This window comes from Pinus tabuliformis, chromosome 4_2, assembly GCF_031772625.1.
Source record: "Pinus tabuliformis cultivar Carrire ecotype Pingquan chromosome 4_2, CPIR1, whole genome shotgun sequence".
Lineage (NCBI taxonomy): Eukaryota > Viridiplantae > Streptophyta > Pinopsida > Pinales > Pinaceae > Pinus > Pinus tabuliformis.
This window is the reverse complement of record NC_142304.1, coordinates 305,437,347-305,509,435: the sequence shown is the minus strand read 5'-3', so window position 1 is coordinate 305,509,435 and position 72,089 is coordinate 305,437,347. Positions and strand designations below refer to the sequence as shown.

Sequence of the window (72,089 nt, the reverse complement as noted above, 5' to 3'; positions counted from 1 at the left end):
TCATTGTCGACAGTGGCAGCCAAAAGAACCTTGTTTCAGCAGAGGTCGTGAAGCGGTTGGGCCTACCGACTACACCACACCCACAACCGTACAGTATCGGGTGGCTTCATGAAGGACGAGATCTCAAAGTTCGCCAGCAGTGCCGCCTTCCCTACAGCATCAAGCCCTTCACAGACGAGGTATTGTGTGATGTTACACCTCTGGATGTTTGCGATGTATTATTAGGCCAACCATACTTGTGGAGACGACATGCTGTGTATGAGTCAAGGCCTCGTGCTGTCATTATTTCTTTGAATAATTCATTATACAGGATACCGGAGGTAGCCCCACCTACCGCCACATCTTTGATCACTACCAAGAAAGGCAGCAAGCTCATATCACAGACCAGGAAATTCATCTGTCTAGTTCACTCCCAAAATAAGGGGAAGATCGTTGCTACATCCATGACCCCTGCAAAGGGTTCCTCCATGCAGCAGGAGCAGCAAAGGGATACGGTCAGGACAAAACACAGGAACAACTTCTCCTCACCCACATGGGTACCACACAAGTTTCAGGTGGGCAACAAAGTCTGGTTGCATCGACAGAAAGAACGCCTTACCAGAACCCATCAGAAGCTCAGACCACTCCGACATGGTCCTTACAGCAGTACCAAGGCTATGGGGAACAATGCTTTGGAGCACATCATTCCTCCATTCCTTCGCCTGCACCAAATGTTCAATGTGGACCATCGGCGACCATACTTCCCACCATCACTGGACACATCAGAGATTGCAGAACAGCTCACCAGAGAACCAACTCGGCAGAAGCTTCCTCATCTCAGGGAGGAACTCAACGCAATGGGGACCATTGCTTCCTAAGGGGGGAGGAATGATCCAGGTGGATGTTGGTGGCCACCCACCAACCCATTTGGACCCACACAACTGTCTCTTTCAGTCTTTTCAGTTTCCTAAATTGTAGCACAGTTTACTATTTTTAGCAGTTTTTCGGGTCCTGAACTTCCGGAGCCGTTTTGAGGCCCTAAACGACGTTTTTTTGGGATTCTGGGGCAACATGGGTCCATGGACCGATGTTGCTTCCCCAAAGTGGTAGTACTCGGATAGATCTTTCTAACGAGCTATCGTACGCGTCAAACGGAGATCGTATGCCAAAGTTACGACCCCGGGAAATTGATGTACCAATTTACCCAAACAGGGCCCACAATTTGGCGTTTCATCTTCTAGGGTTAGGTTTCGGGATGTGAAGGGTTTTTCATTGTTTCTCAACAATAAATAGGCCTTCGAGCCTCATTGTAATACAGTTCGGAACAGTTCAGAGGCATGTAGCCGCCACATCTCTTCTCAGAGATAAGCTACCATCGCCCTAGCTGATTTCTTTCCATTTCTGTTTGTAAGCATATTTCAGTATTTTACAGTAATGAAATGAAGTATTATTTCCGCTGCATCTCTGTATTTATGGTTATCGCATCTCTGTATTTATGGTTATCTCTGTAATCTATTGCGTTCCTGTCTAAATCCGGATCAGAGAACCTCTCTCTAATGGCCCTGTAGGTTTTGGTAAACTCCTAATGACCTGCCAATGGTGAATCATGTGACGCCTGAAGTATCTTCTTCTTGAGCTGAGACCCCTCAGTTAAGAAGATCCGGTCCCTGTAGTAGATGATCTCATCGACCACCCTGTATCTGTCATCCGCCACCTACCCATCCAGAACCTCACATGCAAATCTGTCCTTGGAGTACTCTACTAAGAGTCGAGCCCCCCAGTCTGCGTCCAAGCTCATAAGAGAAAACGTGGCTGGCCTACGTGAAAGGGCATCTGCTACCACGTTGTTCTTACCCTTGACATACTCAATGTCAAAGTCATATGCTTGGATCTTGTTGATCCACTTCTGCTGCCTCTCCTGTAGCTGTTTCTGCTCCAAAAAGAACTTGAGGCTGTTGTGATCAGTCCTCACCCTGAACCTGTTACCCACCAAATACTGCCGGTACTTAGTCAATGCATGCATAACGGCCAGCATCTCCTTGTCGTATATAGAATACAACCCCTCGTGCGGAAGGAGCTTCTGGCTGTCAAAGGCTATAGGGTGACCTCCCTGCATCAACACTACGCGGATCCCCTCTCCTGACACATCACACTCCAAAACAAATGGTTGCGTAAAATCTGGCAACGCAAGCACTGGGCAGCTACTCATAACCTCCTTGAGCCTGTCAAAGGATCGCTGCGCTATATCCGACCAACTGCATGCCCCCTTCCTCGTCAAATCTGTCAGGGGTGCAGCAAGCTGTGAGAAACCCTTGACGAACTTTCGATAGTAAGTACAAATGCCAATGAATCCTCGAAGTTCCATCACGTTTCTCAGCTCCGGCCAATCTCTGATGGCCCTGAACTTCTCTTCGTGGACCCTCACTTCGTCCACTCCTATGATGTGTCCCAAGTATAACATCTCCGTCAACCCGAACTCACATTTGGAGAGCTTGGCATAGAATTGTTGCTCCTCCAAGATGCGCAATACTGTCTCAATGTGCTGGAGATGCTCCTCCCAAGTCCTGCTGTAAATGAGGATATCATCAAAGAACACCAACACAAACTTCCTTAAGTGACTGCGGAAGATGTGATTCATGCAAGACTAAAATGTAGTTGGGGCATTGGTTAGCCTGAAGGGCATCACCAAAAACTCAAAGTGCCCATAGTGACACCTAAAGGCAGTCTTGGGAATGTCCTTGTTCCCTCACACGAATCTGATGGTACCCAGATCTCAAATCAATCTTTAAGAAGAACCGGGCTTCTCTCAACTCATCCATCAACTCATCGATCCTGGGTATGGGGTCCCTGTTCTTCAGGGTCTTCTTGTTCAGGGCCCTGTAGTCAATGCACATCCTCAATGTGCCGTCCTTCTTCTTCACCAACACCACGGAAGAAGCAAAAGGACTCGTGCTCGATCGAATGCGTGCAAGAGCCAGCAACTCCTGAACGGCCCGCTCAATCTCATCCCGATAGGCCTTGGGATGCCGATAGGGGGTAGTAATAACTGCCTGTATGCCCTGCTCAAGCTCAATGGTGTGCTCAAGCCCCCGGTTCGGTGGCTGTCCTGGCGGAATCTCCCCAAATACTATGGCATACCGGTCAAGGATGGACTATATCTTTGGGTGCAATATCTGCCCTGTAATCCCTGCCTCTGATGCACGCAGCTCCACTGCCCACTCTACGTCTCCCTTCCGGAAGACTGCCTCCATCTGATGAGCCGAAACAGTCCGAGGCAGATATGTGTGCTATCCCCGTATCTTCTCATGCTTACCTGTCTTCTCGTCATCCCACTCCATCTCTAGGGCCTTCCAATCTGTAGTGACCTTCCCTACAGTGATGAGCCACTAAACACCCAGTACTTGTTGGTGTCCGGAATATTGACCATGAAGAAGTGGTCAGTCAGTGTCTAGGTGCCCATCGTCAATGATAACTCTGGAACATAACGGTCACACACCATGGTTTGATCTCCTGGGACCAAAACTGAAAATCCATCGAAGCTCTCTGTCGGTATACCTCTCCACTCGACCATCTGTGCATCGATGAAGTTGTGGGTGGCCCCACTGTCAGCCAAAATTGATACTCGCTGGCCACGTACTTTCCCCCGTACGTGCAGCGTCAAATACTTGGGAACTCCTCGCAATGCTGCAAGGGCTCCTCCGGTAGGTGCAAAAGCTGCACCACCTGCTGCTACTGGTGGAGGCGACAAGGGACCCTGTTATACTCCTTTACTAATAGGTGTCATATTTCATGATTGACTTGTTGAGCTCTATAATATGTTCATCCTTTCCTTACTGTAAAGGTTTCCATATTATCAAAAATTTAAAAAATGTAAAGAGGGTATACCCTAAAAGAAAAATCAAAGGGTAAAAATAATAAAGTGGTCAAAAGAAAAAATGAGAAATGAACCCCAAAACAAAGAAGACCAGGAAAGTGTGCAAGTCCAAAATGCCACTACTTTTTCATTTTCTGCAAAAAAGCATTGTGTGCAGCTTGTTGAACTTTATGCCACAATTGATGAATGGCCAAACAGCTTAATCTTGGCTAGTTCATGTTTGAATTTCCTGTTTTAGAGATAGTGAATAAAATCTGTCCAAACTGTTTAGTCTTGACAGATAAGTAGATAGGTAGAGAACCAAAGGAGCTCAATTGTTTAATCTGAGCCCTTGGAAGTAATAAGTGCAGACTTAGGTAGGCTTACCATGAAAAAGAAAAGTTGATGAGGGTTTGCCAATCCAAGTGCACCCAAAGAAAGTGAAGAAAAAATGCTAGGCAAACTAGACTGGGTAGGTAGACTGGTGTTGCAGAAGCATTCTGGTGATTGATTTTGTCTTTAAAAATGGTGTTAACTTTCACTCCCATCACAAGTGCAAAGCAGATATTTTTGATGCAGCTCAAGCAAGGCAGATTCATAACTAACTTCCCTTCAGGTTTTTTCCCCAAAACATTCACTAACTCCCCCCAAAGGTATTAAGATCTGCTTAATATCCTAAAATCACTCATTCCACTTCAAAATGATTGCCTGAGTAAAAATCTATTTTACTTAGGGAAATTGGCCATATTTCTTGTACAAACCCCTTTTTTCCCCCTTCTAGCCTAAGTTTTAATGTGAAAACTTCAAACATTGGCTTAGCGCTCATTTTTAAAATCATTGTCATATTAAAAATTAACCTTTATTATATAACTCCCATGTAAACATTTCCCTTCCCCGTACTATGTAAAAATATAACAAAAAGCCCCGCATTATTAATATTCCCACCCCCGGTTAATTATAAACCATAGTCACTGTACAAATGAGGGTTAATAGGTTTATCTAAAACCTTTTAATAACCTCGGCGTGCAAACCATGGGATAATTAACCCCCCGGGTTAATTATAACCAAGCCCCGCAGACCAATGAAAATTCCCCTGAAACCATTAACAACATTATTTTATTATAAACCAGGCCCGTTGCTAAACCTCCGCTATATTCTGTGAGCGCCCACCGTTCGATCTCCGCTCCACCATCCAACGGTTCATAATCGTATCACGACCACCATAACCGCTGAACATTAACCCCCGGGGAACCAGCGGTATTTCCCCCGTACCACTGCCACGCGTCATTCTGCCAGCTTGCTCGCTCCCTCCCTGCCCGAAACCGCCCAGATCCAAAAGCGGTGCGAACAAAACCGCTTACCACCCCCCCGCTGACATCAGTGGTCCTTTGCTGACATCACCTGCCACGTCGCCGCCACCTCACCCTTAGCTGGCGTCACCTGCCACGTCACTTATCCCATACCACCGCTGATGTCATCCGTCCTTCAAGTCATCAATTCCCGCCAAAATTCATTTTTGTTCAATAAAAGGGAAAAAAGGGTCATTTTGTTATGTTTTTTTTGCATATAGCGCCCCGCGCTCTCCTGCAGATAAAATCGACAGAAATCAAATATTCCAGCTCCATCGATGAGCTCGCAGACTCTGCCGACCTGCCATTTTACAGCTTCCTCTTTTTAAAACACAGTTGAAAGCAAACCGAGGGATTTCCGAGCTCACAGAAGAGAGAAATAGAAATATACAGGGATATTTTGTTACCCTAGCCAGCCGACCTTCAGAAACATGAAAGGCCAAAGGAAAAGCGGTGAACAGGGGTCATCTCAGCATTAAAGAGCATAAAAAAAAGTCAAAGAGTATCAGTTCAAGCATTGAAGTGTATCAGATCAGTATTGAAGATGTCAGAACAGAATTAAAGGCAGTAGATCAGAAATAAAGAGCATATTTAAGACAGGCAGTCGGCGTAGAGTTACTTCAGGACAGCTGCAAGCCGAATCCTAAAGGCCTGCCTCTAACACAACATCAGTTATCTTTCTCGAGTTGCTTCTATGTTACTTGTAAAGTATTTTAGGTTAAAAATAGATATTATCCCACAGCTGTGATGAGATATCTCTTGTACATATTTTTGTTGTATATATACCCCCTCGATTAGAGTTTTGAAGAGGTTGGGTGTTGTGTAAATTCCTAGACTGTGCTGTAATACTGAACTTTGGAATAAAAAGCTGTTGGAAACAAACTGTTGTCTGGCCTATTGGATGAAGAATTGAAGCAGAGGACTTGTCACAGAATTCTTGAATCAAACTCTAGATCAATAAGTCCCCTATATCTCGTGTTTTACAGTTTTTCTGTTTTACTATATCATCTGTGTTTCATAATCTGAATAATGAAGAAAATGATTAATTCAAAATTTGCTTGACTGCACTCTGTTTTCAGTCTTTATTATTCTCTGTGTTTTCTTCAGAATTAGCATAAACAGTGAATTCTTAATTGCTCATGTTTCCTAATTCTCTCATGTTGAGTATTTGCTAAGGAATTCTTAACTGCTCCTTATCAGTAATCATCCATTTTCCCTCTTTCAATATGTTGAAGGATTCTTAACTGCCCTTCACCCATTTGAGCCCATTCCATCTGCTTCAAATTCTTCATTTGTTCCTTGTTTGACTACCTTGCTTTGTGATGCCATCCTCTGTTAAGAAACCAAATCCAGAAAGCCTGTTTCTTTGACTCCATCATGCCCAATGGACTGAACTGTTCTGTTTTACCTCACTGTTCTATTGAATCTCACCATCCAAACTCAAAACAAAACCCTTGAACTTCATAACTAGCCTAATACCTTTCAAAAAACAAAGCTAAATCATAAAGAGAGAGCCCTCTCTGGATGCAGATTGGCTAGATTCTGTATCTAAAATATTGGTCTGTGGTTATCTCGGTCGTATTCCCTTTCTTACAACTTTTGGGAACAACCTGAGTGATAACAGACCCTACATGGCATGACTATCTCCTGCCTCCACATCATCCTCCTCATCTTCTTCCCCGCTGCTCTCGGAGAAGACCTCAATAAAATGTGCTTTGCCAGCAGCACATCTATGTCCTGGTGCCCACGGCTCCTGACAAGTGAAGCACAACCGCTTCTTCTTCAACTCCCTCCTGGCATCATCATCAATCTGTACTCGTCCTGGATTCCCCTTCGGAGGCGGAATCCTCACATCCTTCCCCTTAGGCTGAAAAGCTTGTCACTGGGGGTAAGGTGTCTGGGTCCTGGGTAAGACATCCTGTAAGTCCCGGGTCCTGCTAATAGCATCCTGAAGGGTGGTTGGTCTAGCAGATCTGACTAGACCCCGAAGTGGCTCTGCTAACCCCTCAACATACATGTAGATCCTCCGTGCCGTGGATAGATCTGGCACCATCACTGAAACCCTCAAAAAGTCCGCAATGTAGGTCTCTGGGCTCCCTGTCTGTTTGAGCCTCGTCAGCTCAACAAAGTGTTGTTCCGGATCCCTCCAGTCAAACCTCTCCATCAATCTCTTGGTGAACTCGACATACATCGTCACTGTGGAATGCCCAAGTGTAACCATCCCATGGAACCACCAATCCTGGGCCTCACCATCCAAATGTAATGTCGCCACCTTGATGGCCTCTGTCTCCGACATCTGGTTAAGCTAGAAATAGATGTCCAGCTTCTCCACCCAAGACCTTGCCGAACTGTTTGATGAGCCGTCAAACATAAGCAAGTGAAATCTACTAGTAGTGTGGTGGGTGTCTCCATCGTGATAATTCTGGTATCCTCTGTGATGGTCGCGGGGTCTACTACCCCGCTGGAGCTGAACAAAGTCTCTGAATGAGAGAGCATCCCTGAACTCCTACCCATAGGCCTGGTACTTCGCAAAATAATCACCCATATGACCGGGCTCTGCCTCCTGCTGTGCTCCAGCCCCCGTGTCTGCTCCTAGGAAAGTGGGCATGGTAAAGCGTATAGGGGCATGTGAGGCCACTTGCTGAGTAATATCACGCTGAGTGGCACCCTACTCTGGCAAATGGTGAGATGCACCCGATCCCTCTCCAACTTGGAAAACTTGTGGGCTCTCACGCTGTCTAGCCTCTGGTGCCGTGAATCTTTGCCCCATCACCTTGATCTGCCTCGACAAATCCTGCACTGATTTGAGGAGCATGTCCGCAAATCTCTTCCCGTCATCATCTGCCATCGGATTCTCCTACTCTGCGTCCACCACGGGCTCCTCCTGTCCTGCGTCCACCACAAGCTCCTCCTGTCCTACATCCACCACAAGCTCCTCCTGTTCTGTGTCCACCACCGGAACACAGTCTCCCTCTTCGTAGGTGTTCTCCAACCTACGCCCAGCGTCTCTGTATCTCCTACCTTTGTAACAGACGTAGGGCTTTTCCCTCAGTGTCATAGATTGCTAGCTCCATAGGCTGAGCCAGATCTATGCTCTGATACCACTGTAATATCCCGTTTCCGAGATATTCCCCAAACCCCAGTAAACTCCAACCAAATACGTATAAATGATATAATAACCGGGAAGCTCAAAATGATTAAAATAACAATGGTGTAGCATATAATAATATAAGCATGAAATATAAGCAGATACTCAAGAAATGCAGAGAGAAATGCTAAGCCATTTTATTATACTGAGTAATAGAATGAGTACAAGAGGTGATCAGAAAGATGGCACCTCAACTTGCATAAGGCAAGTGAAGAAATACACTAAGAATAACAAAGGAATGGTCTCTCTCAAAACTGCGTCCAAGCTGCTGGAGAACTATCGTGCTGTTGTTGCTACTGGAAATCAAATGAGGATTTTGGGTTGTTCCCCTCCTCAGAAAATGCTGAAACTCTAGAATCGGATTCTACTCAAGGAACCCAGAAAAACCCAGAAAGATTTTCTAAAATGGCCGACCCCCGAAAATCACCCCCTTGAGGACCCACGCAATCCCTCAGGGCTCTGTGCTGCCACTGAAATAAACCCACTACAACTCTGCCTGAAACTCAGCCAAAATCCTCCAATATGCAAGGGCTGATCCCCTGCTCAACCTCCTAGCACAAATCCCCTTGCTAACCTCAATCCAGAACTCATGCCAGAAAGAACTGCGTCATCCCTCTCAACACTGCGTACGTCATCCAAGATGCTCAATTCTCCTCCCAAAATGCTGATGACACTACTGCAAAAATACTGATGGAAATACCTTGCCCGAGCAGGCACTCGAAGTCCCCCGGGGCTAAGGGTGAGATCTCCGAACGAAAACACTCAATGCACTAAACAGTGCTGCAGACTGGCTAAACAGCTAGCGTGCTCTAAGTCGAAGTGGCTAGTTGAAAAGCACATAATCGAATGACAAAATGAGGGGGCTCCTCTCTCCTTTATAGAATTGGCCTCTTCCAATCCCAAGGCTCACCTCCTCTAACGTAATCCCCTCTTGCCACGTGTTCCCTTTCCATCTGCGCAGTTCCTCCACGTGTCTGCGTGGCCCTTTGGCCCCCTTGGCTCCTCTTTAAGTCACAACGTTGTGCTACTAGGAAGTGACTTTTATTCTAAAAGTGAGTTATGTCCCCTTTTCCTCACCTTTTTATTTACAAATAACTGTAGAAGGCAAAATTGAGCAAAATCGAATATTCTAATTAGCCATAGCTAATTAGGAATATTACATGGAATCTTTGGTAATCTTCTTTGTTTTGAATTTACCCCTATTGTACTTGGTCTTCGCAGCAGCTGGTGCATTTGAAGGAGGCTCAGGGATTTTACCCTTCACATAATCCATCATTTCTTGTTCTTCCAAGGTCAAATCAAGAGACATCTTCCATCCATGATAGTTAGATTTATCATGGACCTTGCCTTTAGCTGGGAAGTGGGATGAGGAACCCATTGAGCCTTTTGTCCTTGTCCAACTGTCTTTGGTGATTGCTCTTTCACTCTTGCTTGGGCTATCTCTTCACCTCAACTCTGATACCATGTTAATTTTAGGCAACAATGGTATGTTTTATGTTTTAGAGCAATTTTACTTCAATTTCTTTATTAGCCCAGTATCAATATTCAGATTAGCAATCACATCAACATGATAGTAAAATGTAGATAGAACATAAACATAAACAATAGAAGACAAGCCAAGACAAGAGGACACAAGATGTGGCACCAGTGAGGAACAAACCCCAATGTGGGGAAACCCTTGATCAATTCTTCTTATAGTCTTCAATAGTTCAGCAAAGAGAAATAGTAAAATTTACAAATCTGATAATTTATAACAGCAACAAAAGAGCCTTAACCAAAAAAGTCAACGTTGGTCAACAGGGCAGATTTGACCCTCAACAAATTGGTCAACATCAGTCAAATTTGGCTTCCAAATAGCAAGGTTAATCAACCCTCAAAACAACCCAAAAACAACACAGTCAAAATCTGGTCAAACAACCCACCTGTGGTCAACCCTAGCTGCAATCAACGCTGGTCAAAGTGTCCAGAAATTCGGTCTCTTGAAATTTCGGCCTCCTGAAATTTCAATCTCCTAAAATTTCGGCCTCCTCTCCTGAAATTTTGCTCTCTTGAAATTTCGGATGTGTGGAGAGAGAGAGGCCCAGAAATCCGTACCCAATCAATGAGGGGAGAGAGAGAGAGAAGTGTGAAGATGAGTGTGTCCAAATGAGGCTAAGGCATCATGTATTTATAGCAAACGTTGATGATGAATATACATGACTGTTGGCTGACCTTAACAATGTTAGGTCCCTATGCTACTAGTGTAACCCCTTATTGTTATTAGTACAACCCCCTTATTATATTGGTGTGTCCATGTAGTCCCCATATTGTTATTATTGTGCCCTTACATTATTATTGTTATGTCGGCTTTGATTATATTATGACCCCTTAGACTCCTATGTACAGAAAGGAGGTCTTGTCATTTGTATCATCTAAGAATTGTTCATTTGTGTAATGTAAAGGAGGTTGCCCCCTCGAAGTGGCTGAATTCTAAGTCATTCAACAATCTTTTCTATCTTTTTGTGAGCTGGTTTCATAACATTTGGTATCAGAGCTTTGAATTCTAGGGTTTCGCTGCTCCAAACAGGTCATCGTGGCATTTGCGCTATAACTTTTTTTCTGTGACGTTTCAGATGCTAAAAAAAAAACCCATTTGGGCTGAAATCGTTATGAACCTCGAGTCCGAATTTCAAAGTGTTTCGCACTATATTTGCGGAGATATGATCTGAGGAAGTTGGCCTTTTTGCAAACTCCCGAATTTCATTCCAAACAGGTGACCTGGGGAAAATCGTCATAACTTTTGTTTTGAGCATCAGATTGAAATTTCGTAAGAAGTTACAGAAAGAGGACAGATTTTAGTTTCCTGTGTATATTTTTCAGATACTAAAGTCAAAAATGTGACACGTGGCACTTCATACAAGTTCGCTCTTCTGAAAAGGTATATAATCAGGTCATCTTGGGAGATTGTGCATAACGCTTTCTTGGAGAATCCAATTTTGATCTGACTGGTGGCATTGGAAAGAGAACACAGAGGGCTACTACAGGTCGCAATTTCAGAACTTAAAGATCCAAAAGCACAGAGTTACAGGCGTTTCAAGATTAAGCTCCTAAAATCAAGAAAAAGTGAGATGAGGAAGTTTGATGGCAAGGATCCGGTAAATTGGATACTACAGATGGAGAAATATTTTGACCTACATGGTGTACCACTATTACAAAAGGTATATATTGCATCTTCATATTTAAAACAAGATCAATTTTTATGGTATAAAGGGCTTTGTTCTCGTAAACAACTTGTTATGTGGTCAATTTTCACGGAGGAAATTATAGCACATTATGAGAATACAAAGAGCAACACCACAAAATTGGAAGAAAAAATAGAAAAATGGCTTTGTTACAAAGTGGAAAGAAAAATTATGGCAACAAGGAATTCTACCCCTCACAACTACAAAGATGGAAATGTTGTTTCTCTTAGCCTTCCACAACCTACAAGGGTGACACCACAACAATTGGAAGAAAAAAGAGAAAAAGGGCTTTGTTACAATTGTGATAGCAAATGCACTAAAGGTCATAAGTGTGTTGAGAAGAAATTATTTTACATAGAGTATGAAGAGGAGGAAGAAAATGATCAAGAAACATTAAAAGAAGAGGATATACACCAGGACCCAACCCCAGAGAAAGAAGAAATGAATTCGACTATATCTTTTAAAGCATTGGCAAGAATTACCACTCCTCAAACTCTCAAGATAGAAGGACATATCAAGAAGAAAAAGGTTCAACAAGTGAAAGATCACATCAAGAAAGAAGAAATGAATCCAACCATATCTTGTAATGCATTGGCCAAAATTACCACTCCTCAAACTATCAAGATAGAAGGACATATCAAGAAAAAAAATGTTCAAGAAGTGAAAGATCACATCGAGCATCAAGAAATGAATCCGACCATATCTTGTAAAGCATTGGAAGAAATTACCACTCATCAAACTCTCAAGATAGAAGGACATATCAAAAGATAACGCCACTGGTGCAAAATCGAATGAAACAACAGGTAGATCAACATTGCAGTGAAAAAAGTTTTGATGTAGGTGATTGGGTATTTTTACAGCTACATCTCAAGCAAGCTATTTATGAGAAGGAAATGTTGGCAATACTACATGCACTTAAGAAATGGCGACCTTACCCAATGGGAAGACACTTCAAGGAAAAAATGGATCATGATAGTCTTAAATACTCTTTAGAACAAATGTTGTCTTTAGAAGAATAGAAAAAAATGGGTCACAAATATGTTGGGTTATGACTTTGACATCTTCCACGGAAAAGGGAAGAAAATTTTTGTTGCAGATGCACACTCAAGAAAGGATGAGGATGTGAAAGCATTGTCTTGTGCTATTTCTATTATCCAACCAGATTGGATAAACAGAGCAAGGATGAATGGAAGAAGGACAAAGAAGTGTGATTACTCATTCAAAAGTTGCAGAATATCCCAATTCAATCAATATTGCGACAACTTGAAGAGGAAGGGAAAATCATATTGGAACCTAAAGCAGTCACAGAAATAAGAACCCGACAGCTACAAAATCGATCAATTCCAGAGTGTTTCATCAAGTGGAAGAACTTACCCGTTGAAGATTCCACATGGGAAGACAAGAATTTTATACAGAAGCATCAAGAAGTACTCAAGCGTTGAGGACAACACTTTTTGAAAGAAAGGGGCATGTTAGGTCCCGATACTACTAGTGTAACCCCTTATTGTTATTAGTACAACCCCCTTATTATAGTGTTGTGCCTATGTAGTCCCCATATTGTTATTATTGTGCCCCATAGAAGCCCACTATTGTTATTATTGTGCCCTTACATTATTATTGTTATGTCGGCTCTGATTATATTATGACCCCTTAGACTCCTATATATAGAAAGGAGGTCTGGTCATTTGTATCATTCAAGAATTGTCCATATGTGTAATGTAAAGGAGGTTTCCCCCTCGAAGTGGCTGAATTCTAAGTCGTTCAACTATCTTTTCTATCTTTTTGTGAGTTGGTTTCATAACAGACAATTTGTCCATAATCAATATAAAATTCATAGCTTCATTTGTACATGTCGGAATCGGATGATCTTTAGATCAATCCTACACCTCTCAAAGAGAGGAATCCAAAAAAAATATCAGTTGTTATAAATAAGATGACCTATGTGGAGTTTGGCCCTAGTTACCAATTTTAACACTACTTGTGTCCATCTTAGACAATGGAAAAAAAGGCCTCAAGGAAGGTCACATTGGTCTAGGGTTAAGGGATAACCACCAAGGTGAAGCATGGGAACAAGAATACAATCAAAAGTGGTCTATCATCTAGTTCAGCCTATGATCCATAATAGAATGCCCTTAAACATTAAACAAAAGCACTTGATTACAAAAACAGTTAATGTACCTTATATTGAATAATCCACCTTCATATGATGAGTAAGCTAGATGAAATGAAGCACTAGTCGAAACATGGATGGAAGGTCTTTGAGGCTAGCTATTTGTGGATCATCATAGGGCTACTAGCTAACAAGATGAACAAACTGGAGAAAAATTGTCTCCAAGACTTAACCACTTAGGTGGGTAGAGAGGCTACATCATTATGTTTTTGCCACAAATTCACGTAGAATTAGAGAAATGTGATGAACTTATGGAGTGTTAAGGCCCTAGGGCCTTCACATGGAGTGTTGGATACATTGTATTAATGATCTTGAAAAGCCTCATGCTCATGAATTTCAATTTTTTTTGAATGAAACAAGGAAATAAAAAATACTTTACCTCTTTTAAACGATGTTCACTTCTCAAGCAAAATTTCTCCTTTATTGATGCAACTACTCTTCCATCCACTTCATCCACCTCTATGTCAGTGGTTGCGTTTAAGGAATATTCTATTGACATTGATTTTGAAATGTGACAAGAAAGACATGCTCCACAAGATACAACAAGACATTTTGTTTTCATAAAAAATCCTACCTTCCTCTTCTTTCAATACATCTTCTCATGTACTAATGGTTTCACATGCATTGATACCTCCTAAATTTTAGCAACATACTTACAACATGGTTAAAAAATATTTTGATAGATGGATTATATAAGCAGAAAACTTGTTGAACATGGACAAGTAATGTTACCCTCATTAACCTTGAGATGAGACCAATCAAAGCAAGGCTTGAATATTTTGAGACTTCATCATGATATGTAAGTCACCTTAATCTCTAAAATTATTGTTTTGCAAGAAAAAAATCCAGCATCATTTATTGATTCCTCTACTATTGCTTTTTAGGAACCAAAGCCTAAACCCTCTGATTAATTGAAACTAGATTCTACACCATCCACATTTCCACCATGTCAACATTGTGATCATAAAGGGAGGAGGCACTCTCACTCTCCATCTAGGAATAAAAAATTGTATTGCCAATATGATTGGTATGATAGCAGTTCTTATTAAAAGTCAATTGTTAAGAAATGTAAATGGCACAATTTGGATCAATGCCCACTATCAAGGCTAATTATAGTTGGATTGACGAATGGTCCCACACCTAAGGTCAAGCAATATGTTAGCCTAACTCCCATATTTTAAGAGAACTAAACTTCATACATCTCATGAAAATAATTATCATTTAGATCATTTTGATCTATAATATAGATATTCTGTTGTTTTTTTCCGAGGAAATCTCTGGGCAGATCCACCCGAAGGGATCACATCCCACTGGCTTATTAGCAAAGCCTAACCCTGAGGGCGTCGAGGAGAATTGACCCTATGACCTCCCAATAGCGAGGTGCTTTAGCGACGATAAATCAACCAATTGAGCTAACCCTCAAGGCTATAGATATTGTGTTGTTGAGCAATCCTCGTATTCTTTTTTAATGGGTTTGGGACACAAAGTGATATTCAACAACAACTATATTCATTGTCTTAATATTGTTATATTATGGAAAACAAAACACTATGTACCTTCAACCATGATGTTTGTAGCCTATCATTAGATTTAGCTCCTATAAGCTTTTATTATATATTCTCTTTTCTCCTTAGGCTTCATGAAAACTGTTAGAAAACTGATGATAAATTTTAACAATCATCACATCAACTAAAATGTTACAACCTTTTACATCTCCATCTAATGATCACAACCAACATATGTAAATAAAGCTTAATAAAAACAACTATATATACATGTTTTGTGTTTGTCCAGAAGCTTAGACACATTTTAACAAAATTATAGTCTTAAATGTTGCACTTGGACTACCATGCACAATAAAGATAAAAACTATACAAATAATTAAGCATAGATCCATCTATCCTTAAATCTATTAGGCATTGAGAAAGAAAAATAAAGTGCAAACCTCTTAAAAGATGCTTAATTCTATTAGGCGTTGAGAACGAAAAATCAAGTGCAAACCTCTTAAAAGACCCAAATTAAATGGATTTGGTTTTTTTAACATCGTGATTGTTTAACTCAGCAAATTGGTGTTTTCATTTAATGCACCATCATTATTTCATTTTAGTTTCTCTTGCACCCCAAACTGTAAAAGCACCTGACTCTTCTCAGTGCAGAATGTGTCAAATGAAAAATAATTTCCCCCTAGCAGAAATATTTCTTTACAACACAAATCTAGTAAATAGCCTATATTGCAAGACATGAACATAAACTGCTCACCAAGCCCCTTACTCTTTTGAGGACCACTAAACAAGCGTTCTTTTCATAATATAATTTTTTTCCTTTTTCAGTTTATGTTAGGGGAGCGTTTGGGAATATTTGGTATGAAGGTTTATCATACCCTCTCAGAGACAAAAGTGAAAGTGGAATCAACATGGATATTAAAAGTTCTCTGGAATAGCTATATGACAATAGAAGAATAACCTAACTCAAAATGCATTGAAAAGAAAATTGACTAGAATTCTCCTAAGGTAATAAGGTATCACATGGTGCCTGGTCCCCCCCTGAAATTTTTTTGTGCCTCCAGATTGCATTTTCAAGATGGAGTGATATAGAAATGCAGTTACAATTTTGTACAGGTTCAGCTTAATCTAAATTTCTGATCTCTTGATTCTTATTCCTGAAGCTCTCTCTCAACCATCGTGATAAATTTCCGATGAAAGGAGTATAGACAAAATAGCACATGATAGTCCATGTTATTAAACCCTGCACAATGAGAAATGACTAGCTCTTCATCATTATGATTTTCAACTTGAAATTCTTTATTTCCTTAAGCATGATAGTGAGGAGATTCATGTCTCTGTTCTTTGCAAACAAGCATCAGAAATACAAAGGGACAGGAAACAAAATTCCTTAGAACATTGAACTGCATTCTTATACATTACCTCACCAAAGACCTCTATGTTAGCCTGAGGATAATACCATAGATCCCATAACCTGACAATAAATTATCAATACCAAAAAATTCAAAATCACTTCTAATGCAAATGATTAACAGTTGAAATTTCTTAAACCTGTGAACAATATTGCTAATTTGATCAAACGAAAATCTTACTTCATGATAGGAACCTCAGACAAGGGGCAAGCCATTCCAACAAGGCAAGCTAGAGCAAATCCCCGGCGTGTACCATCCAAAAAAAACCATATCAACTCTGCTAGAGGAAATAATATATACGCTTCTATATTGGATGGAACTCCGTTTGCATACATTTCCGCACTCAATTCAATGAATGCCGCCAATGTCCTAATGCATCAATGGTTTATAAGAATCAGCACAGTAGTGGAAATCAGCTGGACTGTACAATCTCCATACAGAAGATTCTGACAATGAGATACATAGCTTTACACAAGTGCATGCTATAATAAAAGCATGCCACAGAAAATCCAGGAAAATCTATAAACATTGGGTGGTTGTAGAATCATGTGTAAATGTGGATCTAACGACAACGAGTGGAATACTAGAAGTTAAAATTCTACCAAAGGTTATTGGAAGCTTTTCACTTGGAACTGGTCCAAAAGCCAAGATCAGATTACAGGAAGAACTTCAAAAGGTTTTGAAGCTTCTACAGACATAAAAAACACCTTTGATAGATAACATGGCCTGATTCAGCCTTGCAATCAAAATATCACACACAGACATTGAGAATTTGAAGAAAGCGACATCCCAGTTAAACAAACATAGAAAACTAGGAAGCATACTAATTCACGTATATGCATTACCTCACAAAAATATTCTGTGGCAAAGGGAAACAACAAAGATGGGATTTATATCCTATTTTCAGACTATAAATTTAGCAGATAGGAATAAAGGATTTGCATTTGGAATAATTTTTTTTTCTTTTAACAATAATGCATCTTAGATTTCATCAATGCACACAAAAAGATGCATGATACAGCTTTGCATTACTGGGTAAGGGTAGACTATAGAGATATATGAGCTTCTCCTCCCAAAATGTCTACTTTAGCAGCCATTGTAAAAGTGTCCAACTCCTTATTAAAAATGCCTATCCTAGCACTCAGATAGGTTCTTTCCAAAGTACTAATGAAGCCTAATGTTTCTTTCTGTTCTTTTCCAGAGGTTCAATAACGGCAGCTTCTGTTGTGCATTTATAGTATATATCACCATAATAGAGCAAGTTTTTATACTTTCTTTTCAAAATTTCTCTCTTAGCAGACAATCATAAAAGATACCTGACAAACTTTAAAAACTTAAACAGTCATATTAGTGATAGGACGAATTTGAAAACTCAGGACGACCTTTTTCACAACATGACAAAATGAGATCTTTACAATTTTACCTAGCCGCTCGACAGATCATTTCAGATGTATTGTATATTAACAAACATGCCTTCAATTTTACACATATGTCCTTTCAATCCTTTGTCCTTTGATGCATGGCAGGTATGTTGACTTGAGTAGAAAATATTTGAAAACAGATGGAAGTAATTCTGAAATAGCTCTACAGATGCATTCTGTTAAAGTCTTTTGCCCAAGCACATTGAATGCAATGACTTTATTGCATCTCTAACATTATTTGGTTTAGTGAGCATTGAGCACTATCTAGTCCCATATACGGTGTTTCAGTTTCAAAATTTACAAAGAAATATTCTTTAGATGTTCATGCTTTGAATGGTTTTCAAGGTTTTGGAGGAAAGTTGGACTTGGGAAAATGTCTCCATTAAACTTTAGAAAAGAGGCCTAATAAAGACAAGACCAATAAGACAAACTACACCACAGTCCCAATCTCCATAGGGAATAAAGAGAGGGCTCGCCCTGGGAAGGGAAATTTATGTGACGGGTAGGAAGACAATGAAAGTGATTAGACATCCCTCTAAGAATCCAAAGGACATTTGAAAGCCTATAAAGTAGCTTTTAAAGTCCTTAAAGGATCATTCTCATAGTTACATAGGTGGAAGAGAGACCACATGTAAGGAAGGATAATAGTGCATCTGAAGACCACTGTGAATGCAGGTTTCACTAGATATTGTGGGGCCCACTTACAGGAGATAAACAACAGCATAAAACCATTCAGAACAGTAAATTGTGGCTTATGTAGTCATTTCTTTCAGTCTACTTCTAAAGTGATTGCTACTGTCTGCACTCCTGATTAGTTTTGTCAGATAGAAGGCCAGCTGATCTGTTTCTATTAGAAATGTTTATGGCAGCCAACTAAATGCTAGAAAAGAATGCACATTTTCTGCCTACGTCCTCCCCACTTTTCTGGAAATTATCACAACAACAAGGGTCAAACAAATGTACTTGTATGGTCCCACTGTATCATGTTTATGGATAATTTTTGTAATGATATACCAGCGAGAAAAAAACTTATTATTTATAAAAGAATCTGTATTCATTAACCCACGATGAACTTCTCCAAGGTAATAATCAAGTAGTGCATTGAGAAAAGGAGTTTTGACCCAAAAAGGGGTTTAGTATGTTGTAGGGGGTAAATGGCTCACACTAGTCACAAGTCATTCCCCTATGTAGTGAGAATAACGTCCTGTGTATCAATAGTACAAAAAATCCCCATGGCATTTTGTCAACTCCACTACCCATGGGCATTTGATGTGACCCAGGTGGTCATCCAGGGTCATCTCAAATGGTCTTGATACTAACAGTTTTTGTAGTTTTTGGGCCATGAACTTCCGACACATTTTTCAAGACCTTCTGATACTTTTTTCAACATTTTTACGCCTGACTAAGAGCATCGAGAACAGTGTGCAAATTATCTTTCCAATCAGCTAAAGAAGACCTAAGGTGGAGCAACAAGATAAAAGTTATGGTCTTGTCAAGGCTCCCCTTTTCATAGAATTCAACTTCAACTTCATTCAACTTAGTGTTACACTTGACCCTAACTCCATATCAAGGCTAGTTGCATATTGGGGCTTTTTCATCTTAGTGTTTTATCATTATAAAATGTAGTTTATGGGATTTTTGTGAATGAACATAGCAGACACGTCTCTTTTGAGAGATAGTGACCACCATTTGAGCCATTGTAAGTGTACAACGTTTTCACAGTTGTTTCATTAATAGAAATTGGTTTTAATTGTACCAATGTGTTTCATTTCTTTGTTAATCCTATCTTTTACTTCATTCTCAAAACAATTTGGATCAATGGTATCAAAGCAATTTGTTCTCTATTGTTTTCTCATGCATGTCCCCATGAGGTCAAGGTACAAGATGTTGGGCTTCGAACTAACTGAGCTTGGTAAAGAACTTCTTGAATCTTGGTTGATCCAAGTGGCTTCACATGGAAGACAAAAAGAAAGATAATAGAGCAAGAGACCTTATCAAGCTTTTGCTCTAGGAAGCCCTCAAGCAACTCCTAATGATGATGGAGGCCTCTTTAACAAGCAATCATTTCTAAGGGAAGACACCATTCAAGGTGCAAGATAATTTTGATATCCATCTATTTGAAGCAAGATAGACATAGAAGCTTTGGAGAGATGGTTAGATATGCTAGAAGGTTATTTCTCTATAATACTTTTCCAACATTGAAAAGATGACCTTTGCAATCCTAAAGTCTCTTTCCCATGTCAAGCATTGGTGGGATACTTATTGTGCAAAACATGGCAGAGATGATTATGAAACATATGGGACAAAATCCACTCAAGAAAGGGTTTATCCAATTGGAAAATATGACGACTAGTGCAAGAGATGGACAACCTTACGCCATGCTAAATACTGGAATGTGTTGGAGCACACCTATAGCTTTCATACCCTGCATGCAAACTAGGTATCAAGGACTCTAAGCGATACATGGTTCTAAAACACTATAGCAGCCTACACACATACATCCAAACAAAAATGTAGTTTTTGGACACCTCTTTAGTGGGAGAAGCTGGTTGTTATACTATGCTATCAAGATTGAAGTTTTTTTTTGGCAAAAACATAAGAAAGAGTTTGGGGCTAGAAATCGAGAACAACATAAGAAGGGTAAAGGTGGCACTAACTCTTAGGACCAAGGACAAAGTAAGGATAACCAATTGCAAAACTAGTTAATGTTAATTTTCTTGGGGTTGTATTGCTCTTTGTTGTCGATAATTGCATTTTTATACTTTTTATCATTTACATAAGCATTCACCCCATATCATCACCACATCATTAGCAATTATGTAGAATATCATCTACAATGCAACGAAACAATAAAAGGAACATCAGAAGAAAAGTATGCACAAATAGAGACACCAAGATTTGGTAGGAGACTAGGGCAAAACCCAAGGGGGAAAACCCATAATTCAATTCTTCTTCTTCTATTAGAGATTCATCAATTGTTTAGTTGAGATACAAAGTATCAATATCATGAGACATGGTCCAACACATCAGATTACCTAGGGCCTCTACATATCTTGTTCACAACTTCATTTGTGAACAAGATTTATCGTCAATACTACCATACCATATTGTTGTTAATAATAGTGATGACACTGATTTCCTGTCATATATCCGTGGGCCATGAGAACCATATATATACATCACCGGGCCATGCCATGCCAAGCCATATCACTGGGCCATGCTACCATACCACATCAGGGGCCATACTGCCAACACTGCTACTGGGCCATGTTGCCCTACCACTGTGCCACCCCGAGCCATGCTGCCTGTTGTCACTGAAGAACTACCACCATACTGATAAAGAGATATTGTACTCAACTACTGTAGACATGCCATAATATACCACTGGAAGTACCACTATGGAAGACATCATGTTATACTGTTGTATAATCATCTCAATAAATTATAAACCATGGTCGTAATACAACTGTTATGATACCTCACTGTAGTTTAGAAAGATGACGATGCATACATGATGTATATGCAGGAGCCTCAATCATGTTCTATGAGAGCCATACTTATCATGCGAGAGCAAAAGCCATGTGTGGGAGGCATGAGATACCATGAGAGAGCCATACATACCATGCTAGAGCCATATGCATGTGGGCCATCCTGAGCCATATCAACTAACTGACGTGATGAGCGGATCCGCATGAGTGCCATTGCGATGAGCCAAGTCACTATCCCATTATGCGTTAAGCCAAGTTACGATGCCACTGTGCATAGATACAAGTTACAATGCATTGAGCCAATATGCAATAAGATGCCACTGTGCAATACAATGCCACAGACATTACAAAGATGAGAGATCCATATCATTGTAAAATGTAACGGGACCCTGTCAATCCAGCGACACCAATCCATGATGTGATGTCATACAATTATAGCGATAGTGCGATGCCCATACATTTGAGTGATAATCCAATGCCCATCCAATTATAAAATACAGTGCGACCCACTAGACTATAAGAGACAGTGCAATGTCATGACCATAATATATCCATACAAAGAAACAAAGGTTTGTAATATACGGATGTGAGATCCACTCACAGAGAAACAAGTGAGGTTGTGTGTGCCATAAGGAATGCAAACTGCTACAAATACAAATGCCAGAACATATAAGAGAGCTAGCCTTTCAGAGCGAAGAGAAAAATCATAATCGATACATCTCAATGAGATACGAGAGTCTCTTTTATACAATTCGATGGAAGTCATTTGATACCAATGTAACCCTTGTTGAGGCAGAATATGAAGGCTTTGAAGTTGATTTTGAATTTTGGGCGGGAAACTTAAAAGATTTAAATTCAAATAATTATTTTAAATAGCCTTCAAAAATATTTTCCCAAATAATCTTGTGCCATTAATCATAATAATTTCTTTTGATCAAATTATAATTTTTCCTTTGGGGCTTAAGGGTTTGCTCTATGGGACTTAGGGTTTCCCTTTGGGGAAATTCGTCCCAATGCTACCAATTTTAATAGTTAAAGCAACACACAAAGAAGAAGAATGAGAAGTTGAGGGAGGACACAAGAAAATGGTGTGACACTCATAAAAGCCCTTAGCACAATAATGATGAATATCATGCTAGACAATGATTACTAGTCAAGATGAGAACCTTAAACTTGATTCAACCCTAATGCCACTAGATCCCATGGATAGGGGAAAACAAAGCTTGATGTTATTATCGCCACCATAAAGGTCCATCCAAAGGAACTAGAGGAACTCAAGGAAGGTGAGTGCCTCTTCCACTCACAAATGTGGGTGAAGGATATAGTTATTCATTTCATTATTGCAACCAAAAGAATCTGAATAATAGAGATTGTCAAGAAGATGAAGCTTCCAATAATGTCACAACCTCGGCTATACACCATCTATTGGTTGATCTAGGGACAAGGGATCCATGTCAGTCAACAATGTTGCCTATAATACACCATCAAGCCCTTCCAGATGAAGTATTGTGTGACATTCCACTACTTGAAGTTTGTGAAGTTTGGGACTGTTACCCACCAAAAGTGGGTAATAACCCATAGGAGAAAAAATTTTCTCCTCATTTGACAATCAACCAACCAACATCCCCAAGTTGGTCAGCACATAGCAATACGCTAGATTTCTCTGCCCATTGCTCCGATCAAATCTCTCTCCCATTTGACATGCTTCTTGAAGGAAGGTGAGTCATCTCTCGGCAGGTACTCTAACCATTCTAGCAATCATGTGCTTTCATTCAATGTTATGGGGATATTAATATGGATCACAAGAAAAATTGGATAATTCATCGATCTCAATTGTATTCTTGTACCCTCAGTTCACTTGGGAGGTTAGTCTTTGACTGTAGTCCAATGGGACCTCCTTTGAGACCTTAGGGTTTAGCAAGGGCACTACTAGGGAGGAACTAATTGATATAGCATGTCCAAGGTAATCCATACTTACCACTTTCCATCTCTCCCAATCATCCATCTCCATTCTTCGGATTCATAGTCATTGGTCACTGGTCATTGGGATTGGCACCCTATATCCATATCTTTGAGTCATGGCCTGAAAACTTGGCCCCAAATGTTGATGTAGCTGAAAGAACATTAAATGCATATAAAGCCACAATGAAAGACGATGTAAAATGTGAAATATCGTTGGGACAAGTTTAGCATGTGGAAAAAATCCTAGCATGAGCTCTACCCCCCTCATTAGCCATCACCTAGTTCCTCAAGCATTCGATGCTTCATATCCAATAAAGGAAATCTTGAACGTCCCAACCCTGATGAGCAAGAAACTACTAAATTTTAAAGGGGGAGGAGCATAAAGCAAGCTTGGGCTCCTAAGCTATGCACCAAATAAATGCAAATCATTAAAGTAAAAGGCGCACTAGAGGGGTGGAAAAAGCAGGTCGAGGAAAGGGGTAACTCATGCCACCACAATTGTTTCCTCCTTACATCATTACACTCAAGATGTTGTACCCCCTCCCATTTGCTAGTCTCATGGTTGTGGCACCTTCCTTGAAATTTCTCCCACTCCATGACCACCATACCACAGACACCTATGGATTGATGGGCTAACTAGGAATAGTCACTCCACTTGGAGGTTGAAAACACCTAATAGGGTTGTTGACCTAATCATCCCTAACATGAGTGAGGTAACTTGTTTACGAATCCTGAACTAGTTAGACATTTGAAGGTGAGTTTTGTGTAAAGTATTCTTATGCCCCTAACATTAGATATGGTTCACTATGATGCTTTAATGGTTTCGCGTCCCTAATAAAGATGATCTCACTTCATCTTAAGATGATTTTGTTTAGGTGGCATCACATATGCAGCAGAGATCCCTTGAGGGATAATTTGACTCTTCTTTAATGTTCACCAAGTTTTTGGGACATGGGATGTGGGAACGAGGAGACACACAGGGGGGGTGTGAGAGCACCCCCAAATTTTAGGGAAATCTAGGGGGATGGGGGGATATCAAGGTGTGTGTGTGTGTACACATTATTCAAATTCAAATTCAATAATGAAATAATTGATTCATACATCATAAACAATTCAATGAAATATAAATAATAAAATATTGTTTAAATTCATCACTCATTATTCTAAAATCTGATTAGTACTAAGAAAAATAGTAAAGACTAGAATAGTAAATTGAAATTACTCAAACTCAAAAGCAGTAAAAAGTGATAAATCAAAGACTTGATCTAAGGTCATCAGTATCTAGAATCAAGACTCAAAAGTTAAAACTAAAAATGAACAATGGAAAATGAATCAATGTTATTAGAACTAGACCGGTGATCGAACTGGTCGACCCCAAAAGTGGGAACTCGAAAAAAACAAACCAAAAAATTGGTCGACCAAAACCTACATACATATTCAATTTTTTATTTTAGCCAGGGTGCAAGGGGTTCTATCTGGGGGATAGAAAATTGCTGGTGGCAATGGGGAAGGCAACTGCTTTCCATTGCCTAGTTCTGCATCAATACCTTCTGTCGAATGGGTGAAACCCATGACTGCTGGGGGGCAATTGCTTGTTGTTAGGTTGGGAAGCTCCGCGCTCAGTAAAAAAGGTTAGGGGGAAGCTTGACTGTCGCAAGGAAATGCAGGAGGGGCAGTTGATAATAGAAGGGGGCAAGGGGAAACAACTAGTAGGAGGCTTGGGGCATAGTCAGTCCCGCAGCTCGCAAAGAAAGTGCTGGGCTACCTGGAACCCATACTGGAGTGATGACAAGGCCAGAAACTCTGGGTGGAAACCCAGTAGGGAGGACCCGAGAGGCAAAAGCACTAAGCCTGAGGCAGAGGGGGAAAGGTACCCGAACTACAGTAGGCATATAGCAAGAAGCCAAGGGGGTCTGTGAGCTCGACTCGGGCATGGGCTGGTTGACCTGTATACAAACGAGAGGCATGGAGAGGGGGAAAAGGGCGCTACAAGGGGCATGGGTCATGGCATTCTCCATTGGGGGCTGCAGGCTCTGGTCCACCCCAACATGACTATGGGGGGAATTGGCGGAGAGGAAAAGCGAGGAAAGATGTATCTCGCTGCAAGCAACAACGAATGGGTGAGGTGGTGCATAACTGCAATTTTGTGTTTTAATCTAACTTATTGTGGATGTCATCAGTGTTTTGGAAAGCAGGTTATGGCTCATGTTGTGTGTGGTCGTGGGTGTGGTAGGAGAGGCCCAGATCCCAGGAAAGATAAGGGGTCGAGCACGTCGGAGCCACGCAAGGGCAGAAAATCAGTAGAACATCTCATAACTGAGGCAATAGAGGCTTACCGAGAGGGGACGGATGCTGGTATCCGGAAATTGCTGGAAGAATGGGAAGAGGAAGTAAAACAAGGCAACGAGACAGAGGAAGAGATGGACAACTGGAGGACCTTAGTCCCGGATCTGGGCAACACCCGCGGAAGAATTACATAGTTCAAGCAAACTCTGTACTTGTACTAGCTAATGAAGAGTTTACTAGGCAAGGCAATGGAGCAGATCTCAGTGGGAATGGCGGTGACACTACAGGGAATGTCGAACTACAAGAAGGATATGGAGAAAATCCTCTTTCAGCTGCATAAACAGGATATTAGGCTGGACAAAATTGACCGCCATATCCCTTGCATACTGGAGCTGAACGATATGCCAGGAGCATCCGCTGAGGATCCAACACCTGTTGTATCTGCCTAAGAGGAACAGAAGGATTAGACTTTTACCCATGCATAATTTTGTCTTATGCGGATAGCTTTTAATTTCTATGTTGCAATTATCAGTTTATATAGTTATGTAGTGTATGGACATGAAATAGAGACATATCTAGCATGGCTGGAAAGATTAAGACAATATTGTTTTTGGATGGCTTACAATGCGGACCGGTGGCCAACAGACTTGGTTTCCCTTTGGGGCAAGTTGAGGCCACCTGGTTAAACTGTGTGGTGTAAACTTGCTTATCTTTAATAGAAAATGGAATGGTCCTGCCAAGCTTAACAAAAAAAAATATTCAACTTTTGATAATAAAAAAATGTAAATATTCATTTGCATCGATAGGAATCCAAACCATTATACACAAATATGCAAAGTGTCTCATATATATAGCATGGGTGCATATAACCAAAATAGCACCGAGTGCAATCCATATTCAAACCAAAAATACATCAACAAAGGGGCTCTATAGTCCAAGAAATTCATGCTACAACAAATACTTACATATCATCAAAATCATTGCATATATTGGGATCCTCGTCATCAATATCACCCTCTAAGCATTAAAATAAGATAGAAACAGCTTAACATGTGAAATCGAGATTTTATTTGAGTGATGAGGGTTGAAAAATGTAACTAGGTTCGGTCCTTATAATGACGTGTAAATTGTGATTTTATGTAATTGATGAAAAGAAGAAAAATAAAATTATTGTAATGCTTGTCTCATGGGTTTCATGAGCAAGGAATTTTATTTTTAGTAATGGCTCCCATTGTGAGTCTTTAGGTTTTGTCATCTAGGCATAAAAGTAAAATTGAGTTAATGTCATGTATGAAGGACCCTTCTTGGGCGTGTTACATTTTGTATGAGTCATTAAATAAGTATGAAAGCCCTCCAAGACAAGCACAAGACCTTTCCTTCAAGTTGGCTTCAAAATAGGATAAATGATCTCCTCCAAATGACACGTCGACTCACCCTCAAACAAGTCCGCTTATTTTTATGAGGAAACAACTATAAATAGGGCAGCTCAGCCTCATTTCAAGATCAAAATTTCGGTGATCGTCAAGTCTGAAACAAGAAGTGCGAAAGGGTCAAGAAAGACAGTCCTATAGCCAACGAAGTGAAGTAAAGGGAGAGCGAGGTTTGTGGTATCAATTGGATCTGTTTTTGGGTTTGTTTTTGGGTCTATTTTGGGGACACATGTGCGAAGAAGGAAGAGGACTTTTGCTGCAGAAAGAGCCGAGAGGAATTACAATCCTCTTAGGTAGCTGAGTTGGAAGTAGGGCAAGAGGAAGACGAGGCAAGCTGGAAGGAGTCCCTATGCAAAGAAGGCCTAATTCTAGGAGGCCAAAACTAGTGAAGATCTGAAGCAGAAGGTAGTCGAAGTTAAAGGGAAGCCAAGAAGAAGAAAGGAGCAGAAGGTTGAATATTGTTGACTAAGGATCTCATCAAGGACGCTTTGTGTCTTGGTCTTGAAATGGCAAATAGGTCAAGGGTCTTGGTCTTGGTATTCGTCAATTGAAGTCTCTATAAGAAGAAGAATTTGTTTGGGTTTTCCTCTCAAGTGGGAGAGGTTTTGGCCCTGGCTGATAGCTTATATTTTGTGTCTCTTGTCTCTTTATGGTTTATGCATTGTAGTTGTTTGATGAAAAATAACATTATAATAACATACGTAAAAGAAGATCCTAATCAAGAAGTAAAAAGCATTCACAAGTAGTTATCTATCTAAGAGAAATCACATAACCTCGATGCCCTAGATTTCTCAACAATGAGTACATTTTTACTAGGGTCATCACAAAGGAGTTCAACAATCATTGCCACCACCATGAGGTATATAGATGGCTTGGTGCAATTGTAAAATGCTCTTTCCATATCCTCATACATGAAAAAATCGAATGGAAACATCCCCCAAATCCTAAAATCCTAAAAACTGTTAAGTTTGTTGGAGTTTGAGTGGGATCTAAAATTCTACTTTCTTAATATGAATCCAATGAGGTCAGAAGTTAGAACCACCCTCAAACATTCTAAGTCAATTAATGGTAATGTTAAAAATTTAAGTAAAAGTGACATTCTCAAATGAAAGATAAAGGAGAATGTCATTTTTGCTTTAAGAATGTAACATTACTATTAATTACATAGCATTAGTAGAGACATAGGGTTGAATATTACACTAACCCACTCATAAATTATTGTTTTCAAACAAAATTAAGGGGGTACAACTAGCCCTTTTTTAGTGGGGCACCCACAAGCACCCCTTTTGGGGAAACGTTTCCCCTTGCATCTCCCCGAGTCTTCCTAAAAGGAGGAGATGGGGCAACGTTTCCCCTTGCATCTCCCCGAGTCTTCCTAAAAGGAGGACATGGCGAAATGTTTCCCCTTGCATCTCCCTGAGTCTTCCTAAAAGGAGGACATGGAGAAACGTTTCCCCAGGAGTCCCCCTATCCGAGTGCATGGGAAACGTGGGGTGCACACACCCCACCGTGGGGGAGGCATCCCCATGGAACACTACTCTTCTTTAGCACCTTCCAGGGGGTTCTTTTCCCTGTTCTGAGAGAAAACATGACTTTGTGGCCCCAACATTGCCCCTCCAGAGATGAGCATTGGCCCTTGGGCAACTTCCACATGCTTCTAGACCTCTTGATGACCCTCTAGATGTTGAACATTGATCTTGAATGCTTAGGCATTGGTTTATTTGATGATGTGCCTAGATGAACCCAAGACGCCCCTAGGCTGGCCTTGACCCTGTTTGATGAACAATTCCTAGTTCTAGAGCCCATATGAGGATGGTTATCACAAAGATTACTTGGTCGGGTTAGCATATCCTTCTTTTTCCAATGTTTTCCCTACAAGGTGCCACATCATTCCCACATGCATGAAAAAGGTGACGTACAACTTCTTTTGGATCACATCATAGTGGAGGAGGTGCCTTTTGGAGATGTGCACATGTACTTTGGGACAATCTTGGAGCGAGAAGCACTCTTGGACCATTGCCTTAGTTCCTTGATGCCTTATCACTTATTTTTGAGGATGGCATCATGGTAGAGACCATTTTTCTCCAACACGTGTGGGTTATTTTTGGCATTTTGCTATGTTTTAAAGCGATTTCAAGGTTTGCTTGTGACCTTTCACCTAGTTGAACACTCAAGTAAACTTGTTTAGGGGTTAAACTTGTTTAGGGTTTTTTCTCGTAAAATCATGAAAAAATGACTTGGTTGCCATCCTATAAATAGAGGGGAGTCACTTTTCATTTCATCGTCATTCATCACATTTCTTTGTATTTGGAAGAGTGCAACTAGCTCTTGTCTTCTCTTCTACTTGGCTACAATGTAGTTCTATGGTGCAAATTTGTCTTGGAGAAGGATTTTTGCATGAGGAAGGTTTCTTGGGATAGATTGAAGAGATTCTTGTGGAAATTTTGTAAGTTTATTGTCTATCTTCTAAAATTTTCATGCTATCTTATGTGAATTAGGGTTTCTATATGTGCCATGTTTGAAATTGCAATATTTATCTTGAAATATTGATTCCTTATGCTATGCAAAATTGTTTTCCCTAAATCCTTCAAGAGAACTCTAAGTTGTGCATCTCTTGAACTTAAAATTTCCCTTAAGCCGCTATGGTTTGTAAGAAGAGGCTATTTTCCTCTCACCCTCTTAATTAAGGTTGTCTTCATTAAATTTGCCCTAGGTAACTCCATTGCCCATTTGGATCAAGGCAATAGTCTAGGATGGGGAGATCGATCTCTCTTCTATAAATAATTTCCCTCTCTTCTCTCTAAAAATCTAGATATCTAGCCTTAGGGTTAGGGTTTCTTTGAAATATTCCTAAAAAGTAATTCTACTTTATGTGCTATTGCCCTTTTAGCAGGTATTTCATTTAATAATTAATAAAAACAAAATTTAGCATTTACTACATTGTAAAAACCTAATTCTAGGGCTGATGTCATCATTGTATTGTTGTTTTACACATGTTCCAACTATAAAAAAACTCAATTACAAACCCTAAACCTTGGATATTGAATTAATATTCTTGTTCCTTTGCTAATTTATTATAAGACTATTTCTTCTGGTTGGTATATGACATTGCATGCCATATCATTGAAAATCTATCAAACCCTAACTTATAACAACTCTCTATTTACTCAATTGGTCTAAGGATAGAATGCTTGAACTTTGGTGACGAACATCTTACACCTCGTGGCTCTGCTAATGCCCTATCCTGATCATTAGACCTATCTATCACATTGAACCCTTATTGAATATCCATTGGGTGATCTATATATAAGGAAGCCTCCCTTGTGGTTTACTTACCACTAAATAGTTGAAGAAAGGCTATTGAGGTGACAGTGGTGGTCGATCTCTTATTGCCACAAGGTTTGGATCTAGCTAATGAGGCTTTGCACTAGGCCTGCTAGATTTTGCAATAACAAGGACAACCATACATGTGTAAGTGTCATGTTGTTTATCAATCTAGTTCCCATAGTGTCATTGTTCCCTTAGGAGACCAATTCTTTAGGGTCTCCTAGAGTCTCTCTGATCAATACTAAGTAGTGCAAGAAGATAGTCTCTTAAGCTGGAAGATTTATTGTCTTTATGGTCTGATTAGGAGCAATGAAAATCACCACGATAGCCAAGGCCTCAAGAAGAGATCCCTCTATGCAACAAAGACAAGTAGATCAGTTGGAGGAGGAATTCAAATATATCTTCACCACACTTAAAGGAGTAGTTCTACTTTGGTAAGAAAAGTATGTAGTTGATTTGACAACAAGAGCCTCTCTACCCAATGGCCCTATATATAAATGCTCTTTTTAGGAGAATGAGGAAATCAACCACTATATTCAAGAGATATACAAAAAGGACACATTGATCCTCAATGTGCAAGAGTCTAACTATGCTAGTTTAGAATAAGATTAGGACACGGTGGCTCTGTATTGACTACAAGCATTAAACAAAATTGTCGTCAAGAATTGATACCCCATCCTAAAAATTGATAATCTTTTTAAGCAAGATTGATCTTAAGTTAGGATATCATCAAGTGCCAATTGAGCCAATTGATGTGTCAAAGACAACCTTGCAATCTAAGGAAGATGTCTTTAAGTGGTTGGTCATGCCCTTCAGCTTGACTAATGCACCAACAATGTTCAAGAAGATGACAAGTGATACTCTATGGCCATTCCCAATTATTTTATTTTTGTATACTTGGATGTCATACTCCTCTTCAACAAAACCTAGGAAGAGCATCTAAAGCACATTCAACAAGTTTTGAGAACCCAACAAAAAGACAATTTCATATGGCAACCTAGATAAGAGCTCTCTCGACAAGCAAAGAATTCAATATCTAAGCTACATAATGGATGAGCATGGCGTGCATATATATCCAACCAAGATCCAAGTATTTGTGATCGGTTGACCTTGAAGAAACTAATGGAGATCTACAACATCCTAGGCCTTGCCAACTTTTACCACAAGTTCATGTTGGAGTTTTCTCATATGCCCTTGAAATAGGTGGAAAAGGGCAGAGCCAAGGCCAAGTTTGTTTCAATTGAGGCATAAAAGAAAGCATTCGTAGAGTTGAAGCCTCACCTCTACTTGACGCTAGTCCTCATTCTCCTAGATTTGCAACAACCATTTGAAATTGAGAAAATGCCTTATTATGTCATAGGTACAATCATCAACATGGACAACTAATCACCTATCACAGTAGACACTCTTGGACATGGTTTAGAGATACCTCACCTATGACAAGAAGCTTTACTCTGTTGTCCTAGCTTGTTGACTCTAGAAGCATTATAATTTAGGATAGGAAATGGTCATCCACATTCACCATAAACCTATGCAATTTATGCATATTTAGGATAAACATCAGGATGACGACCATCATAAGTGGTTCATGTACCTTCAACAATGCCACTTGAATATCAAGTACAAGAAGGCCATCACCAATTGTGTTGCAAATTGCATAAGTTGACCTCAATGCCTACAGAAATTAGTGTTTAAAGTGGTCTTAGTTGTATGAAAATGATCCATATTTTGTTGCTACATACCAAATATTGGTTGTAGGTAAATAAGTTGTAGGATTTCACCTCCAAGATGGGATTTTGTGCTATCTGGGCCATCTCTATGCTTATTTAGGCGAGTATAAAAAGATGATTTGTGAGGTGCACTATAGTGAGATGGTAGGGCACTTCAACATGGAGAAGACAATGGGAATTCTACAATAGTAATTCTATTGGCCAAGTTCCAACAAGACTTAGCATATATATTAGATGTGCATTTCCTGTGATATCACTAAAGCTACAATCAAGAAGAGGAGACTATACACTCCTCTACCTACTCTAGATAACATAGAAGCCAATCTCTATGAATTGTATATCAGGTTGGCCCAACCAAGAATGGTAATGGTTGTGTTTTTGTGGTTGTTGATCAATTCTCTATGATAACAATTTGGTGCCTTGCAAGAAGATTCTCACAACAAAAGCCATTGCTAAACTCTCATTCAAGCATGTTTAGGTTCATTTTGAGTTTCTAAAGATCATTGTCTCTAACAGGTACAACAGGTTTCTAAGTATTTTCTAGCCTAGCCTTTGGTCCATGATGGACACCAAGCTTACCAAATCAACTTCCCTCCACCCCAGATCAATGCACAAAGGAAGGTGGTCAATAGGCTGACTGTACTTATCTTCAGAGTATGACTCCAAGCATCCATGTACAAGGAATAAAAGCTTTCCTAATGTTCAACACAACTACAACAAAACTATTCATAGTTTCATCAGCGACAACCCTTTTGGGTTTGTTTGGGGTTCCATGCATTGGCCCCAATTGTTGTACCTCTGGCCATTGCATTAGCCCCAACAAAGTCCTCCCATGCTCAAAATGAAAAAAAGCAAGCAGCCAAATTTGTTGAACAGATCAAACACATACAACAAGAACCAATGTTGCGATAATTGCAATTGGGATTAAATCAGCGAGGGTCCAGAAAAAAAATAATAATAAAAAATAAAAATAAAATAAAAAAATCGTAAAAATCAGGATAAAATCAGCAAAATTTAAAAAAAAAAAAAAAAACAAAAAAAAAAAAAAAAAAAAAAAATAAAAATATAAATATAAATAAAAAAATTCCTTTTTTTCGCAGCCTCAAGATTTTTTCCGGGATTGCGATTTTTTCAAAACGAAAAAAATCGCCGATTTAATCGTTGCACAAAAAAACTCAATTTTTTCGAAAAATCATGATTTTCACAACACTGACAAGAAGTTCATGATATTCTACAGAAAGCCAATGCCATGTAGAACCAATGACATAACCAACATTGGGTTCCACACAATTTTTAGGTTTGTAACAAGGTATGGCTGCACATGCAAAATAAGTGACTTGCAAACCCCCACATGAAGTTCAAAGTTCAAACCACTCTATTATGGACCTTAATACCATCACCAAGGTTGTGGGTGAGGACGTTTCTAAATTGAATCTTCCACCCTTCCTAGACTTACATCATGTCTTTATGCGGAGTAGCTTCTGCCAAACTTTCCACCAATGTTGGATACATTGGCAATAGTAGATGAGCCAAATTAGCTCTAAAGTAATGAACCTATTTTTCATGCTAACCTTGGGATGGGTTAAAAATGCAGAAATTGCCAAAAATGCATGGGAAGACACTGCAGAACAAAGGTATGTCGTGGAATGTAGGCATCTTGTTGCAGTTATACCAAATGCAAGATGCGAGCAAAGTGACCATGCTACAAGTTGCTGAAGATTCTATAATACAGCTCATAAAATCTCCAAAAATGTAGTTGTTGTATAACCACTCTTGTTGATGAAGAAGTGAACAAGTGTTAAAACCACTTTACTATGTTTAGCATAATGGAGGCATATTAAGTCAAATGAAGATGATACTCGGACTAGGGTTATCTAACACATATCCATACATATCCACCAAAAATCAGCTTCAAATTTATCCATTTACCCCTCAAAAATGCAAAATGACTGCAGATATAATTTTTCTATAGCTCAGCCATACGGTGTCTATTGGCAACAATACTTTACAATAGGTAGCTGACAACTATCTCAAAATGTCCACCAAATTTTAGCATCACCTTCATCCATTTTGTTCCCCAAAAGGCAGAAACACAGTCGGGTCTGCTAGCTGAAAAACAGATGGGAATCTCTTGGCATGCTTGGAGGCACAATGTTTTTCATCTCTCCCAGGGGAGTAGAAATGAATTGTGAGAGGAATGTGAATGGCCATTTGACCTGAGGAAAGGAAAAGGATGGTGCTTAAAACTTGAGGGCTGTTAAACAAGGAGGATGAAGCATTGTGGCAAGGGCATTTCTGAGAACACAAAAATCAAGCAGAGAAGGAACTGCCCCATAGGTAGAATGGATTATAGATTGTTGGTCCATGGTTGAGGGAGCTAGTCTATCTCACAATGAAGCATGACAGAAATCCAAAGCCACTATTCACTTGCCCCTGTCCCTTGGCTTTCATACTAAGGATTTTATTAAAGACGTCATAGGAGGAAGTTGCTGAAGAATTTGTTGTAGAAGTTGTTCAAGAGCACTGCTGAAGAAGAACCAATGTTGCAGAACATAGCAATGAACAAATGCAAGAGTGACTTTGGCTCTGAAGCTAGAAGAGGTGTTCGATAGTGATATCATGTTTCAAAACTGAATGGATGGAAGGATGGGATCCTAGTCCATAGCAGAGGGAGCAAAGTCCATTGCTGGCATCGAGTTTATCTTTTGCAGACAAGAGGAAGAAAACAAAATTCAAGTGGAAGCTTGTAAAAATTTGCATTGCAAAAAAATAGTAAGACACTCTAAAATCTCTTATTGTGAGAGTGCAACTATTTTATTATACTGCATGTAATTTCCTGTTATGCTAAAAGAGCTAAGAATCCTTTACTTTTTTGGTTTTTCCAAGATTGGATTTCCAGGGTATATCTACATTATTGTTATGTGGATGATTGTTTACTTCAGTAATGTTTATGCATTTGAATTTAGTTTGCAAGTTACGTTTATAGTTATTTAATACAACAAAATAGCAGTCAGAAATACACCAATTAATTTCTGCATTCTAGTATTCATGTTGGTGACAGAGATGGGCCATATGCCTATTGTTTATTAATCAGCAAGTCGCTTGACATGAGGACATGGAAACACGAGTGTCTAACACAAGACAGGCCGTCCTTGGAAATAGGACACAAACAACACGCTTTATATATATAAAGCGTGTTGATTACAAATAAAAAAATGAATATAGACATAAAAAATATTTTTTTAAGAAACTAGAATATTTACAAAATATTGATACATCAGACATGATACAACTAATTACTACATCAATGCTAATCAAATCACAAACACACAAGAAATTAGAACCATAATTTTCTCATTATGTCATCAAAATAAAAATGTATTACATAGATACCGAGTCACTGATACTGTGCTGATACTATAGATGGGAATATTGTTAAGCTTTGTTTAAGAGTACAAGTATTGTACTATATATGTTCATTTATGAGTTTATATCCGTTCATATGTATGCATTTGTTTATGAATGTAAGTTGTGAATTATATATGTTCAGTTATGAGTTATATATATATATATATAGAGAGAGAGAGAAGTTATGTAATGAAATCTAAGCCATGTGGCATGTTTAAATTTGCACATTGATAAATGTCATGGTTTTGTGTGTGTGTGTGTGTTTCTAAATGAGTTCACACTGTGGAACCATTGAACCACAAGATAACCAACCTTAAAAGGGGAAGCCATGTTTTTGTTCACCATACATACATATATAAATGCTAGGCTTTGACACTCGTAAGTAATAAGCATTCTATGTCATGGAGGTTAAACTTCCAGAATTGAACTACATGCTTATTGTATAATGTGAGCTTGCTTGTGTATTTAATTTATGACATGGTCACAAAACTTGCTTTATATATGTACACCAACGTACTCAATGATTCTCAGATTTGTGCAGTGGAATAGCTGGCTAGGAAAACTCTCATCGATTTGAGTTTAATGGTAATGTTAACATCAAAGTTCCATAATTTTTCAGAGATTGACACTCTCGAAATCCCAGTGCAATGTTGATTATCGAGTAATCAAAGTTAAAACGTCAGTAACACCTTCCATAACCATAATAATTCAAAGGGGGTGGTAGGTAGTGTTACATGAAATGCACTTCACTTGGCCTGGATCTCTAACAACCTAGGAGACAACCTAGAGCATCCACTGCTAAAACATAAAGGTCATTGCAAGAGGGCAGCCTTGTTTGATGGATTTATCCAAGAAGATCATGTGTAAGTATGATTATTGAGTGGACAAAGGAGTTTGGCCAATAAAGCCTCTTGCTAAAATTGAATTTGATAAGGCCTGTGATCAGAACGACTAGTGTTTCATTAGTGCACTTATTTGCACAAGAATTGGTGTCAATGTTGTGTTATCGATGTGGCTTCATTGTTTGAAGTTAGTAGTAGTGGTTAGAACTCAGAAGCCATTTCTTTGTGCTATTGAGGTCTACAAAGGTTGATATGCTTAAATATTCATAGATTATGATGGCCAATTTTAACATGAGGATGAACAATTACTATGAATAGTTTGTGAATTTATAAATTTATGACCAAATCCCTTCAAAACTCTAATTTATAATTGTGGGCTGTCCAACGTCTCCACAATGTCTAAGTGGATTGAAAATTTAGATATTTAGTGAATTGTGATATTCAACAAGATACACTGCGAAACTTAGTGGATCATTGATGGAAACAGTGTTGAAGTTGTGGTTTGTCCAACATATCCATAGTTTCAAGGTGAACTGAACATCTCAAGATTTAAAGAATTGTGGCATTCAATGGGGTACATTGAGAAACACGGTGGATCTTTGATGGAAGCAATGAAAATAAAGGCAATTGAGTGCTTCAATGGCAATAACTTTGGCATCTAGAAGATTTGCATGGATCATATCTCTTGGACCAGGAGTTGTGGTCGATAGTTAGTGAAAAGGAGCCTGATACACTACCCAATTAGAAAACACTAGATGAAAAAGTAAAATTAGTGTTATTGTTGACCCTTGATATGTGGTGTTGCATCAAGACTATGAATGTAAGAATGTGAAAGAGATATAACAGACTCTCATGTCAATGTATGGGTGGAAAACTATAGTAGGTCGAATATAGTTGCATCACTAGCTCAATCATGCAAAGATACAAGAAGGAATGTTGGTATTACACTGCATCTAGATCACATGAAGAACTTGGATAAACAATTGATGCAAGTACAAATTTCTTGAACAAGGCAATCTTCACTAAGAAATTTGCGCTTTACCCAATTCAAAAATTTCACCTCACTTCAATGAGGTCACAGATTTATCACATGGAACTTGAACTGAAATATTGAAAAATATACCCACAAATATCTTGAATCTATCCACCACTAGTCTAGGCAAGTTCAAGTTGGTAATCACCATAAAATACTTCAACACTACATCAACACAACAACCCTTAGGGAATGATCCAATCAAGTATGCAGATCTGAAAATTACATATGTTAATGGTCAAAACAACACATTTCAGATCTAAAGTTTCATCTAAGGCATGCCAAATCGCTCAACATTTTAGTGTTGCTATCCCAATAAATCAGCATATCAAACAACCATGAAACTTGCTCAAAATACATGAAAATCAGATCCGCAACAAGAGAATTTGGGACAGCAATGGCACAACTTTTTACTATCATAATAATCAAGATAAATACAATACATAAGCTCATCCCAAGCTGGTACAATGAGTCCTTTCAACTCATCCTAAGAAAGGACTCCTCCAAAGCTTCCCAAACCCTAGCTAGGCATCCCACAATCACTGCAAATCTAACCAACAATAACAAGGCCTATCAAGGCATCCCACCAAGCTAACAACAAGCTAGCATCACACCAAATAACCGCCCCAAGCACTTGCATCATATAAGCTTTACATGCTCTTCACTTGCATATCACAAGCCAATGAACCTTAGCACATGCATCCCACAAGCACCATTCTTGTTACAAGGGTAAATACATGCTCTTCAAATATCCTTCGCATAGATATCATTACACTAATTAACATTCTTTAAGACGTGATCTTTAGGAGTGATTCATCACAAGGACGCTTCCCTCCCCTTTATATGTAGAATAGGCGAGGGAGGTCAACAATAAAACATGGACTTAGTGCACTAATAAACTATAGGCTAAGTCAACAACAAAGCCCCGAGTGGAGTGCTAAACTAAGCATGAATGTCGGATGGCACAATAGAGTGTGTACAACCCCTAGGGTTATGTGCCCTAAAAGTCGAGGCGCCCACATGTCAAGCACTCCTCTAAGCAAGCTGGTACATCCTCCAACAATGCCTCCTCAACTCAAGTGATCCTCCTCATAATAGATGCAAGGTGGGTCCAATCCTCCATGCCCAATCTCTAGTGAATAAAGCCCTCCTCCAAGGTGATCAGGCCACATGTCTTTTGCACCCATCCTCCTCAACAAGTGTGCCCTTGGAGAAGATGTCAAACCACCAAATGTGTGCAAACTACCACATCAAAAAATGTGCCCCAACCCAAGGTAAGCATAAACCCACTAAGCTCTCCAAATGTAAGTCAACAAACATATAACAAAGGGGCTAAAAGACTACAAGCCCTCACATCACATGACTTTAATAGCTAGGTGAAAACACTTTTGGAGCAACGAAAAGCTAATAGCTAGTTGGTGTATCCATTTCACCAAAAGAACATATCGACATTACATTGGATAGTCTACCTCAATCTTGTAAGACCATCATTGTATCATGGATAATGTGATAGAGTCATTAGATTTATATAGAATAATGAGTTGGTTGATACAATAGGAAAGCAAGATAAAAACTTCGAAACAGTCAATGGATGATTCAATATTGCACTTGTAAAGAATGTCGACCCTATACCAATGACTTTGTTAAGTGGAAAACAAAAAATATTATCCACTATGGTTGTTGGAGACAAGGAAAGGAGTTGGAGTGTCCAAACAAGAAGGAAGCCAACACAATGAATACAAGCAATGATGGTCTATAAAGTAGAGGTTAGTTGGAAAATATGTTTTCCATGTCAATTGTTGAGTCAAAAGACGCATGGTGGATTGAAATTTGAAACAGGTGTTATCTATTGAATTTCCACGATCATGGGTCTAAGATAGAATCTTAGAATCTCTGACGCTACCAAAACAAGAATCTCAACAAGAACTACTTTGCACAGCAGAAAATATAAAGCAGTTAATCACATATGCACAAGTATACACAATTTTTAACAAAATATTGTACAATAATGTACAACCCAATCTTCGTTATATTAAACCAATCTGAATAATACAGCAATCTGTGGAATACAAGATACAATAAAAATGTTGCAAACTCTATGTCGTATGTCGGTCCTTCGCTCCCGTTTTGCTCTCCAGTTGCCCCTTAGTCCATCAAAGGACAACACATAGAGTCTCCAGGAGGGTTGTCACCTATCACTGTTACAAGTCGCTTCTGCTGTAATGAACATGGGCTGATCCAATCTGCTCTTCTAGGCTAGCCAATACCTGAGCTCCAAATTTCCAATCTAGCAGTCACTTTTGTCCATCAAAGTGTTACACATTAGGCTCCAATCTTCACCCAATCACGCAACAATCAATGTCCTTCTTGTATGTTGCTCTAGGGCTACTTTGGGTAGCCAACACGCTGCCCTCCACTAGTCCAATCGTACCCAACTCTTCACTATAAGTTTTGCCCCTAGTTGAGGTTTCCAATTGCCCAGTGAACCTCAACACATGGCACTTATAGGTTGCTCATAAAACTGATCCAAAACTGGTCAATACTATGACCCAACACAAGACAAATTCTGCTCCAAGTCTGTTGTACTCTGTTGTCATTCACTATTCTTGGTTAGGGCACTTGGCATGCTGCAACGGCCCTAAAACATCCAGACACAGTCCCTCAAACAGTTGTGGCTTCCCTTCACAAGCATGCTATGCCTCCACGCTAAAATTTTGGGCACTAATTAGCCCTCAAACAACCCTTTGCATGCTTATCTTGAGGTGTTAAGGCCTGCGGCCTACCACACCAGTCTTCAAGGCTTTGCAGCCTTCACAAAACAAAGATGCCTGTCCCTAAAACGTGCCCCAAACAGGCCTGTGTCCTCCTTTGCTTACTCGGCCTACCTGTAGGGGTAAAACGATCCCTCAACAATCATGAAAAGGCTCGTACGCAGCCTTTTTCTCTTTCTGAAATGACCTCCTACCTACGGCTCAAAATAGAAAATCTCTTTCTCCTCCAACAAGCTCCTTTTTATGCTTGTGTTGCACTTTGGATGTGAGAAATGATCTCACACTCACCTTGTATTTATACTACATAGAAGGGCTCCTCAAAACATCATCATAGGGCTTGTACAATTGTCATATGGCTTATTATCATCAAGCCGACTTGACCATACATGTGCAAAACCCAACCATATACTTCAAAAATTCTTAACTCCATTTCTACAACTTGGAATCGGATGATCTTCGTTGCGTCGGATCAACGAGAGCTATCATACTCATCCATCACATGTCGAAATGTGCCCATGGTTTTGGCCCAAATCACGATGGGTGCAAAACCCCAACCCTGGGTTCCAAGCCCACAATGACCTATTGTGGTGCTCCACACTCCAAACCCTGAACCTTAGGGTTTGGAGTACCTCTCAAGCTACTCAAAAATCAACACTCCCTCTTAGCGAGGGAGGTATGTTAGGTCCCTATAATACTAGTGATACCCCCATTACTATTGTAGTTGTATCCCTTATTAATATTGTTGTGCCCCTATTGTCCCCATATTGTTATTACTGTGCCCCATAGAATCCCTCTATTGTTATTTTTGTGCCTTTATATTATTATTGTTAGATCGGCTTGGTTATATTGTGACCCCTTAGACTCCTATATATAGAAAGGAGGTTTTGTCATTTGTATCATCCAAGAATTGTTCATTTGTGTAATGTAAAGGAGGTTGCCCCCTCGAAGAGGCTGAATTCTAAGGCGTTCAACTATCTTTTCTATCTTTTTGTGAGTTGGTTTCATAACATTTGGTATCAAAGCTTTGAATTCTAGGGTTTCGCTGCTCCAAACAGGTCATCGTGGCATTTGCGCTATAACTTTTTTTTCTGCGACGTTTCAGATGCTAAAAAAAAACCATTTGGGACGAAATCATTATGAACCTCGGGTCCGAATTTCAGAGCGTTTCGTGCTATATTTGCGGAGATATGATCTGAGGAAGTTGGCCTTTTTGCAGACTCCCGAATTTCATTCCAAACAGGTGACCTGGGGAAAATCGTCATAACTTTTGTTTTGAGCATCAGATTGAAATTTCGTAAGAAGTTACAGAAAGAGGACGGACTGTAGTTTCCTATGTATATTTTTCAGATACTAAGGTCAAAACAGTGACATGTGGCACTTCATACAAGTTCGCTCTTCTGGAAAGGTTTATAATCAGGTCATCTTGGGAGATTGTGCATAACTCTGCCTTGGAGAATCTAAATTCGATCAGACTGGTGGCATTGGAAAGAGGACACAGAGGGCTACTACAGGTCGCAATTTCAGAACTGGATGATCCGAAATTACAGAGATACATCAGATTCAATATTGAGCTCCTACAAAGTGAAAAAAGGTGTGTAGTTTTTTTTTTTTAATTTTGCATAAGCTTGGTTTGAAAAATTAGTTTGAAGGAATTCAAAGGGCATAGTAAAGCATTATTATCGGTAATTGATGCCCCGAGGAAAGAAAATGCAAACACCTAGTAAGCAACCTGAAAGCTCTAGCATGACTCATGAAGAAGAGGAAGAAATGCAACATGATATATCAAAATTACGAGACCAAGTGCAACAAATGTCACTCGCACAAAAAGTAACAGAATCTAAGATGGATGGTTTAAAGAAAGATGTAGAAGCTAAGATGTATGGCGTGGAAGCTAAGATGGATGGTTTAAAGAATGGCATGGAAGCTAAGATGAATGGCATGGACGCTAAGATGGATGGCATGGATGATAAGATGGAAGAATTGAAGATAAATTTGAATAAGTTGCTACAAGAAATGGTCACTAATGGTGAAAGGGTAGTAAAGGAAACTCATGATGAGAACAAAAGAAATGTTAATCATGATTTCATAGACTCTAATGTTGGATCGAAGACCCACCATATTCCAAAAATCAATATGAGGAAGTTTGATGGCAAGGATCCTGCAACATGGATACTACAGATGGAGCAATTTTTCGATCTCAATAATGTGCAAAACACACAAAAGGTACGTATTGCAACTTTATATTTGGAACCAAATCAGTTTGTATGGTATCAATGGCTTTGCTCTCGTAAACAAATTGTCACTTGGGCAATTTTTACGGAAGAAATGACAGCACATTATGAGGATACAAAAAGCAACACTTTTTTTAGCCAATTGATAAGTCTCAAACAAAAGGGTTCAATGATGGAGCACATTGAGGAGTTCCAAAAACTGAACATAAGGGTAAAAAATATTCCAGAGGAGCATAGGATTGATGTGTTCATATGGACTTTAAAGGAGAATATCCAACATGATGTTCGCCTTTGGGAACCTGATTCATTGGAGAAGGCATTCAGGTTAGCAAGAAAAATTGAAAGCAAAATTATGGCAACCAAGAAGCCTACCACTCACAACTATAAAGATGGAAGTGTTGTTGCCCCTAGCCTTCCACAACCTATAAGGTTGACACCACAACAATTGGAAGAAAAAAGAGCAAAAGGGCTTTGTTACAGTTGTGATAGCAAATACATTAAAAGGTCATAAGTGTGCTGAGAAGAAATTATTCTACATAGATTGTGAAGAGGAAGAAGAAAAGGAACAAGAAAGGTCAAAAGAAGAGGATATACTCCAGGAACAAAGCCTAGATAAAGAAGAAATGAATCCGACCATATCTTGTAATGCATTGGCTGGAATTACCACTCCTCAAACCATCAAGATAGAAAGACATATCAAGAAGAAAAAGGTAATAGTGTTGATTGATTCAGGAAGTACCCACAATTTTATTCATTGTAAGATAGCAAAAGAATTGAATTGCTTCCTATATCCAGCACCAGAGTGTCAAGTGATGGTTGCAAGTGGAGGAACGATAAATTGCTCTGGAAAGTGCCATAATATCAAGCTATCCATGGGAGAATATGTATTGAATAGCCCAATGCTTTCCATTCCAATGGGAGGTGTTGATGTTGTACTAGGAGTTCAATGGCTACAATCCTTGGGTACAATAGCTTTTAACTTTCAAGAACTTCTCATGAAATTTTATGCGGAAGGAAAGGAAGTTGAATTAAAGGGTATTGCAGGGAAACCGGGAAAGATAATCAGCTCTAACGGTATGACAAAGCTTCTAAAAAGGGAACAACGAGGTGTAATTGCACAATTATGTTCGCTAGATGTTTCCACATCGAAATCATCTATTTCTCCAAATCTCCAAAAAGTCTTGGACAATCATTCCAAGGTATTTGAGACTCCCAAAGGTCTCCCACCTATTCGTGATCATGATCATGCTATTCATTTGATTCCAGGAAGTGTTCCTCCAAACATCAGGCCGTACAAATATCCCTATTCCCAAAAGAGTGAAATTGAATGTATGGTTGCAGAAATGCTAGAGGCTGGTATAATTCAACCTAGCCAAAGTTCTTTCTCTGCTCTAGTAGTATTGGTGCACAAGAAGGATGGATCATGGCGCATGTGTCCGGATTATAGGGAGCTCAACAAGCTCACTATTAAAGATAAGTTTCCCATTCCTGTCATTGACGAATTATTGGATGAATTGCATGGATCAATTTACTTCACCAAGTTGGATCTTCGTTCAGGATATCATCAAATCAGAATGAATATTGAAGACATTCCGAAAACAACATTTAGAACTCATGAGGGTCACTATGAATTTTTGGTCATGCCTTTTGGCCTTACCAATGCACCATCTACATTTCAAGGTTTGATGAATTCCATTTTCAAACCCTTCCTTAGAAAATTTGTGTTAGTATTTTTTGATGATATACTAATCTACAACAAGTCTTGGAAGGATCATGTTGAACATGTTGACAGGGTGCTACAACTATTGGAGGAGAAACAATTATATGCAAAAAGATCAAAATGTTTCTGTGGAGTACAAGAGGTGGAATATTTGGGTCATATTGTATCTCATGAAGGAGTTAAGGTAGACCCTAGCAAAATTAAAGCCATTAAGGAATGGAAAATCTCCACATCCATAAAGCATTTGCGAGGATTTCTTGGGTTGACAGGGTATTATCGCAAGTTTGTTAAGAATTATGGGAAAATAGCAGCACCTCTAACAACATTATTGAAGAAAGATGCATTTTCATGGACTCCAGAAGCAACAAAGGCCTTCGAACATCTTAAAGAGGCAATGTGCCAAGCACCGGTCTTAGCTACACCAGACTTCACAAAAACCTTTATTGTGGAATGTGATGCTTCAAGAAATGGAATTGGTGTTGTTTTAATGCAAGATGAAAGACCCATTGCTTTCGAAAGTCGTCCAATCAAGGGAAAGTATTTACACAAAGCTATTTATGAGAAGGAAATGTTGGCAATACTACATGCACTTAAGAAATGGCGACCCTACCTAATGGGAAGACACTTCAAGGTAAAAACGGATCATGATAGCCTTAAATACTTTTTAGAACAAAGATTATCCTTTGAAGAACAACAAAAATGGGTCACAAAGATGTTGGGTTATGACTTTGAAATCATCTACAAAAAAGGGAAGCAAAATGTTGTGGCAGATGCACTCTCAAGAAAGGATGAGGATGTGGAAGCATTGTTGTGCGCCATTTCTATTATCCAACCAGATTGGATAAACGAAGCAAGGGAGGAATGGAAGAATGACGAAGAAGTGTGGGCACTTATTCGAAAATTACAACAAGATTCCAATACATCTGATACATTTAGCTGGAAAAATGATTCGTTATGGTACAAAGATCGCTTATACCTCTCTAAGAATTCCCAACTCAAACAAAAGGTTCTTATGGAATTGCACACTTCTCCCTTAGGAGGGCACTCAGGATTTTTAAAAACTTACCACAGGGTTAAGAAGGAATTTTTTTGGGATGGCCTTAAATCAAATATTCAAAAGTTTGTGGCGGAATGTTTGGTTTGCCAACAAAATAAAGCTGAAACAATTAAGACACCAGGTCTATTACAACCTTTATCCATTCCAAGCCAACGTTGGGAGGAGGTTTCAATGGATTTTATCACAAGTTTACCCAAGTCTGAGGGAAAGAGTGTCATCATGGTGGTAGTTGACAGACTTACCAAGTATGCACACTTTTGTGCATTATCACATCCATTTAAAGCCAGTACAATTTCTACTGCATTTATGGAAACAATTCAAAAGCTACATGGAAATCCAAAGATTATTGTAAGTGACAGAGATCCCATTTTTACTGGAAATTTTTGGACAGAATTATTTTCTTGTCTTGGTACTCAATTAGCTCATAGCTCATCTTATCATCCTCAATCTGATGGGCAAACTGAGATAGTAAACAAATGTTTGGAAGGATATCTTCGTTGCTTTGTATCTGATAAACAGACACAATGGGTCAAATGGTTGCCTCTGGTTGAATGGTGCTATAACACTTCCTTCCATACTGCAACAAAAATGACCCCATTTATGGCACTTTATGGATATCAGCCACCATCCATCACATCATATTTAAGAGAAAATTCTAAGGTTCAAGCAGTGGAACATCACATCGAGCATCAACAACAAGTTCTCCAACTCTTAAAGGATAACCTCATGTTGGCGCAGAATAGAATGAAACAACAAGTAGATCAACATCGCAGCGAAAGAAGTTTTGATGTAGGTGACTGGGTATTCCTACGGCTACAACCATATAAAAAAATGTCCCTCAAGCAAGCTAAGAAGGATAATAAATTATCACCAAAGTATTATGGTCCGTACAAGGTGTTGCAAAAGATTGGTACTATGGCATACAAATTGGAGCTTCCTGCAGCTTCTCGAGTGCACCCAGTTTTCCATGTTTCATGTTTAAAAAAGGTTATAGGTGACAAGCTCCCAGTTCAAACAATATTGCCAGAACTTGACGAGGAAGGAAAAATTATATTGGAACTGGAAGCAGTCATAGAAACAAGAACTCGACAGCTATGAAATCAATCCATTTCGGAGTATCTCATCAGGTGGAAGAACTTATCCGCTGAAGATTCCACATGGGAGGATGAGAATATTATACAGAAGCATCCAGAACTACTCAAGCGTTGAGGACAACACTTTTTTGAAGGAGAGGGGCATGTTAGGTCTCTATAATATTAGTGATACCCCCATTACTATTGTAGTTGTATCCCTTATTAATATTGTTGTGCCCCTATTGTCCCCATATTGTTATAACTGTGCCCCATAGAATCCCTCTATTGTTATTTTTGTGCCTTTATATTATTATTGTTAGGTCGGCTTGGTTATATTGTGACCCCTTAGACTCCTATATATAGAAAGGGGGTTTTGTCATTTGTATCATCCAAGAATTGTTCATTTGTGTAATGTAAAGGAGGTTGCCCCTCGAAGAGGCTGAATTCTAAGGCGTTCAACTATCTTTTCTATCGTTTTGTGAGTTGGTTTCATAACAAGGTACTTCCAAGACTAGGAAGTAACTCATCATCATCATCACTGTTCGCAACACTTGGCCAACTCTTGGTGCACACCACTGCAACAATCCATGAAGCATGAACTACACCTCTCGCGGAAGTGTCAATGTCACTGGAAGCATCCTGCTTCTTCTTCTTCTCCTGTATCACTTTCCAATCCCTCTGTGATTCCTTCTTGCCAGATGAGGAAGCACCCTTGCTCCTCACTGACCACACGCTCTTCTTGGGCTGAAAAGTCTCCCTCTGAATCTGCAAGCTCCTGATAGAACTCGAGTCCCTCTGAGCCTCCGGAACCTAGACCTTCTTCTCGGGAACCTGTACTTACTCCTCTAAAGCCTGCACCTGCGACTGCTTCTCTGGAATTCACACTTGCTCCTTCTTCTTCTTCCCATGCTCCATAGGCTTGCCCGTCAACCTGTATAGACCATGCTCTCTAACTCCAAGTACAATCCCATCGGAACTAAAGCCTTTAAGCCTGAGTCTTGCCTTCCCATCCTGGAACAAGACCTCAAACCCCTTCTTCTCGATCATTGAGATAGATATCATGCTATATCTAAGTCCTGGTACAAACAGTGCATCCTGGAACCACATCACTCATCATGTCTCCATCCTCAATGGCACAACTCTCGATTCTCGGATCTCCTTTTGACTCTTGTTGCCCAACACCATGTGCAACTTCAAGTCCCATTCAACAAGAGTCTCGAAAACCTCTTGTGACCCTATCATATGTTTCGATGCACCACTGTCCACGTACCATCCATCCTCATCGATGGTACCCTACGAGAAATGAGAGATCATAGCAAAGTACTCCTCCAACCTCCTGGTGAGAGCATCTATCTCAGTAGAAGTGGCAACACCGGCGACCTGCTTCCCTTTCTTCTTCTTGTCATCTCCCTTCTTCTTCATCGAACATCTCAATGAAAAATGACCCATCTCACCACAATTGAAACACTTGACTTTACTCAAGTCCTTCTTCTGCTTGCCCTTCATTCGTGCTGCAAGTGCCATGTCATCATTCGAAGCCCTCTTCTTCAAATGAAGATCCTCGTCTCGCAACTCTTCCTGAATGAAGTCGTCCCACAACCTATTCCAGTTTAGTAACGATCCCCTTGATGAAGGGCTTCCATTCCTCAGTGAACCCTTTCAAGCAATCGTCACCATATCAAAATCTGAAATAGTCACATCGACGACAACAAGCTCATCTTTGACCTAAGACAATCTCGTCAGATACGAAGTCACTCCACCCTGTATCATCTTGGTGGACTTCAACTTATCCTCCAATACCTGTACCCAGTTCTTGTTCTTATTCTGGAACAAATTTTGAAGAGCCATCCACATCTCATGTGTGTTGAGAAATCCAAAGGGAGGCAGTTAATCGATTTCTCTTATTATGACATTATCTTGTGATGTTCTTCATTATTGTTACTTGTTCTTTCGATTTATCTTTTCTTATCATCAAGACTAATGCCAAGCAACAAATAGAAGAGGACACAAGATGTAGGCACACAGCTAGGGAAAAACTCCACCATAGGGGAAAACCCGGTCAAAATTCTTCCTTCAGTAGATTTAAAACAAGATGAGACGACCAAGACCCTTATAACATAGACTCAAGACTACCTCCATCCATCAAGTCAGCCTTGTCATGATACTCACTAAGATAGCACTGAAATTTGTCCAGACTCCACTAAGATAGGATCAAGACCTTCTTACTGTGGTAACAATGAGACCTTCTTACTGTGGTAGCACCGAAACCTTCACTGTATTTATCACCAAAAGTCTCCACTGTAATGCGAGTTTTGTCGTCACTATAATGCAAATTTTGTGGTCACTGTAATGTGAGTTCATCTCTGCAATTAACCGAGACTTGTCCATTGTAATATCGTCGAATAGCATCGAAACTGTATCACTGTGATTTTCGAATCCGAGCTTCTATGGTTACCCGAAATTATCTCTACAATTAGTCCGAGTTTTTTCTGTGTTTTTGGTAATGCGAAAACCTTACACATATATATAGTTGTTGTCCAATATAAATAAGCCGACATGAGAATTCGAGCAGTTGTGTCTTCATATAGGCCGACATGAGTTTACCTTATGGAAGTCGACTTGATGATGAATCCTTCGACAGCAAGGAGACTTTGATAGATGGAGGAGTCTTCAAACTTTGACAATCCTAAAGCCTACAATGGAGGCTTGACCTATAACAATTGACCCAAGCATGAAACCCATGCTTTAGCAAGTCAATTAATTAATAATAATAAATATTTTTGCTTTCTTTTGACAATTATATTACATTTCAACTTCAAGTACAATTATGAAGACCGAACCTAATTACATTCTTCAATACTCCTCTTAACTAGAGAGGTATTCATATTTACATATAACCATAGAGGTACATGGAAGATCTCAAAACACATCATCTACGAAGAAGTTTAGGCACCGCAATGCCATGGACTAGATTCCTGACTAGGGCAATCTATCCATTGGTCTCTCAACAATTTAGGCACCGCAATGCCACGAACTAGATTCTTGACCTGGGCAATCTATTCGGGTGGGACTAAGATGGACTCAAGCTTTCAACCTCTCTAGGTACCATCAGGCTTACTTACTAACCATCAACCTAGGGATCTAGGTGTGTATCTGAGGTCAGAGCTCTATGACCAACACCACCCTTCCAACTTTGGGACCTCGACATCAACACAAAGTGTCAGCCAGATGTCTTCCCAGACAATGCTTCACTCAGAAAGCTTCAACTCTCCTTGATTCAGCAAATCAAGGACAATAAATCTCTCCCGATCAAATTGATCGATAACCAACATGCTATCAAAACCTTCAAGAGATTTACCTGTACAAACACAACCCCAATCAATAATATACTTTTACATGTACATAATCAAATACAAACCTCTAGGGTCTTCCAGACAACTTAATGTTGTTTCTCAACTTTTCATAGTAGGACTTAGAGCTTTCCCAATGAATCTTGACAGAAGATTCTTCAACCATGCAACTTCCTTTCCTATTTCTCATGTAGCAACATATTTCATAAATCGATTCGGCTTCTTAGTAGCCCTTCAAAAATACATTCTCCAAGTTCCTTCTCTCACTCATGGCCTTCACTAAAACTTACGGTTGTTAGTCCTGGTCTAGTGCATGACACATGAAGTAGAGAATCATATCTATCACTCCCTCCTAATCAGAGAGGATCTAATCATTCCTATACAAGGAATATTCTCAACCATCCTCTTATCCTAGGGAGATTCCTTTCATTCAAGCTCCCTCTTAACCTAGGTAGATTTCATCCAGGCTCCCTCTTAACTTAGGGAGTTCTACTTCTTCTTTACAATATCGGAGAATCTTTCATGGCTGCCATCCTTCGTATCAGAATCATTCATATATCATGCTTATCACATCAATTTTACTTATGATCATCTTCACCATCTTGAAGTTGATGTACTTGCACAACTTAGATAGCAAGTACAACCAAAATTATAGAAGCATGAAGTTAGCCATATCAAAATCTTATAATAACGGAAGCATTAGACTTTACAAACATAATCAGCAAGAGACTATACTTCAATACTTCAACTTCTTGCCTAGGTTTAGTTACAAACGCTAAATCACATCCACAACTCAAAAATATTAAACTCATAGGTTTCAATATTCTTTCAACGATATGACAAGTTCTTTCACACAACAAACCCTAGAAACAATTCAAACAAGTAATGTGTCTAACAACTATCAAAATTCATATGTTAGACTCCTCACTAGGATTTCATACATATCCTAGATTTCATACATGAGCTTCAACAATCAAGACCGATCACAACTTAATCAACAACATAACTAGCTTCTACTAGGGTTTGATGTAAACCCTAGATTTTTCATCTACAAATTCTCAGCAATCACTATATAGATTCATAAATTCCAAATGGTTATACATACTAGAGTATTTAACTACTACTAGGATTTAGCTGCAAAACCCTAGATTTTTCAAGCAACATCATCCTAGAACTTCAAACTTTGACTAGGGCTTGTTTCCAAACCCTAGGACTTATGACCATTAATAATTAGGTCAACACATATATCTAGGAATTCATCATCAATCATAAGCATAAAATATGTCAGGCAATATTAACATATTAGACATATACGGACCTAGACCAAGCTAGGGTTTCAACTAAATGAACACATACCTAGGGTTTCATTCCTAGGACTTTAAATACATAACAAGGGTTTTTCTTATAGACCCAACTAAACCCTAAAGATCTAGGGTTTCATAGCAAGCCCTACTTTACCAGAACTTCAAAGGTTCAATTTTTCTAATAACACCATTTCAACCCTAATAAGTTAGGGTTTTCATGATCTTACCAAAACCCCAAACATGACATCATCAATATGTCAAACATAATAGCAATTTCTCAATATCCCTAAGCAGGCTAGGGTTTCACACATTGTCAACATATCCATAGGTTAGGGTTTTCCAGAGAACCTGTCTAGGGTTCTATAAGAGCAATCAAGGATGTAAGGAGGGTAGATTTATCTAATGATGAATCACCCAATCAAGAATCATTAAGATTCAAGGAAGCTAGACAAAAATATGTTAGTAATACAATTTCAAAATAAGATGAACATACTTTTTATATTGAGATAATTTTATAAGGTGTATAGTCTAAGATATACCTAGAGATATTTCTTAACAAACCTTGTAAGAATTTGAAGTGTTCTCTTTAAGCCATGATCTTTTATACCTGAAATAAATACTTCCAAGCAAAACGTGTGATACCAAGAACATGATTTTAATTTCTTAATCTAGATTTTCTATGTAACAATGGAGGATGGAATCAAGTTATTCTATTTTGTTTGAAATCTAGATTACTTTATAGATCCTAGAACATAACGATTAAGGTTCTAGAATTATATGGACCATCTAAGATTAGATATAATAAAAGCTTATAAATATTCGTACCTCGAGTTTACATACCTTGAACTTCTTTGATTGAGAGATCAATGTTTCATAGGACTTGATGCTCTCCTTGGAAACTGTAAACACATTGTTAGATGACTAAAGCATAGAAATCACAATACTTACTTGAGTTAGAAGTTGTTCTCAAACTGTTGAATGTTGTAGAGAAGGCTTGCAAGAAAATAGTTGCTACAGGACTTCATATAGACTACTTCTTATGCTGTCATAAATGACTTATTTTTGTTGATTGAATTTAGACCTCATAACACATCTTATTGTCATCTTTTTGGGATGGATTCTTGTCTTCTTCATATTGATATTGGTTCCTCCTTGAGTGATAGTATCTTTGGCTTGTGATACTTTCTATGCAAACTCAAATACATCTCAAATAACTAGGACTTCTCCTTTATCACTGTGACTGTGATTTACACTGATCTTCGCACTGAGATCACACAAATTCATCACTGAAGTTGATCCAAATTTGACTCCTTGTAGTTTGTCACTTGATTTTACCAAAACTCCTCTCTGAATTATATTGACCTTTCTACTAAACTGGTTTTCTGAGGATGCACTGAACTTGTATTGCACCGAACTTGATCACCCATTCTCTGAACTGTCTCACTATGATTTTTATACTGAACTAACACCTGTAGTGTCCTTACCACACTTCTGAGATCTTGTCACTGTATTTTCACGAATTCTTCTTTCTGAAACTGATCCAAACTTATCTTACCAAAGTGTACCGAAATTCATTATTGTGACATCACTGAGAATACTTCAAAGATGTATAAGTGGTTTTCAAACTGCCTTTGACCATGACCATAGCTCTGATACCATGTTGAGAAATCCAAAGGGTGGCAGTTAATCGATTTCTCTTATTATGACATTATCTTGTGATGTTTTTCATTATTATTATTTGTTCTTTCGATTTATCTTTTCTTATCATCAAGACTAATGCCAAGCAACAAATAGAAGAGGACACAAGATGTAGGCACGCAACCAGGGCAAAACCCCACTCTAGGGGAAAACCCGGTCAAAATTCTTCCTTTAGTAGATTTAGAACAAGATGAGACGACCAAGACCCTTACAACTTAGACTCAAGACTACCTCCATCCATCAAGTCAACCTTGTCATGATACTCACTAAGATAACACTAAAATTTGTCCACTATGATAGCATCGAGACCTTCTCACTATGGTAGCACCGAGACCTTCTTACTATGGTAGAACTGAGACCTTCTCACTATGGTAGCACCAAAACCTTCACTGTAATGTATCACTGAAAGTATCCACTGTAATGTGAATTCTGTGGTCACTGTAATGCGAGTTATGTGGTCACTGTAATGCGAATTCTATGGTCACTATAATGTGAGTTCATCTCTGCAATTAACCGAGACTTGTCCAGTGTAATATCACCAAATAACATCGAAACTATATCACTATGATTTCTAAATCCGAGCTTCTGTGGTTACCCGAAATTATCTCTGCAATTAGTCTGAGTTTTTTCTGTGGTTTTGGTAATGTGAAAACCTTATACACATATAGTTGTTGTCTAATATAAATAAGCCGACATGAAAATTCAAACAGTTGTGTCTTCATATAGGTTGACATGAGTTCACCTTATGGAAGCCGACTTTATGATGAACCTTATGGAAGTTGACTTGATGAATCCTTCGACAGCAAGGTGACTTTGATGGATGGAGGGGTCTTCAAAACTTTGACAATCCTAAAGCGTACAACGTAGGCTTGACCTATAACAATTGACCCAAGCATTAAACCCATGCTTTAACAAGTCAATTAAATTAATAATAATAATTATTTTTTCTTTCTTTTGACAAATATGTTACATTTCGACTTCAAGTACAATTATGAAGACAAAACCTAGTTACATTCTGCAACAATGTGCAGTGTTCTTCCCAGACAAATGAGGTATTAGGGGATCCTTCACACCATCAAGGATGATCAATCTCACCCTCGTATCCAAATCCTCGTACACTTCCAGCTCCTTTGGGTCAATTGGCTTCTTGATGACTTTCTCGACAAAATCCCAGATCTTGTTGACCTGCAAGACCAACTTGATCCTTTCCTTCCATGGCCTATAGTTGGACAACCCCTCCAACCTATCCTCATATCGGAGACCAACCTGCAACTTCGACATTGTCACCTACAATGTGACCAACTCCCTCTTAAGTTGTACTTTCGTTGTGAACTCTCTGATTCACTGTATTCCAAAGTAGCTCAGACACGCTCTGATACCATGTTGAATTTCCACGATCTTGGGTCTAGGATAGAATCTTAGAATCTCTGACGCTACCAAACCAAGAATCTCAACAAGAACTACTTTGCACAGTGGAAAATATAAAGCAGTAAATCACATATTCACAAGTATACACAATTTTTAACAAAATATTGTACAATAATGTACAACTCAATCTTCGTTATATTAAACCAATCTAAATAATACAATAGTCTATGGAATACAAGATACAGTGACAATCATGTTGCAGACTCTATATCGTATCTCGTCTTGCTGGTCCTTCGCTCCCGTTTTGCTCTCTAGCAGCCCCTTAGTCCATCAAAGGACAACACATAGAGTCTCCAGTAGGGTTGCCGCCTATCCCTGCTGCAAGTCGCTTCTGCTGCAATGTACACAAGCTGATTCAATCTGCTCTTCTAGGCTGGCTAATACCTGAGCTCCAAACTACCAATCTAGCAGTCAATTTTCTCCATCAAAGTGTTGCACATTAGGCTCCAATATTCACCCAATCACACAACAATCAATGTCCTTCTTGTATGTTGCTCTAGGGCTACTTTGGGTAGCCAACACGTTACCCCCCACCAGTCCAATGGTACCCAACTCTTCACTATAAGTTCCTCTCCTAGTTGAGGTTTCCAACTGCCCAGTCAACCTCAACACATGCAACTTATAGGCTACTCATTAAACCGATCCAAAACTGGTCAATACTATGACCCAACACAAGACAAATTATGCTCCAAGTCTGTTGTACTACTGTTGTCATTCATTGTTCCTGGTTAGGGCACTTGGCATGTTGCAACAACCCTAAAACATCCACACACAGTCCCTCAAACAGATGCGGCTTCACTTCACAAGCATGCTCTGCCTCCACGCTGAATTTTTGGGTACTAATTAGCCCTCAAACAACCCTTTGCATGCCTATCCTGAGTTGTTAAGGCATGCGGCGTACCACACCAGTCTTCAAGGCTTTGCGGCCTACACAAAACAGAGATGCTTGTCCCTAAAAACGTGCCCCAAACAGACTTGTGTTCTCCTTTGCTTACTCGACCTACCTGTAGGTGTAAAACGGCCCCTCAACAGTGATGAAAAGGCTCCTACAAAACCTCTTTCTCTTGCTGAAATGCCCTCCTACTTGCGGCTCAAAACAAAAAATATCTTTCTCCTCCAACGAGCTCCTTTTTATGCTTGTGTTCCACTTTGGATGTGAGAAATGATTTCACACTCACCTTGTATTTATACTACATACAAGGGCTCCTCAAAATGTCATCATAGGGCTTGTACAACTGTCATATGGCTTATTATCATCAAGTCGACTTGACCATACATGTGCAAAACTCAACCATATACTTCAAAAACTCATAACTCCATTTCTACAACTCGGAATCGGATGATCTTCGTTGCGTCGAATTCGTCTCGACGAAAGCTATCATCCTCATCCATCACATGTTGAAATGTGCCCATGGTTTTGGCCCAAATCACGATGGGTGCAAAACCCCAACCTTGGGTTCCAAGCCCACAATGACCTATTGTGGTGCTCCACCGTCCAAACCCTGAACCCTAGGACTTGGAGTACCTCCCAAGCTACTCAAAAATCAACATTATCAACACATAATTTAGTATATGCATACTAGTTGTTCTTATTGGAAATAACTGATACTTGTTGTGTGGTTGTCACACAAGTTTAGATTGGCTTGTCATCTTGAGTAATTTTAGTGTGTGCTTTGAAATGATATAATAAACTTTTGTATCCTAAGATGTGTATGAGAAAAAGCTAGCAGAGTGAGGAATCTCATTAGGAAAGTTTTTGTGGAACTTTTGTATTTAAAGAGGGTCCACTATATCAATACATCAAACACATGGGAATATAACAATCCATTGTTGAGAGTGAAATTTTTACCCATTTGATCTTTCTCCACTATAACTCAAGTGTCCCGTCATTGTGTTGTTGGTTCTCTTGTGCATTTATTTTTTGGGATAGTTAAGGTATTTTATTCTACAAGATTTTAGGTTCATATTTTTAAAAAATGGTATCAAAGAAAGCATGGTTTTGATATCTCTCAGGAGATAGGTTTGTGAACTATGTTTGCAGGTTATGCCTTGTCCCATAGAAATCTTTGTTGGGTAGGTCATCATTGTGGCTTTGTGAAGGTAATGAGGGACTGCTAATGGAGGGAAAATATTCCAACCAATGCTCATAATGGTACTTGAGCCTGGACACAGTGAGGAACCTGTGGCATAAAAGTGTGCCACCATAGAGAGTTGAGGCTAGGGAATGTGTAGCAATCCAGTCATTGTGGTTGAGCAGGCGACTGCAAAAGTAAGAGAAAGGGAAAAGAAGGTGGTTAGTTGAAGGGTCTCATGGAGAAGCATGTTGGGAGTGATTCCCATGGTGAGCGTTGTTAGATTTTTACCTATCGCTAAGAGTGTGTTCTCCTTCAGTGTAGATGTACACAACAAATTCTAGTTCAATAGTCCATATAGTCTTGTTCATTGCACAACATGGAAGATTTGTGGATGATGGAGCAGTGGCAATATTAACAGTGCTCAATTTGTGTGCAGAAGATTGCAGTCATAGTGAGGGTTCATCAAAAAGGTATCTTAGGAGGCGCAATAGTTATAAACAGTGGTAGAGGCACATGCAGCTTTAGACTTGCTTTATTTAGAGGTAGTATTCATATTTAGTAGTTGTCGTTTTAAAAGGCATATATTCAACTTTAGAATGTATCTCTTCAGCTTAGAGAGAGTGTTGGCTTTTCTATTCTTGAAAGTTTTTTTTTATTTTTCACGAAGCACAGTATCTAAATTTAGAAATAGAACATAGCTGTTAGTAGTTTCCAGATTTAGTCGGAGAACATATTTCAAACAGGAAAATTGCTCTAATCTAAAACTCTCCCACGCAAATTTGGGTGCTTTGTCCTAAGCAGATTTAGGGTTACGCTTACCTATTCCAAGCTGAGCATCATGCATGGGGTGTATTTATCTTTGTAATCCCTAGCTATTTTCTACTATAAAAACCTAGCAGGGTGCACCATTGGGATGGTGAGATAATAGAATAGACAGTGGTAGCTTTGAGCTAAGTTTTCTTTGTATTCATTGTTTTATGAGTAATAGAGATGTGAGTGATTGAGTACCACAAACTCTGCCCGCTGTCATAATTTTCAGAATATTGTTTTATGCAGATTTAAATAGATATTGTTTGTTGCTCTGATTTCCTTCTATAGAGTGTCTGCACTTATGAATATACACTCCAGAATTTGTGTTTGCACAATCCTACAGTTTAGATAAACATGTTTTCATTTTCAGATTCGTAGATCTAGGTTTTAGATTCATAGAAGTGCAGATCTGCTTATCATGATTTTATAATTTCAACAAGGTTGTCATTTTTCTTGATGAATGGATCTTATTTGCTAACAGTTGAAATGAGCTAGTTGCATGATTATCATATCTAAAGGGGATCTGGGCTAACAATGTGACTAAATACACAATGGAAAGACAAACCGTAGAAATTTTAAATTTGTGACTTTTATTGTAAAGTCATAAATTTCACCTGAACCTTCAGGCTTCCCAGATTTATTTCCTGTGAAATTTCAGCCTTAGGGCTGAATCTGAAATATAAATTACAACTGTATATATTTCACTTTTATCTGACCCAATTCACCAAGTAGCCAAAGAGACTAAATAATGAACAAGTACTCTGATGCAACAATGTTTCAGTGCTTAGTGCACACTTCTCAAGCATATAACAGATCTGAAAATACTTTATTACAGTAGACTATTATAGCAGTAAATCCTCCCCTTTAGCTTCTATATAATAGTTACATTCCTTCACAAAATAAGCTGGCTGTTCATGATAAATCTGCATACAAAACAGCCCTAGAACTACTCATTCACCATGAAATTATAAGCCAAATATCATATCTGTATGTGCACAATGTTTATAGTATATACAATAAAGTACACTTCATATATACAATAAATAAAGCTATAAGTGCATAACAAAAAACTTATTACAAGCAGGTACAAGATAGTCCCTCAAGTTTATCATAGCCATAGCCTCAGACTCTCCAATGCCTCTAAACCTTAGTTAGAGCATCCACCACCAATAGCAAATGCTAACCAGCAATAAAAAAGGCCTAGCAAACCATCCCATGAAGCTATCTAGCCAACCAAAAGCTCCACAACAAGCTACAATCAACACTGACAAGTCCACCTTGATTCTTCACCTAACTCATCTCACACAAGCTCTCTTCCACAGTAGCGTGTTTGTCTTCTTTAGGGTTTTCAAATCCTAGCCAGCTTGCATCACACAAGCATATGGATTAGAACTAGAAGACAACTCTAGCACTATGCTTCAAGTCTACATGTCTACCCTAGGGTTTGAGTCCTCAAACCCTAAGTCTTGAACTCTTGCATCAACACAAGCATCAAAACCTTCATGGAACGACAAGAGTACAATCAATAAGTCTTTTTCCAAGCAAAGTATCACACCAAGCTCAAGACTCATCAATTCGGCTTCTCCATGATCTTGTTGTAACCTCCAGCATCACACAAGAACAAAGCAGCAATATCATCCAAGGTGTTAGCTCATTTCTTCATGTCTTCTCTAGGGTTGGAACCCTAGCACTACCTCCTCTTGTTTCACAAGATCCATGACTTCTACGAGACAAACCATCAACTCCTCATGTGCTATGTTCTCATCTAGTGTTTTCTTGTATAGCACAAACCCTAGTATCATCTTGCATTTCACAAGAGAAAACTCTTCAAGAACATCCAAGCGCTCTCTCTCTTCTTGATGTCTTCTCCTAGGATTTACATCACAAGCCCCATGTTTTTCTCCCAACCAAACTTCTCCAAGACAATTACAAAGATAGAATAAAGAATACATCAACAATATGTAATGACAAAGGCTCTCTCTCTTGCCTTTATATAGAATAAGGGAGAGGGAGGCCAACATAAAACATAGACTTAAGTCCATAAAATTGAGTAACCAACGAGGAAACCCCACATGGAGTGCTATCAATACAATGATGACAAGTGACATGCTAGGGCTTTACAAAACCCCAAGGTTGTGTGCCCTCCAAGCATGGTCCTCCTTGAACTCAACACCCCTCCTGCAAGATGGTTCAATTTCCCATAACTTGTTAGCCCAATGCTACCTCTTCCATGGTGGTTAGTTGTCCAAATACCCTTATGCAAGGCATCCCTCCTCTAGATGTGTGTCACATGTCCTCTTGTGCCTAATGTTCCTCAACATGTGTGCCAAAGTGGTTACTATGCTCCAATGCTTCTCCGCAACATATTTGTCCGAGTACACAACCAACCTCCATGAAGTATGCTACTAAAACCAAGCATCCTCAAGTCAAGTGTCACATGGTCCCCATGCTCTTAAATCTAAGAGCCTAGCATTCCTCCTCGTAGGTAGGTGTTTCTCCTAATCAAGCAACTAACTTCCCCCAATGTGTGCACCCAATGGGTTAGTCATTATGCTAATTAGGGCAATAGACTCCTAAGTGCGTGCAACATACTGCCACTCTAACCAAGGTCAAGCATCCACCCAATGTGAAATTTCCACGAATGCACCAACTGGATATTATTTCCTAACTGATTAGCAGTTTATTTGTTTACGTCAAATAGCAAATAATTCATTGATGCATTCTTCACAAATAAAATATGTCTTGAAGATAAAATTCAGGAACTGAGAAATAGATGCACACACATAAAAATCGACACAATTATTTTGGATTGAAAAGTCCCAGGGGAAACCCTGAAAGGAAAGTCGGTGCAGCAGAGGAGGGTTTATTTTATGATTATGGAGCATATTTGGAGAGTACAATAATCTGGATGCCTATCTAGCAATCTTCCAACAAATAATTCGGCCAAAATAATCTAGAGATCAAAGTCTCCTCTGCCAAACAACTCGACCTCCTTTGGTCTGCTCGCACCCCTTTCTGGCTACTCGCATTATAGCTAGAATGCACATGGTGGTCCTAGAATGACACACATTGCCTACAAATTGGCTCCAAGTGAGTCGTCCCACCTCCCTTTGCCACTGGAAGTGACTTGCTCTACCTCTCGGGTGATCTTCTGGTCTTAGACAACTGAAACGGCCCCTTTCTGGCAACTCACACTGGAGTTTCTGGCTGCACGGCCTCTCTACAGATGAATTTCGGCCTCCCTTTTCCTACTACTTTGCCACTGGAAAATTGTTGGGAAACTTTTCGAAATTCTCCTCACAAATTATATGTTGCTCCCTCGAACTATGATGCTCTTCCTCTGGTTCGAATTCTTCTCTTGCTAAATCACTGCGCACTGGGAAATTCGCATTGCCTTGCTCTCATACCTGTAAACTGTGTCCTTCTCCATCCCATCGACTTGCTCTTATAATCTCTCACTGGAGCATCAATGGCCAAGATCTAATCGTGATCAATGGCTAAAATCATCTTAGACTTGATCCAAGTCATTTTTTGGAAGTCTCTAGAGCATAAGTCGATCTCCTCAATTAATTCCCTTTAATTAACCATTTTTCCTAAGTTAAACTTAGGAAATATTTAAATGATAGCTAATTAATTTAATTAAGGCGTTTCACAAGCTTATCTAGCGAAACCTTTTCTGGGTTTTGGAGATCTCGTGTTCCTTAGCCTCTTAGACACAAAACGAGACTAGAATACTTGTCTAATGCTACCATATCATCCAAAAACTAACACCCAAACTAAGCCAAGAATCTTGTTCATCAAGCATCTCCAAGGGACTAGGGAACCTATCACTCTCTTAGCTCCATGAAAACACTTTTGAAATTACCCCAAAAGCTAACACAAACTTCATGAATGTCAAGTAAAATGCCTTACAAACTGGTTGAAGATGGAGATTGCTTGTGATAGCTTACTAAAAGGATTTTCAAGGATGTATATGGCAACTTTGTTCAATGTTTCATGTTGCAGCGGGACGTCTTCATGGGGTTGTTCTTGGGAGAAGTACAAGCATGACAAGCTTGCGATGACATATGTTTTTTGTACTTATAATTTCATATATACAGTGATAAAGGAACTTTAGATGTTACATGGGTGCTTGTTGTAAGACCTCATATGGTGTACATAACCATTGAATTGTTGCTTTTGTAGTGTGTGTCTATAAGTTTGGCGACGCATGATTGTATCCTCGTTGTATATGACAAGAAGTATGTGAAGATGCCTTGTAAATTTTATTCTTCATAAGTCCTCTTAGATTAGGGGAAAGGTCTAGGTAGTTGATTTTGTGAGAGAGTAGTCTTTGACATGTACAAGACAAGAATGGCATTCACAAGAAGTACTCACTATCATGAGCGTTGGAAATAGCAACTACTTGTTGCATGGTTGTCGGATGAGTTCCGCTTCGCTATGGAGCGTGTTTGAAATAACTCCTACATATTGCTGTAGTTGTTACATGAGTTGAGACTAAGTTGTCATCTTATGTCAATTTAGTATGTACTTTATAATGGTTTAGTAAGGTTGTGTGACTGGTTAAGATGATCATGAAAAATATAGGAAATTGGCGAGAGGGAATCTTATTAGGGATGATTATGTGGAGATTCTGTATTTAAAGAGGGTCGTCTGCATGGAGTACATTGGAATATAATCATACATCGATGAAAGTGGAATTTAATCCTGTCAGGGTTTCTCCACTATAACCCGGGTGTCCCATTACTGTGTTTCTTGGTCTCTTGTGCACTTAATTGTTGGGTTAAAGCATTTTATTCTTCAAGGTTTTATGTTTCTCTTAATCATTGAACCAAAAGCACAGTACTCGTGTTTTGGTTAATCATTAGTGGAAGATATATTGATTCAAACTCAAATTGATAATTCTGGCTGAGCATTATTTTCTGCCAAGCATTTCGGCACAGAGGTGAAACCAAAAATAATTTTGATGAAGTGCTACCAGCGCTAATTTAAGTTGCCAAACTATTATTTCCGTGTTCATTGACAAAGTAACTTACACCAGAGAAATAAGTGTTTGCTGTAAACTTCCTTGGGGAGCTATGTATTTATGGGCAATTCGTTGATCCAAAAAGAGTTGCAGCAGCCCCACTACGGTGTAAAACACACCCAACAATGGAGGGACCTGATTCATTCAATTCAATATTTTTAGTACTGTTAACTAAAGGCACTTGTAGGAGCAGGAGCAGATGATGGAGAGAGAAAGAAGGAGCATTACCCAAAGGTTTGTGTAAAGTGGCCCAATGTGAATGGCGGCATTTTGATAAATTTGTAGATGAACTCGTGAATGAAGGGCGTCTAGAATAGGACCCATTACAAAACCCGCTCCAAACAATGATAAGCCAATGGCTCTCCAATTCTCTACAGGCTCCTTTGCCTTCACCTGCGTCATCTCCCTCTCCCTTGCTCTGCATTTGAAATAAAAAGCAGAGGGTCGAGGGGAGTATCTGAGGTAATGTTTTCCCAGAGTGTAGACATGGCCATTGTGGGGTCGGAGGCATGGCAGGGGCAGAGTTGACGGCAGGAGCAAGCATTGGACTTCCATTTTCATCCACATAACACAAGCAGATACTATGTCATATGCTTCAACGAGTGGGTGCATTTGGTTTCATTTTATAGTTATAGAAACCAAAGCCTTATGGTGGTTATTGAACTTACGGCCTAAACGCAAAGGACGTTCTTAAACAAAACACATGTAAAAGCCACCCAGAATTGTTTTCCAAAGTTACTGTTAGAGCACAACTTGTATGTTTGCATTTCATTCTTAAAGAGGAGATGGAGCCTGCCTTTATTTTCTTTCTTTACTCCCTTTTATTAAAATCAGTATTACTATTATTTGTGACAAGCATATTATTAAAATCAATATTATTATTATTATGTGTTAATAGCATATTATTAAAATCAATATTATTATTATTTGTTACAAGCATATGGTGTTGGAATTGTTTTATTTATATTTCATTATAGGTTTACATTTCAAAGAGATAGATAATAACTATATAGTAACAGTAGAGGCTAATAATCATGCAGAGTATGCATTGCCATGTTTTGAAAGTCATTTAAATGTATAAACAAATTATAAAATTTTGGATTTAAAATGGGCTAACTATAATTAAAAAAAAATGGAAAATATAATGAGCCATATTTAAGAATGTTTTAACTTGTTCTCCTTTACACATGTTTATAGTAAAATGGGTTAACAAGTATTACAAAATAAAAAATTTAAGTCATATTTATAGTAAAATGGGCTAACAAGAATTACAAAATAAAAAATTTAAATTCAGAAAATATAATGAGACACATTTAAGAATCTTTTAACTTGTTGTCTTTTACACATATTTTAAAAGAGTTTAGCTATCATGCCACAAGCTTTCAAAGTAAGCACTGGCTCTTGAGAAAGGACATTTACCAATTCAAATGTACAAAGATGGGGCTCAACATGAATCCATTGAAACTTATCTTTATTAATCTTATATGATGGTCTATTAGAGTGATATTAGGATAGTTCAGTATGGACGAAAAATATGGTTTATGGGAGATTTAATATTACTCTTGTGGTTTGAAGGGAACTAATTTATATTTATATTTTTGTGCTTTTAGAAGGGGTAAATAAGTGCATATAAGTGCAGATGGATTTAGTACTCCTACAATTATGTACAAAGGACTATTGGAAAGGAAGGAAGAACTAAAAAGTTGAGTTCATAATATGGACGAGCATTGCATGTATTCTAGAGAGAGTGTGTGTATTATTTTTTTTTAAATATATTTATGTCTATTAGAATACTTTGTGTTTATTGGGTCTCTTTACTTGTTAGATATTTATGTCTATTAGAATACTTTGTGTTTATTGGGTCTCTTTACTTGTTAGATGGAGTGTTTTTCCCAAGTAAAAATCATAATTTTCATTATACAAAATATTGAAAATTATATGTTGTAGATGTTGCAAAAGGAGCATATCTCAAAATTGGTGGCCATATTTACTACTATAGTTCCAAAATAACAATGATTGTATGCATATAGGTAGTTGTAAACAAAACTAGATGAAACATATAAATATGTACAAAACCATGAGATCTAATATTCAGCAAAAATAAGCAAAAAGTGGTCCAACTATGAGTTGAGTAGGATCATATTGGATCTACATCCTGTATCTATTGATCAATGAAAGCCCTGTGAAAGTATTGATAATAGTCCCGTCCCAATTGTTCGTGTATCATCCAAGTGCCAAAATGTTGTTGCGCAGCTTCTTTGGATAAACTGTCAGAAATTTGATTCCTTTCCGTGTAGATATGATGACATATCACAGAGTCAAATTGTGATTTTAAAATAATTACTTCCTCCAATAGATTCCTAAGTGTGTGCATGTGACAATTTGATTGTTGATTGTGGGATGGAGGGTTATTCTCCCCACCCAAGTTACTATTTTCATAAATGACATGTTAACCATTTCAATGCACTTTCTACTTAATTTTTTACACTAATTATTTTAAAACTAAATTATGTATTGTAGTGATTATTTATACTCATAGTTACATCCATAAGGGTTTTGTGAGAAACATGACTACACGAAGTCATATGTGAGGTCTTAAGTCTCAATGTTTAATACAAGCAAGAAAAATACCCCTCATTAGAGGTAGTTAACATATAATGTATCCTGGACATTGTAAAAAAAGGCATCAAACTCTAGAGCATAGTTGTGGTAGGAGATAAGTCCATTCAAAAGTAAATATGCTTGAGTTAATGAAACTTCCTAGAAGCTACAGTGTTTATATGAAAGTCTCATTCATTATGCAACTCAAAAGTTGCGTGTATACATCATAAACCTCCATATCTATTCATTGTGAAGCAAAGAGGAGCTAATAAAAGAAACAAAACTATATAGTTATAGAAGTTATTATTGAAGAAGTCCAATATAAATGACAATTTCATAACGTTTGTTTGTTTTTTTTTGTTTTTTTTGTTTTTGTTTTTTTGTTTTTTTGTTTTGTTTTGTTTTGTTTTTTGTTTGTTTGTTTGTTTTTTTTTTTTTTTTAAACATGGTTGATTACTTTTGTATTATAAAACGAACAAAAGAAGGACTAAGTCCTATTACATTCCGAAAGCAAATGGTCTTTACTAGAGGTACAAAATGGGAACGCAGTCCCTACCTCATCTTGTGAGACCTTGTTTCTAAAGAACTGAAAATTTAAAAAAACATATTGTCTGACAAACTGCCCAAGCAGCAAACAAAATTTACATAGCATTGATGGATGGATGCATGATGTTCACCAAAATTGGTTCACTGACTCCTCTAGTTGTTGTCCCTTTTTCTTACTGTATCTGGAGGAAGTTTCACCTTGTTGGCTTTGATTCAGAGAGTTGATGTAGTCTACTGCATCCTCCAGATGCTTACATTTGTCCTTCAGCTCTTCAATCTCTGCTCTTTGCTTCTCAATTTCAATTTGTTTATAGTTGTTTATACTCTTCATCTCTGAACGAAGATCTTTGAGAGTTTGTATAAATCGACCTATCATGAATCTATTGGCATGGCACATTGCACAACTCTCGTTCTTTTCCACTTTTTCTAAGGGGTTGCAAGACATCTTTGTTGGGTTGTCCACTATATTACTCTTTGGATCTCTATTCTTTGACTGAGAGCTTCTGTGCTTTTTGTTTTGATGGCCTTCTAGTTGTTTGCTTTGATCTCTCTTCTTATCTTTTGTAGTGTTCCTTTTAGGATGCCAGTGAGACTGCTTCCTCTTACTGATGCTGAGAACTTTGGGGATCTGCTTCTGAGTAATGGGAAAATGTAGAGTAATAGGCTGAGGGCTTAAAGACTGAATTTTACAGGTGGATGAATTGCTAAGGGGGCTGGCGAAGTCCGGGAGAACCAACAAGAAATTCAAAGATGTGGTTTCTCTGTTTTTTTGCAAATGTCCAAGAGCGTAGCTATGAAGGCTGGGTAATGCTAGAGCTGGAACAATAAGTTCACACTGAAAGTGGGAACAATGGCCAGGAGTTCTATTCGGATGGGACTGACTCTGTTCAGGATGGTATAGATCAGGGAGTTGAGAAGATAGAATTCTAAGTGGAGTGAAATGCGATGAGGTATGATTTTCTATTCTGCTGGCGATGGGATACAGAAACAGAGCCTCTGTTAATAGGGGCCTGTAGACTCTTAACACAACGACTACCCTGCAGTTAATATCAGCTTGCAAAACAGAGCAATTTCTACAGTGATTATTTCCTCTGATAATATCAGCAACTCGCTTACCTCTGCTCAGGTCCTATGTAGTGAGGTTGGTCCTTAGATTGCTGACCACTCTTAGCACGCCTCCTGCCTGATCCTTTGGTTCGAAGCACTCTTTTTTACTAGCTGTTCGTTGCTCATTAACGCATATTTCCCAGTGTTTTCTCTGATATTGGTGGTTCCTATGCTTATGGTTCCTTTTATAGACATGTCTGAGAATGTTGGGCTTATGACTCTGCTCAGCCTTCACGAGATTATCCCCCAAACTTCCATGCTTGCCCGATTCCCTATTCAGATCAGTGTGATCACTGCATTGACTGATATGACCTTTAACTGTTGTGTTCTGCTCATGGGGACGATTTCTGGTCTGGTACCATTCACGACGCGACCTTTTCTTCATTATGAAGATTTTCTTCATTGCACGAGAAGGATTGACTGTGATTTTGCTGCCTGTTATGTGCAGGTGTATCTCCTGCTGCTTGATCCTATTATGATTTCTTGCTTCTGTTGATTTGATGTGATAAGCTCTACTTTGAGCCTCAGACCAGTCCTCCTGTGGGGACGAGTTATGGGATAGCTTCTTCATAGATATTTTGGTTTTCTTTCACCATTCCAGCTCGCCGATCCACTGCCTTGTTGGCCAGTGAGTCAGCCTCCTTATTTTGAGTTCTAAGGACATGTTTAAAAACAACTTTCCCCATATTCTTTGTGTTGTCCAAAATTTGTTGTCTTATTTTATTTAAGGTTACATTTTTGAAATCTCTCCCTGCTTCCATCGCTGCTATAATAATTGCCGAGTCACCAATTATTATAGGGTCTTTTATCTAAATTTTTTTTAGGATCTTGGTACCTATTAACAAATTGTATGCCTCTGCCCTGTTATTTGTCATTGTTCCTAGACCCCATTCATATGTTGTTATTGTCTCGCCTTTCGGATCCAGGATTAATCCACCTGCCCCTGCTCTTCCTGGATTGTTCTTTGAAGCTCCATCGAAGAATAGAATGTGTTTTCTTTGATCTTTAATCCATTCCTCCATTTCCATGTCGTTCCAACGAAGCTTCCAGTCTCTGATTTTTCCTCCTACCTTATTTAGATTTTGGCTCCTCGATGAGCCTTCAATGAGGACTTTGTTGTACCAATCCTTTTCTTCTTGCTGCAGTCTATTTTGATCTATACTTGATGCTCCATTTACACTTATCATTTCCAAAACTTGTCCCCAAGTCTTCGCTAGAATGGTCCCTATACTTGGCTTTTGGCCTTTGAAGATACACTTATTCCTGGCTAGCCATAGATGCCAGCAAAGAGTAGAGGGTAGGCATTTCCAAATTTGACTTATGACTATTTTTTTTCTTTGCATAAGGGTAGCTTTGAGCCCAATTTTTGTTTAGAGTTGTCAGCTGCTCTATTGTCTCAATGTTCAATTCTAATGGACTGATAATTTTCTTCCAGCATTGTCTTGCAATAATGCAATTCAAGAATAAGTGTTGAATGCTTTCTTCTTCCCTTTGGCACATGACGCATATGGAGGGGCCTTGGAAACCTTTTTTCTTTAAATTTTCCACCATAAGAATCTTGCCTTTTAGTAAAGTCCATGCAAAAAAAAATATTTTGGGTAGGCATTCATTCTTCCATACTGTTGTCCATAAGTTCCATTTGTCATAATTGTTGTGTTTTTGTAGGAAGTTATAGCTTGATTTTATTGTAAATTTTCCTCCATTTGGATCCCCAATATAATTATCTTGGCTCTCTTTATTTATGGGAGCTGCTCCTACTAATAGGAGCTTCAATTCTTCCCACTGACTTTTCAGTCTGTCTGGGAGTTTCTGCACTCTCCAAGCTATCCAACTATTTTGTTCCCATTCAGATATGGAATATAAAGAAATACCTTTCTCCTCCGTCCATTCTTTCAATCCTCTTAAATTTTTCTGATGGTTCAAAGGGGATGCTCCCATGATTCTGTCATCCCATATAGAGATAGATTTCCCATTCCCCGGATTTTTGGAAATTTGGTCTCTAATTTGTGGAATAATTTTTTTGATAAGTTTCCAAACTTGAGTACAAGGCCGGTCTGGAATTATTTCGGTGAGCATCTTTTTTTTTTTACAAAAACAGTTATGGAGCTTTTATATTAATCTTGGGTTGAATGCCAAAATCTGATTACATTATGAGCTTCTTTGTCCTGATGCATTTCTCTGCTAAGGATGCAGCTGAAGCTTACAGGTTTCTTCCTTGGATAGACACCCACTGAGTTGATTTCAGAGATTTTCCCCCACTTGAAGATACAAACAAATTTGTTTAATAACAGACAGTAGAACATGGCAACAATCTATTTATGGAATGGGTTCCCATGATTCTTCTTCCTCTTTCAGCTTGACCCTGGCAGAGAGAAGGGCAACTTTATTGGCTTCGATGTCCGCCTTTTTGTTATGAGTTCTCAACACGTGGTAGTACTTCAAGTTCTGAAAATTGTTTTCCATACCTTTGATCCTAGTAATCAGCCTTGCTAGATTGAGGTCCGATACTGGAGTATTGGAAACCATTGCGTTTATAATGACTTGAGAGTCGCCTATAACAATTGCTTCATTTATGTCCAGATCTTTAAGGGTCTTGAGTCCTTGGAAGAGGGCCAAGGCCTCAGCTTGAATGCTGGTAGTGTAACCTAGTCCCCAAGCGTAGGAGTGAATTTTTTCCCCAGTTTGATTTAGAACAACACCTCCTGCACCAGCTTTGCCCGGATTTCCCTTTGCTGCTCCATCAAAGAAAAGGAAGTGCCTTGCTTGCGATTTAAGCCAATCTTGAAAGTCATTCTCAGGTTTCCTTATTTGCCATTCTTTGATAGTGGGGGCTTTTTTGACTGCTGGATGAAATTGAAGTTCTAGCGTTGATCCCCATGCTATGTCCTGTTGACTGAGGTTGGAGTCGTCTTTTATATCAGTCAAGCACTCCTTTATGTGACATTTATTCTTGGCTTCTAAGACTTTGTGGCTCTGTTTTTTATTTCTAAAAATTCTTCTGTTACGCTCTATCCATAACTGCCAACATATGATCTTTGCGAGGACAGCCCATGCTGCTTTAATAATCAGATTTTTAGGAGGAGAACCTGGAAATCTGTTTGTCCATTCAGAGAAAAGTTCAGAAGTGGAGCAAGGGATAGTGAAGTTAGGATCTAGATCATGAGTAAAGAAGGACTAGATCTGCCTGGAGAAGTTGCATTCTAGAATTAGGTGAACTGTTGTCTCAGCGTTTTCATTGCACAGTGAATAGATGGATGGGTCGTGGAATCCTTTCTTCTGCAAGTTATCATAAGTTAAGATTTTGCCGTGGCAGTAAACCCAGGCAAAGAAATCAACCTTGGGCCATGAGGACAGATGCCAGACACCTTGCCAAGGAGCTGGATCCGGAGGAACGTATGGTCTCTCGATCAATTTAGCATACCCCAGTGAGACTGCGTATCCTCTGGCTTTCGGCCCCCAGCCCATCTCATCTCTTTTCCTCGAATGCGTGGGCGCCAATCCGTGGAGGGAGTCGAGCAGCGTGATCCACTCGGTGTTCAGGTTATCCGGCACCTTTAAACGTTTCCAGCCTGCCCATATCGAATCGTTCCAGCATGAGATATCCCACAATGTTTGCAGTCCTTCTCTGTCCATCCAGCAGCGCAGCGAATTAATGGAGGCTCTGACTTCTATTGGCTCCTTGTTCATGATTATGTCCGACTAGATATTGATTTTTTCCCGTTGCCTGGTATCCAGTAAGAGTGGGTGGTGATGAGAGATGTAGCTCTGTCATAAATTTTGAGGAATGTCGAGTTTGGCAGATGAATCACATTTTCTAAGCATCTGGATCTTGGACCTCTGAAATATTTTTTCCAGAGCACCTTTTGGGCCCAGCCAGGATTGGGCGCAATGATCCTCCAAATGATTTTTGCAGCCATTGCCACATTCTGTTGACAAAGATTTTTGAAGTTTAGGCCACCTTCCCACAGCGGCTTGGAGATGATATCCCAGCTGATAAGAGGGATCTTTTTTTCATTTTGTTTCCCTCCCTTCCAGAAGAACCTCCTTATGTATTCCTCCATTTTGTTTAGAATGGATGCCGGAGCGAGGAGCCCAGCGAATTGAAATAGAGGCAAGCTGTTGAGAACAGATTTAATTAAGACTGTTTTGCCTACAGTATTCAGCCAGGAATATCCCCAGGCTTGGATCTTTGCCTTGAATTTTTCTAACTGTGGGAGCCATTCTTTGCTAGTAGGTCTCTTGTGAGATATTGGGAGGCCCAGGTATTTAAAAGAAGACCAGGAGGTGGAAGCTTCAAAGCCCAAACATCTGGAGATGGCAGATAGCAGTCTAGGCGTAGTATTCCAACTGAAAATATGGCATTTTCTCTTGTTAACAACACTGCCTGAAGCTTCACTAAACTCATCCAGGACCTCTTTGAACTTTGTGGCAGAGGGAATAGAGGCAGGACCCAACAGCAAAGTGTCATCCGCAAACAAGGCATGGTTAATATTTTTGGTCCCTCTTGCAATACACAGTCCATTGATTTCTTGTTCATGCAACTTTTTGTCTAGCAGGAAGCTAAGGGCTGAGGCTTGGATGACAAAGAGCAGGGGGGATAGAGGACACCCCTGCCTGAGTCCTCTCGAGGCTTTAAAAAAGTCTGTGGCTCTTCCATTAACAAGAGGAGCAATCCATGGCTCCGAGATGCATGCCCGGATCCAATTAATGAAATTTGCTCCAAAGCCAAACTTACACATAACATTTAAAAGAAAGCTATGATTTACTCGATCAAAAGCATTTGCTAAATCAAGTTTAATCACCATACCTTGCTCTTTTCAAAGCATACTTGAGTGAATTTCCTCTTGTACCAGTAAAAAGTTGTCCACAATCTGCCTACCATGGATGAAGCCTCCTTGATTCTCTGGAATTATTTTGGGGAGAATAAACTTCAATCTGTTTGCAATTACTTTGGTGATTAATTTGTACCCTGTATTACATAGAGAAATCGGCCGAAATCTGCTGAAGTTATTGGCACCTTTTTCCTTGGGTATGAGTGCTAAAAACGCAGAATTAGTACTGCCTCCGATTTTCTGAATATTTTGGGATTTTTGTACCATTTTGAGTAGATCTTTTTCAATAATCGGCCAGCAAGCTTGGAGGAATCTAGCAGAGAAACCATCCGGCCCAGGGGCCTTATCCGGGTCCATATCGAAGAGAGCCTTTTTCACCTCATCTTTAGTGACTTTGGCCTCAAGAGATTCATTACTTCGCTGAGAAATTACAGAGGGTATATTTTCTAACAGATCAGGATAGTGGCTTGGATCCTTGTCTTCACTATATAAGTTCTGGAAATGGGTAAACGCTGCTCTCTTTATGTGATCAAAATCCTTATGGATATCTCCCTCTTCTTTAATCTCTGAGATGGTGTTGAAACATTTCCTTGCCTGGGCTTGTTTGTGAAAATAAGCAGTGTTCCTATCCCCTGCTTTAAGCCAGAGGTTCCGGGATTTCAATCTCCAATACTCTTCTTCAGCTAAGCAGGATTTGTGGTATTGTTGTTGTAATTGGGTTTCTTGTTCTAATGAATCCTTTGTGGGCATTGCGTTTTCCATACCATTTTGATGAGAAACAAGAGCAGCTTTAATGGTTTTCCTTATTGTGGCCGGATTGGACAACATTTTGGCCCATATTTTTAGAGCTCCTTTCACCCTTCTGAGCTTTTCCTCCCAAATATAGAATGGCGATCCTT

The 72,089-nt window shown here is 39.2% G+C and overlaps 1 protein-coding gene across 1 annotated transcript; it reads right to left on the bottom strand.

Annotated features, from left to right (window-relative positions):
- Positions 1 to 15,887: 15,887 nt before the first annotated feature.
- LOC149169197 (insulin-induced protein) lies at positions 15,888 to 62,744 on the bottom strand. Its single transcript, XM_089427034.1, has 5 exons — positions 62,333 to 62,744; positions 62,115 to 62,239; positions 16,815 to 17,003; positions 16,645 to 16,696; positions 15,888 to 16,465 (listed from the first exon to the last, which is right to left on the bottom strand). The coding sequence occupies exons 1-5, from the start codon at positions 62,714 to 62,716 to the stop codon at positions 16,346 to 16,348; spliced, it is 870 nt and encodes a 289-aa protein (XP_089283160.1). The 5' UTR covers positions 62,717 to 62,744; the 3' UTR covers positions 15,888 to 16,345.
- Between the last annotated feature and the right edge of the window lie 9,345 nt (positions 62,745 to 72,089).

What these genes read in the sequence shown, in the direction of transcription:
- LOC149169197 (XM_089427034.1), bottom strand. Translation starts at nt 62,716, where the DNA reads ATGCACCCACTCGTTGAAGCATATGACATAGTATCTGCTTGTGTTATG. An exon ending in CAAACACTTATTTCTCTGGT is followed by an intron (nt 17,004 to 62,114) that starts GTAAGTTACTTT and finishes TTGATGCATTAG; the next exon opens with GACATTGGCGGCATTCATTG. An exon ending in ACATAGAGGTCTTTGGTGAG is followed by an intron (nt 16,466 to 16,644) that starts GTAATGTATAAG and finishes CTCATTGTGCAG; the next exon opens with GGTTTAATAACATGGACTAT.